Source organism: Miscanthus floridulus, chromosome 18, assembly GCF_019320115.1.
Source record: "Miscanthus floridulus cultivar M001 chromosome 18, ASM1932011v1, whole genome shotgun sequence".
NCBI classification, from domain to species: Eukaryota; Viridiplantae; Streptophyta; class Magnoliopsida; order Poales; family Poaceae; genus Miscanthus; species Miscanthus floridulus.
In genome coordinates this window covers 2,467,224-2,539,312 of record NC_089597.1, presented here as the reverse complement: position 1 = coordinate 2,539,312, position 72,089 = coordinate 2,467,224, and the positions used below count along the sequence as shown (strand labels likewise).

General features: G+C 48.5%; 1 protein-coding gene across 1 annotated transcript; it reads left to right on the top strand.

The window, feature by feature from the left end:
• Nucleotides 1–35,650: 35,650 nt before the first annotated feature.
• On the top strand, nt 35,651–71,024 carry LOC136519519 (ABC transporter C family member 13-like). The gene is made up of 9 exons (XM_066512911.1): nt 35,651–36,037; nt 36,176–36,341; nt 38,028–38,194; nt 38,295–38,426; nt 38,583–38,683; nt 38,844–38,913; nt 39,366–39,614; nt 39,971–40,040; nt 70,919–71,024. Exons 3-9 carry the CDS (start codon nt 38,114–38,116, stop codon nt 71,014–71,016), a joined length of 801 nt encoding a protein of 266 aa, XP_066369008.1. The 5' UTR covers nt 35,651–36,037; nt 36,176–36,341; nt 38,028–38,113; the 3' UTR covers nt 71,017–71,024.
• The last annotated feature ends 1,065 nt before the right edge of the window (nt 71,025–72,089 follow it).

The window sequence follows — 72,089 nt, the reverse complement described above, 5'->3', positions numbered from 1 at the left end:
AGGGTAGACCTTACGGTCGGCGACCGGACTACCCTCTGGCCCGCTGTGTTTTAGGTTTTTGGGCCGGCCCATGAACTATATGTTGTTTTCCTGGGCCGAGTCCGGGTGTGGAAGCTGGTCCTCGAGGGACCCCAGGTTTATGAACCCGACAGTTTATGTGACTAAAGTTTAGTTGGTGGTGTCCAAACGGGTCTAGGATTGGAAGATACTAAGGCCTTATTTAGATCGAGATTGTAAAATTTTAGGATGTCACATCAGATGTTACAAGGGTGTCGCATGCGGTGTTCGAATACTAATAAAAAACAAATTATAGAATCAATCGGTAAAACGCGAGACGAATTTATTAAGCCTAATTAATCCTTCATTAGCACATGTGTTACTGTAGCACTTTATTGTCGAATTGTGGACTAATTAGGCTTAAAAGATTCGTCTCATAAATTAGTCGCAAACTGTACAATTAATTATTTTTTAGTCTATATTTAATACTCAATGCATGTGTCCAAACATTTAATGTGACAGGGTGTAAAGTTTTGAGGTGGAAACTAAACAAGAGCTAAAACATATTTTTTTTTTTTTTTGCAAAATTCCAGCCTAGTACAGTGGACGCACACAATGGTCCTTGACCTGGGTCAACGTACCGAGGCGCGCACGGCACGGCAGGTCCAGGCCTAGGCCTCCACAGGCCATGGCTCTGGTCTCCGGTGTCCGGTGTCTCCGGTCCCTACTGCTAGTCTGCTACTGGGCACAGCCTCGGCACGCGGCGGGCACCACTGTCGGCATCCAGTGCAAACACTAGGCTCTAGGATCCGATGCGAGGCATATAGCTGTCGCCCCGCATGTGGCCGTGGCCGGGCAGGGCACCTAGCTAGCCTGGCGCTGTAGCGGGGCGGTAGGCAGTAGCCTCCCATTTTAGCCTCTGTAGCAAGGCTGCGGCCGCTGTTGCAGGCAGGCACAGTGGGTCGCTGTTGATGCAAAGGCCAGGGCAGGGCTCGCAAAAAAGCTGCCAGTTTTGCTGGGGAATTGGGGTTCGAGCTGGACCCTGCAGGTCTGCACTGCACTGGCCGCTGGGTGGTGGAAGTCACAAGTCAGTGGGGCGGCTCGGGTCGGGGCCGGCCGGCCGATGCTGCAATGCTGGCTGCCTGGCTGGCCATAGAGGCCGCCGCAACGGCCACTGTGGGCGGTGGCTGGCTCAGTGAGTGCTCACTGCTCAGTCACAACACTACTCGAGAGAGAGCACGACGGGCGCATCGCTTCGCGCCTTTGAGGGTTGCGGCGTTGCATGCATGCAGAATGCAGGTGCAGCGTATGGCTGGGTCTCGTTCCTTGCCCTCCACATCCAGAGCACGGTATCGGCCATGTTACTGTTTTAGCAAAATCACGATGTTTTTTTTCTCACTATAAATCAACATCAGCATCAATATCAACATAGCATCAGCATCACTATCAAAGTAGCATCAGCATCAATGGTTTTTCCAATCCACGACCATGGTTTTTGTCAGTTCAGACCCCAAAGCTGAGAACGGCATCCACGGACTCCACCAGCCGGCCGGACGGGACTAACGAAAACGAAGTAGAAAGCGGGGTGTCCTCCGCAGTGGGGGGCTCGCCGAATCTCTTTTCGGATCACGCAATTGTCATTGCCACCAATAATCATGGAGGCCACAGGGGTGGGTGTGTGGTGTGCTTGCGCAGCATGCATGCTTGCAGCCTTGCAGGACCGCGTGCGTGCCTCATCCGTATTTCATCCATCCATTCATCTTTGCATATGATAGTAGTCCGTACTCCTGGTTTTGTTGCGTGCAACCGTGCATGATACGTCTTGTCAAATGCCAAAACACCGAGATAAAAAAAAATGCCAAAACACCCGTATCCCGTGCCGTGTTGGAAAAGATCTATCCGTGACCAATATATACTCTTCTTTCAACACGATATTACATGTACAGACCAAAATGTTCGCATATGTTCACGCAAACTTAGAGCATCTCCAAAAATACCCGATATTTTCTTTCAAAAAACATAGAGTTTTATAACTCCTAAAAAAATACTGGAAGGAATAAAGAAGGCCATCTAAGTGTTTCTAATAATCCATTCCTAAAATATATAAGACAATTTTACATCAGGAATCATATACTATTTCTAAATTATCCTAACCATTTTTATATATTCTTTCTCTCTCGTACATTTGCATCAGGAATATTTTCCTACTCTTTATTGTTTTCACGTCCTTCCACTTTTAGATTGGCCGACAAACATGCGCGGGGAAATAAGATACGCGTGACTCGGAAGCGTGTAACTTTACGCGGAATATGGTAACTTTTCTCAAGTTTTAAAAGATTAGAAGGATAGATTAGAAGGTGTTGGAGAGGGTTTTTTTTTCATCTTGCTAAAACCAAGGATTAGGAATGGATATAGAAAACTCTTGGAGATGCTCTTACCAGGAAACCGTGTACTAGCTCTATATAAGCGTCTTTGAGAGACTAGGCAAGCAGATTAACGTACAAAATCATCACAGAGCGTTCCTACCATAAATCTAATTGTTGGAGTATAACTTAATTGACCATCTTTCCTCGTCGGTCGGGTGCATGCAACTCAATGATATCAAGATCGAGTTGTCGAGTTCAAGTCATGGCAGCCACAACTAAATAAAAATAACTGTAGCCGACTTCTAATTTCATGTTTGAGCCGAAAAGAAGCGTACATGTCAGGCAGCTTGAGCTTTGGATCTCCTATGCAAACATCCCAAAATCACTTGCTACCAAGCTAATTTTTGTCTCCTATGATTATGAATTACCAATTTAACATGCCATGCTACCAACTTAGCCTCTTAGGGTTTGTTCAAATAATCCTCTCCATCAGGGGATTGGAGGCGATGAGAAGCATTTTGACTTGTAGAGGATTTAATCTCCTCTCAATCATCTTCAATCCACCTCCTCTCGAGTGAAACTGAACAAGGCCTTAGTGATTAAAACAGGGAAAACTGCAACCCCACCACCCACTTATGCCCCTCCTCATCACAGCTCGGTTTGTTTAGAACTTTAATAAGTTTTCATACTCCAATCTCTGTGGAAAGTTTTAGATCAGGAGGTTAGAACTTGAATCAAACTTTTGAGATCCTAAACAATTTCGGATGAAAAAAGTTTGAACTAATTGGTTTTAGATCTAATCAAGTACTATAATTTTATTGCGGGTGTATCTCTTTGAGATCATTTGAGAGAAAATTAAAAAAAATGAATTTCAAAATGTAAGAAAATCAAATTAAAATTTTCAGATCCTAAATGATTATAAAGGGAAGATATTTAGCTATTGCAGATCTCTTCGAGCTATATAAAAGTTTGTTTCATTTGACTTTATTTGGAAAAGTTATGAATTATTTTTATGCACATATTTTTAGAGGCGGGACATATTTTGAACCGCCTTGAGAAATTAATTCCCAGAGATGTTAGAAACTCGTATTTCTAGAGGTGGTTGGTGTTTCCACCCGTCTCTAAGAATAAAGGGCATTTTTAGGGGTAGCTGAAAACACCAACCATCTTTAAAAAGTCGATTTCTAGAGTTGATTTTTTAGAAACGGTTCTTGATAGAGTTGTCTCTAAACAAATTTAGCGCATCTAAAAATCATGTTTGTAGTGGTGATGGGTATAAACAGACACCAATAATAGTGACAACTGCTTTCTCTGATAAAACATATAAATCTGGAATGGTCCTAAGTTAAAATATTTAAATAATTTATAGCAATATATGTACAAAGTGTAGTATCTTAAATGAAAAAAAATCCCTATGCAATTCTATGGTATATATAAAAGTAATTATGAACATACTCAGACTCTTGTGTTGTAAATCTAATTACAAGTTTGAAATAATGTGATTAAAATTTAAAATTTCAATGTAAAACAAATCTTTTTTTAGATAAAACTAATAAGTGCGGCTTTATCTCTTGCAACCAAAGGTATCAAACCAATTATTGTATATATTTAACATAACAAAAACTATGTCTAACTTAAATCTCAATCTTAACATTAAAATGACATCCAAAGAAAGCAAAGAAGTACAGCCGCCACTTCTAACGCTCGACACACATAGACGATGTGCTCCTTTGTTTTCTTCACATTATTCCAATCGTAAACCCATACATTCCCCTAAATAAAACTTGTAAAAATGTTTTCGATTGACATCTGTCAATGTTAAACAAAATCTAGAGGAGTTTTATATTTCCAATGGAATATGCAGTAGAGCAGTTTCTTGTGCTGCGAAAGATGAAGCTCATGATTAACGACACCGGATAGGATAAAAAGCATTCGATTTGGAAGCGAAACAAATCGCGTCAAAGACGCTGTTCCACGTACGTACGTACAAGCAGCGGTCATCACCTTATAGATTTTGCCGATCTTTCGCTGATATAATGCACGCAGCAGCTAGCTTATAGCTAGCATCTAAATACGGCCAGATGGCCCCATACATACCACCACGCATGTACGACGTACGATTCCTCCTCTCAAACTATTCTAAATTGTCTTGAAAAGATGTTATATATATATATATATATAACATATAAAAATGCATCAATCTAGCTCCACTGGATTCTCCGTGAACAAGCATATGATGTAATTAGTTTCCAGGCGAGCTATGTAATTAGTTTTTTTATTAGTATTCAAAAACCCCTTCCGACATCTCCGAAATATCCGATGTGACATAAAAAAAAATTCATTTCACGAACTAAACACACTTTCGCATCCAGGGCACGCCGTGTCAACGATGGCAGTGCACCTATGTGCCGCTAGCCTTTAACATTTAACAGCAACTAGGAGTACTACTACAAGTGTGGTGGTGGCTGCGGCTAATCACCGGATATAATTGTAAATTATCGGGCTAAACCTAGATTAGTGTTGGGTAATCGCTAGACTAATTAACGGGTTGGAAGAATCCGCTGGACCACAGGTCCAATGAGATCGAGCTACTAGCTCGTGATCATTGCCATCTCAATCTCATCACATTCTTTCCTTGTTTCCGATGATCCATGATTAGCGCCTGACGAATGACTGTCGCCGCTACAGAGCCCAGCCGGAGAGGGAGGGGACCATCATAATCAGTAGCTTAATCACTAGAGGCAGGGTCGGTATGGTTATGTTAATGTATGTGGCGACATGGTCCTCACCTCGGTCATTAAACAGTCAAACATGGGAGATTAGCGTCTGGACCACGGAGCCACGGAGGGGGAGGGAGAGGGGAGGAGGATGGTGGCCAAGTGCAGAGCAAGAGCTTTCCTGTCTCCTGCTCCTTTCGATAAAAGGGGTGCCAAAGTTCCTTGGTGGATGCAGATCAGGACAGGCCTACCTATGTGTACCCTGTCGGTTGGTGTGCAGCCTGTTCGCTTGTTCATGTAGGATCATAAATTATAAGCTAAAATAATATTTTTCTCTCACATCAAACCAGTCAGCCGTAAATAATCCATGATTGTTTACGGTCTGCCAAACAGGCTGGTGGTCTCCAAAACTTTACATGCTTTTTTCCTTGGTTATTGTATACTGAGTACTCTCTCTGTCCCTAAATGTTTGTCGTCGTGATTTATGTGCCGATAACTTTAACTCGATTTATAGAAAATATGTGCAATATTTCTATCTCCAAATAAATTTATTAAAAAATTAGATTCAAATATCTATCAATGATACTAATTATGTATCATAAATATTAATAATTTTAATATATATTTAGTCAAAATTGTTTCTCAATAAACGAAAACGACAGACATTTAGGGACGGAGGGAGTATATATACTACTACCTTCACACTCTTTTATAAGTGCATTCTCAACCATAGAGTCAACTTGCAAACTCATAGTACCTATGAACTAACTAAAGATAAAAATAAAGTAACACAACATGTTAGTATAGAAAAATATATAAACATAGGCACATACATCATAAAAAAGTGAGCTAGGTCTTCTAGCATTGTTGAGGTGGGCCTTAAGGTGCACATGCATATAATAATTTAACTAATAATTTTTAATTATTATAACACAAACATGATATGGTTAGATTTGTAACTAAATGCAACATCCCGTTATTATGATTTTACGAAGTTAAGCAATACAAAATAAAATAAATAAATAGTCAAAGTGTAGTTTTGATGACCTTGTCATGTTAACCCATGTATATGAGATTTTTAGTTGTCTCATATAGAGATAAATTAGGAAACTATATAGTTTGCTTCCTAATAGGAAACTATATAGATGAATTAGGAAACTATATGGTGGAATGTATCTAATAATGCCAATTTGATGTTATAAATAGAACATTATACTCTCTTTTCTATAAACTTGACTTATGCCAAACTTAGATTCATAAATTTAAGGAGGAGGGAGTAATAAATTGAGTTAGAAATGTAAACACCACATGATTTGAAATTTATAGCTTTCCAAAAGTGCATCTTAGTTCTAAGTGGTTTTTGGTGGATTGAATGATAACACGATTAAGGGGCTAACATATTTCATGAGATTATATGCAGGTGTTCAATCCTAGGTTGAATATTGTGATTGGACTCAAATGGAGCAAATGACGCGAATATAAGAATGGAGTCCTAGGTTAACATACGAAAAGAATGACACAGATATGTTGGAAATGGCAAAAGAGGCGTGAACTGATGCATATCATATGGTCTTTTATACGAAGCTTGTTAATATTATTTGTGAATATTCAAATTTGGGTATCATGATTGATCTACAGGCAAGTATAATTAATGAAGGAAGAATGACAAATGAGTGATGGCATATGAGTTTGTCGATGCAGAAAGTGACCAACACGTAAATATTTGTAGTTTTGCCGTACGTTGTCATCGGAGATGGCCTAGCACTCAATGACACATGGTTTATACTGGTTCAGGCAACGTGCCCTAAGTCCAGTTTGAGTCGGTCGGTGACTTTATTCCTGAGCCCGGATGCTCGAAGTTTGCAGTGGGGTTACAAACGGAAGGGAAAAAGATGGGGGTACAAGAGGTCCGGTCGGACTCTGGTCTAAAAGGTCGAGAGTGACGGGAGCCCCGCTATATGCTAAGTGTTCGAGCGTGTGCTCGGTATAACTTTAGAGTGTCTAAAGTTACAGAGGGTGAATCAATGTAGGTGAATTGATCGATCCCCTGTTGGAAGAGAGCTCATCCCCTTTTATAGATGAAGGGGATGGCCTTACAAGTGAGAGGGAGAGAGTACGCATGCTGCTAAGTCTTGCTGCCCACGCCGGCGGGTACAAGATGATGGTAGGCGCCCATAATACTGTTTAATATCAGATGCACGTGGGAGATTGCGTCGTCTTCTTCAGGTATGGCAGACGTCGGTGCCTGCCACACTGTTGATACCTTGAGGTATGCAAGGTACCATGTTCGCCTGGTACGGTAAATGTCGGCGCCCACAACACTGTTGATGCCTCAGAGGCACGTGGGGGGAGCCTTACCGTTTTTGTCTGGCATGGGAGTTGATGGCGCCCACACTGTAGCAGAAAATATCGGTGCCTACAACACTGCTTGAGTTCTTTCATGCTAGGAAGGTCGTAGGGTACTGTTCTGCAAGTGTACAGGGTACGGTCCTCGGTATTGCGGTTGACTTGAGTGCGCTGCCTTACTTTCTCCGTCTGTTTCCTGGTCCTTACCGAGCGGGCGTCCCCGGTCGGTTGGTCCCAGTCGGCTCTGAATGCCCCAATTGAAGAAGAGCAGTGAGCAGGGGTTTGGCACATCCCCAGTTAGAGACGCGAGTCGGAGTCAGAAGTGGTGTTTGGCCAGGCCTTCCAGTCAGAGAGGCTGTCTAGAGGTGGGCTGGAGACCAAAGCAAGCGCTTTGGTCGGAGAGGTGGGCCGGAGTCAGAAACGAGCGTCGTTCCTCCTCAGCCAGGCCTTTCGATCGGAGATTAGATCACCCTTCTGGCAGTCGTCTAGGTGTTTGGGCCGGTCCAGAAGTTGTGCGTCGTTCACAACATTGTCTACTAGGCTGAGCCTTTTGTTGGGAAGTTGGTCTATGAGAGACCCTAGGTTTATGAACCCAACAGGAGCCCCCAAGCCCTCGGGCAATTCAGGTAGAATCGTCTGGGGGATTTTTGTCTTGAAGATGGGTGCACGTGAGCGCACCCATGGGTGTATCCCCTGAGCCCCCGGGCGATTCGGGCAGAATCATCTGGGGGTTTTTTCATGTTTACTAGTGAGGGAGGTTTCGTTTCGTCAGCGGGTGCACGCGAGCGCACCCATGGGTGTAGCCCCCGAGCCTCCGGGCGATTCGGGTAGGATCGCCTGGGGGGGTTTGTCAACAGGCGTGTGTGCATGCATTTTAGTCGAGACAGAGTCCAGTTAGTTTGGGATTGGGCAAGACAGAGCCCGTGGATCCTGGCGTCAGTGCAGCTCGCGTAGCTGAGGCAGTTAGTTTGGGATGGGGCGAGACGGAGCTCATGGATCCTGGCATCGGTGCAACCCACGCAGCCGAGGCAGTTAGTTTGGGATCGGATGAGACAGAGCTCATGGATCCTGGCGTCGGTGCAGCCTGCGCAGCCGAGATAGTTAGTTTAGGGATCGGGCGAGACGGAACTCACGGATCCTGGCGTCGGTGCAGCCCACGCAGCTGAGGTAGTTAGTTTGGGATCAGGCGAGACGAAGCTCGTGGATCCTGGCGTCGGTGCAGCCCGCACAGCCGAGGCAGTTAGTTTGGGATCGGACGAGACGGAGCTCACAGATTCTGGCATTGATGCAGCCTGTGCAGTCAAGGTAGTTTCATGTGTCTTGAGCCCCTAAACCCCGTTGGGCTTGGTAGGGGTTGGTTTGAGTTTTGTGTGTTACCCCGTTCTCGGTTTCTCACAACTGGAGGGGCTGAGCTTTGTTGCTTGCCACGATGGCTCGGGCTCGAGTGACGCGCTCAGTGAGCTCGCTAACGGGTATTATCGAGTGGAATCTGGGTCCGTCGTTCATGACGGGGTCGGCATAGCCCTCTTGTGACATTCCACTGCTCCTTAACCTACAACCCGGCAGATGCCTGGGTCTTTTCGGAGACCAACCCGGGTGGCCCGCTGGCCTCCCCTCGATGGAGATTATATGGGTTTAGCGGAGGTTTAAGATGAACGAGAAGGTTGAGATGACCCTATCCACTTCGGGGCAGACTGGGCGAGGGCCGCATGGGGCTCATCTATGTTTTCTCCTCTAGCTCTGTTTGATGCAAGGCGGCCTCGAGCCCTTTGTGGGCTAGCCTTTAAACCCCGGTCGGTCGTTGCTCATGTTGAATAAGGCAACTGCCGCTTCGTGATGCAACACGGAGCGTTGTGATGGATTTGAATGCATACACAATTCTTTATCCCCGGGCAATTCGGGGTAGAATCGTCTAGGGGGCATGGGTGTATGGAATGAATGCGTGTATGGATGTATGAATAATTTATATAAATAAAGAGCGAGGGTCGGTAACATTACCTTGATGACTCGAGTGACGGGGTTTGAGGAGCTCAAATCGGAAATGTCCGACCAGGATCCGTGCTCGTCGTTCGTGATGGAGTTGGCATGGCCCATATGGGGCGTCCCTCTGCTCCTTACCTATCTCTTGGCGTTTGCCTGAGTCATTCGATTGACTCAGGAAGCCCGTTGGTCTCTCCTAGCGGAGATCCCGTCGCTTGGGCCTTTCCATGTCCTGCTTGGGAAGGCGGAGGGCCGCTTGCGCGTAGTGGCGCCTTGTTTCTCGCACCTGGCATGTGGTAGTGGTGGGTCATACCCAGGCCATGTCCTGTTTGACCAGGCGTCGTTTTGTCAGGCATGGTGCGTCTTATCAGTCAGGGCACGTCCCATCGTATCCCATCCACATTGAAAAAGGGAGACAATTTTTTGCCCTTGTCGTTTTGCCTTTCCCCGATCACCACGCCTTTCTAAACTATTGTGCCCCTTTTTGTAAATAGGAGAAGGGAGAGGGCTTTCACCCTGTTCCTTTGCCCATTCATCATCTATCATCTCCTCTCTTTCTTCCTTCTTGCCAAGAGCGTCTGAGTGTCGCGGTGGTTCCTAGGAGAGAAAAAGGGGAGAGCGAGGGAGAGGGGAAAACTCACAAATCCATTCGCGAATCTGGAGTGAAATGTTGGGCTAGAGGTCAACCGTTGTGAGAGAGTCGGTGCTGGAGGCCTTCATCGAGAAGGGGTTTCTACCGTCGAAGGAGGTGGCGCACTGGAGGGCTCTTGGGAGGGAGGATTTCCCACTACCCTGGGCCGGCGAGGTTGTTTCCTTCCTTGCCTTTCATGAGCCCGGGTTAGGATACCCCACGCACTAGTTCCTGCACGAGCTCCTTAATGAGTGGGGTTTGGAGCTACAACACCTCAATCTGACCGGGGTGCTGCATATCGCCGGCTTCATCACCGTGTGCGAGGCCTTCCTCGGAATGGAACCGCACGTGGATTTTTTCGGCGGATGTTCTCCGGGTGAACTTTGTTGGTGGGGAACCTGCCTGAGGCCATGACGTTGGGGGGCTTTGCGCTGCAGAAGAAAGCAAGTGCGGGGGACTCGTACCCTGTGTATATCCCCTACGATTCCAATTGTGAGTGGCACAGGGAATGGTTCTATATCAGGAACTCGGTGGAGGCGCCGTTCCCCCCTTTCACTGGCAAGAGGCCAGAGAAGCTGGATAGCTGGTCATGGGGCCCCGCCAGCTGGTAGAAGAAGAAGGTGGAGATTATTGAGGCGGAGCTTAAGAAGCTCGTGTGGCACGGCCTTGATGGGTTATGGTTGTTCCACATCCTCTTCCGCCGTTGGGTTGCTCCATTGGCGGAGAGGACGTGGCCGATGTGGAAGTACAGCGACCGGACGGACCCTGACCATGCGTTGCCAAAGGAGCTACCGAATGACCCGGTCTAGAGCCACCTTGACCGGGTGCTATGGCTAAAGCCCAAAGAGAACGTTGACGGAAAGCCCAGACCTCATAACTCCTCGGTGGTATCCAAGCTGGTATGCTCCCCTCTCTTTACTCCATGTTGTTTTCCCCTTTGTTTTCTTGTTTTTTTGATTGAGTCATCTATTTTGTAGGGACTTGAAGTTTACAAGTCCTGGCCGCACCTTCCAAAGGGGACGGAGGGCGCGGCTCAGCAGGCCGCCCAGAAGGAGGCGGCGAATGCCAAGAAGAAGAAGAAAGCCGAGGAGGCTCGGTGAAAGCATGAGAAGGAGAAGGAGATCACCCAATGTGTGTGGGCCATGGAGAATAGGAGTGACATCGAGTCAGAGCTCAAGTCAGAGGACCCCACAGAGGTGGGGGATGACATGATCTTCTCCGAGGAGGAGAAAAGCCAGGAGGTCGTTGCGACCTCAGTAGAGCATCGTGATCCTACGACCATGTCTGCTGGCGATGAGCAGAAGGCAGAGAGGTGCGGCGATGTTCTCATGCTGAGGAAGCATGCTGTGAGCACGAACGTCGTCGGTGAATGAGAGGTGAAGCGGACGCGGTCACCGCGCCCTTCGTCGGCATCATTGGCCTCGTCCCTACCTACTGTGGATGTGACGGGACAAGCCCAGTGGTCGAAGGAGCAGGCTCGCACCCACACGTCATTGGGGCCGGCGCTAGTGTGTGACCCACAACCGGAGGATGCCCCACCAGCTGCTCCAGTCGGCGTGCCCTGAGCCAAAGGTCATGGTGACTTGTAGGCTGAGCAAGAGCTGGTTGGGTCGACTCCCTTGGTTGAAGCGAGAGGGCACGGGTCATGGCCCGAGAGCGGTCCTCGCCCTATGGGCCCATCGTCATCGGGTCGAGGTTTCAGAGTCATACCGCTTTCATCCCGGTATGCCTTTTTGTTCCTTTTCGATCTTGCTGTTTGTTTTTTGGAGTATGACTGACTTGTACTTTTTCGACAACGGCCGAATGCTGATGAGGCTGAGCATCACCCTAACTCCCATGCGAGAGGATTGGAGGCCCACCTTGCAGAGCATCGTGGTGAGTGGTGGGGAGAGCAGGGTCACGGCGGTGAGTCCTTCCCTTCCGGGGGTGGTTCCTCCCGAGCCGGTCGCTGGTACGGCGGCAGCGATGGCGACGGTGTTGGTGGCGATCTCGGTGGTGATGGCGGAGGCCGTGTCGGAGGTGTCCCTTGCGGCCCCTCCTCCACTGGCTACGATGGAAGAGGAGAGGAAGACCGGGCTCCCTGCCTCGCTAAGCAGAGGGCTCCACAGCTAACCTTCCCGGTCAGCGCTGGAGATGTCAGGGGGAGATGCGGCCGAGACGGAGCCAGAACGCCTATTGGTGGCCTATGAAACCAAGGTGGTAGAGATCCCCTCCGATGACAAAGCATATGATGAGGTGGAGCTGTAACAGAACCGACCAATTATACGAAATTAAGTAAGAAAATCACCCGCCAGAGCAGACGATTTAGCAAACTTAAGCCCATATAATCCGGTAGTCCATGAAATCACAAAGGATTTCAAACCAACTCACATACCAGCCAAGATCGTAATAAGTTTAGCGGTCACCATCACATATTACATAAAAAGTTCGCATCACAGGTACATCAGAGTTTAAACATAGTTATTACAAAACGAGTTCAAATAGACGTAGTGGAAGCCATTTGTTCAAACCACACACACTCACACGGAGTTCAAAAACAGTGCCAGCTAATGATCATCTCTAACAAAAGCATTAGACGAGACGTAAGGAATGACCATGCCCATGGTCCTAAGCATCACCCATCGCAGGATAAAGGCAGTTGATACAGTAGCCGTAATACATCTGCCCATCTACAACAAGTGGGAATAAAACCCTGAGTACGAGAATGTACTCAGCTAGACTTACCCGACATAATCGAAAATAAAGTGACACCAAGGATTATGAAGGGCTTTATATTAGGGTAGCTGACTCATTTGCAAAAAGAGGCATTTTTAGCATTTTAAGAACCTTTCCAAAAGCATTATTGTCAAGTTAATTATTATTAACCTGTCGACTACATTTGCACCTATACTAGAGCAAGCATGTGATTAAGCAAATAATGATAACCAATGACCATTAACAACTTTCATAATGTCATATTCATTATAACTGTCCAAGTGTTCCATCAACATTACTACGATGAAGTCACTCAAGTCAAGCGCTCACTATCCAGGAGCGATGGCGATTCGAATCAATTCCTAACCAGCTGGTGATTTATTCCTTACACAAACCTCACTCACCCGCTAAAGTGAGGTATCGATCACCGAGTCAACTATTCAGGAAAAATCTCGAGTTTGCCAGGAACCACATGTACCCGAGGGCCGACCGACTGCCTTTCGGTCTTATCATCGCGCCCCCGTGTCCTACCACACCTGCTCCGGTACAGTGCGCTGCGGGCAATCTACTCAGCCCGAATAATCTCCCATCTTCATGGTCGAAAGGTACTTTATTCGGCCAGCTAAATGTAAGGCATGTGTTCAACATGACTCGAGGCCCAACAACGGTCGGTCCTTAATCGACACAGACGGAAAGCACTATAGTCCAAAACCTTGTAAGTCTCCGTCTGGTCTCAACTTCAAATTAACACTTAGTTATACCATGACTACATAGTTATCCAAGCAGATTCAGGTAACCACCTATAGCTTGCAGGTGACAGGAAATCACCCGACTTCTACCGGTCTAAGCCAGCTAAGCATTGACTCGACTGCGGATACCAAGGTAACAAGGATATGGTATAACAAAGGTAGACAAGGTATAATGCAGCAACAGTTGCAAACAACTCCTGAATGTAATGCATCAATTAAAGTAAAGCATTAATTAATAATCGCAAACCGGGGAGAAAAATGCTCCGGGGCTTGCCTCTTTCGAAAGAGCTTGGGCGGTGATCGGGGCACTCTGGAAGTTCCTCAACGTCCTCCTCGTCTGCTTCGGTCACTTCTTGCGGCTGCACCTTGAGCTACTCCTCTGGCTCCTTGGGTATGATGACCGGGCTCTCGGTTTGCGATCCTGTATGATGCAGGTGCGTAAGTGCTTATGCAAAAGGTGCATCGGATGAAATGAACACAATGAATATGCTTGCATGCAAGGTAGTCAACATCATCCAAGAACATATACTACAAGCACATGTTATCTATTGCATTCTCTTCTACTACTAATATGCTAAGTCAACACATCTCATTAAATGCTTCAAAGATACACCAAAGCTTCACTAATTTCTTAATCATGCATAAAGCAACATTTGATTAAACCCTAATTAATAATAGGTTTGAATAGCAACATCTATTTTTATAGCATAGAAAAATCTTAGAAAATTACCATAGCACAGTACTACCCTAAGTAGTCTACCATTAAATTTTTATAGCATTTGGATAAGTGGATTAGCCTCCACAAAAAAGGACAAGCTATGGCATAATTATGATCATGAAAATACTTTGTATCATGAAAAGTGTCAAACAACAAATGTAATATTTTTCCTATGTTCTACATAGTAAGTAATCACTGTACAAAAATTATCACATGCATGTTTTATACAAATTTTGCTCTCTAGCAAAAATAACAAAAATCAGCCATTAAAGGCACTTGAACTACACCTCATAATTTTTCTACAGGACATGCATGGCATACATTTTTCCTAGGAAGTACATTACACAAGAAGATTAACAAACTTGGAATTCATATTTTTCTGATCTTTCTATGATTTATTATGCCTTTCTCAAGAAAACAACAATTTCAATGATTAAATGAAACTCCACAGAAAAGTGTCACCAAACTGACATGCAATATTTTTAAACCCTAGATCTTGTCATGAGGATCACAACAAAATTTATTTCACCATTTTTGGAGCAAAAATGAGTCCACAAACATTTTTCAAAGTATTTCTCTTCCCAAATAATAAAAGAAAAATCGAAAACATTTTTCCTATTACTACTGGGCCGGCCCATGAGAACGACTGGCCCACGGCCGCTTTTGGCCTGAGTAACCGAGCGGAGGGAAGGGGCTCTGACCCGGCTCGGGGCTTCAGCCCAAGGCCGACCTAGCCCAGCAAGGGCCGAGGCGAGACGTCCACGCCACGCCGGCGTTCCAGGCGCCATGGCGGTACGACCGCTGCCAGCGGGCCGACGGCCGTTGCCGGCCATGACCGGGCAAGAAGGAGCACGCGCTGGGTCCGCAAGGAGATGGCGAACACGAGCAGGTGACTCAAGGGGGTAGAGAAGGAACGGGGAAGCCCTTTCCACGGCGAGGTCACGTGCGGCGGCGCCATGACCGACGGTGGCGAAACCGCTCAAGGTAGCCTTACCTTGCTCAAATGGTGACCCTACAGCGAGCACCGGGTGTCGGAGAGCAAGGCGGAGTGACGTGCGCACGATTGCGGGCGACGGTGGACCACCGGCGGCCAATTTCACCGGCGAAGCTGCGGTGGCGAGGGAGAGATGCAGCGCGGGAGTTGCTGCTGCTGCTGCTGCGCTGCGGCTGGTGGAGTGAAGAGGGAAGTGGAGGAGTGAGGAGGAGCACAGCGCGGTCGGCAGGTGAAGGCGAGCGCGTGGAGGGCGGGGCAGGCTGGCTGTGACGCGCGGCGAGCTTCGCCGGTGCATGGCGGCCACGCGGCGTGCGTGCCCTTGCGCGGCGACGGGCGCGGCACGCGGGAACGGGCGCGGCTCGGCGCTAAGGCAGGCCGGGCGAGCGAGCTGGGCCGAGGCGAAGGCGCGGGCGTGGTGAGGAGCGCTGGGCTAGCTTCGGTTGATGGGCCAGAAGTGAGGTGGCGTCCCGTTAAATGAGATAAACATTTTCCAAATTCAAATTTCTAATGAATTTTCAAATATCAGTTTTCAAGTACTATTTTGAGCACGAAAATGACTTCTTTTGAAAATGGCCCAAAAATAAAAGTTGTTCCATTTTTCAAGATCTACAACTTTGCTTTTATGATCAAAGTCCAATTCCAAATAGATTTTGAATTACAAAATAAAATCAATATTAACTCAAAACCCTAATTTTGAAGAATTATTTTTAAAGGCAAAATTTGGTAAAAATTTAAATATGAACTTCGCTCCAAATTGTATCCTAAATATTTATAAGCTATCTTAGTGATCAAAATAATAAATCATGGCATCCAAACATAAGCATGACATTTCACATTGTTTTAAACATAATGAATTTCAATCAACTTAAGCACCACATGAAATGATACTTCATTTCTTTTGAAATGATATGCATGAATGATGCTTATGCATGAGGTGATGATGATTATGCTCATGGGATGAAATGGTAATGCATGCTTAACACCCAAGTGTTACAGGAGCCACCGGTGCTATCGTGGGAACTAGCGATGGTGAAAGGTCCTTGTTGGTTTTGGTAATTGAGTGATAACTTAGGTGGACTAATTGTGTTTATGTGAGATACACAGGTGATTAGTCCACAGGTACATGTGTGTGAGCAACATATGCCATGAAGGTGAAAATGGCTTAGAGATGTTGCAAAGCTCACACATGTGATGATGAAGGAGCTTAAATGCACATGAGACATGACATTGAGTCATGTGATCAAGGTGGAGAAGATCAAGACAAGACTTGGCTTGATGGACCGGTTGCAAGCGTGAAGGGCAAGTCGAAGGCTTTGGAGTGATGGACCGCGTGGCGGTGAAGCTTGAGCAAGACTTGGCGCCGATGGACGATGGCAACGGTGAAGAGCAAGTAGAGTCAAGATCGATGAACCAATATGATCATGTGATGATATGAAGTAGATCATATCATTGTTGATCGTGTTGGTGCATGTGTTGCATCGACATTGAAGGAGATGGAATGGAATGCGCAAGGCAAAGGTATAACCTAGGGCATTTCATTTCACCGGTCATTGGTGTGTAGAGAAGTTTATGACCGGGTTTAGGATAGATGGCCGTACTATCAAGAGGGGCAAACTTGTTTGCATATCGGTCATCTAGTGCCACTCGAGTGATCTAACTTTGCATTGTCGCTAGGATCGAGTGGCGTGGCAAGTTGAGTGGCTAACATCCTTTGGAAAATGATTGTGAAAATGCTAACACACATACACATGGTGGTGTACACTTGATGGTGTTGGCACATTTACAAAGGCGATGGTGTTTGTAGGGGTGAGATGGGTTTGGGTCCCTCTCTCCCTCCCGCCTCACAAGCTCGGCGGGATTCGGCGCTTTCGGGAAAATGGAATGCCTATTTTCTATTGCGCCGGATGCAAATTCTTGGTGGTTAGCACATTGGTGCAAGGGTGAAGAAGTTAGAAGAAAAAACGAGTTGGTCACGAAGATGCTAGCGTCGGTCAACTGACCGAACGCTGGATCTGAATGCACCGGACACTGGCAGGCTGCGTCCGGTCGCGCTGACATGGAGTGTAGCGGGAGCTAGAGAGTGACCGGACGCTGGCTGCGTCCGATCGTGTTCGACTGGATGCGTCCGGTCATGCTCGGGAGCTTACTGGAAACGACCGGACGCTGGGGGTTCAGCGTCCGGTCAGTTGAGTGCTGCTGCGTCCGGTCAGGTCAAGTGACCGTTGGAACCGGGACACGTGGTCGTCTGTGGGCGACCGGACGCTGAGGTCCAGCGTCCGGTCAACACGACCGGAGCGTCCGGTCGGCCCGACCGTTGCCCAGTGAAGGGGTAACGGCTAGTTTAGCCCTTGGGGCTATAAATAGAAGTGGCCCTCGGCCATGGCTAGCGCTGAGCACCTCAAGGGACTTAGTGTCCATGCTTGTGAGTGCTTGGGAGCCCTCCATCACACACATACTTGATAGTGATCATTCGATTGTGTGAGTGAGCGATTCTAGTGCGATTGCATCGTGAGGTTGCATCGAGTGGCACTAGGTGATCGAGTTGCAAGCCAGTGGTGCTTGTTACTCTTGGAGGTTGCCACCTCCTAGACGGCTTGGTGGTGGTCTCCGTCAAAGCGCGCAAGAAGCTTGTGCGGCGCTCCGGAGAAGTGCTTGTGAGGGGCATCGTGCTCGCCCCGCGGGAGTCACGAAGAGCAACTCTAGTAAAGCGTGTCATTGAGCTACCCTCACTCAAGGGGTAGGTTCTTGCGGCGCTCGACGTGCGGGCTTAGCGGGTGATGCTAATTAGCCGCCGAACCATCAAGTGAGAGGTCGACACAACGGGGACTAGCGTGTTGGCAAACACGTGAACCTCGGGAGAAAAATCATCGTGTCAACCTTGTTCTTCCCGTTGGTTTGCATCCCCATTACACAAGCTTGCAATTACTTTTATACATATTAAGCTTGTGTAGTTGCTCTTGTAATTAGATAGCTTGTGTAGCTTGCTAATTACCTTCTTGCTTGTGTAGCATAGAAATAGCTCCCTTGCGTGGCTAATTTGGTTTTAGTAATCTTGTTAGTCACATTGCTTAGTTTGTGTAGCTAAGTATTTGCGCTCTCTAATTAGGCATTGGTTGCCTTGTTATTGAGCATTGCTAGTGAGCTTAGTTAGCTTTGTGCTTTTGCTTACTAGCATGTGTAGGAGCTCCCTTGTTGCTTAAAGTACTAGCGGCATAGGTTTGTGTGACCTTGCTTCTAGAATTGGTTAGGAGAGCTCTATCTAGCCCGGCACCTTTGTTGCACAATTGTTATCCTTGCAAGGTGCTAGTGAACATATATAGTGGGGTATAGTCTTGGCTAGACCGATAGTTTTAATTCCGCATTTGTATCGGTTAGCCGACACGATTAAGTTTTAGAAAAGACTATTCACCCCCCTCTAGTCGCCATCTCGACCCTTCAGATGGTCCGGTCGGAGGCTAGGCCCTCTAGCGGACTGGAGGAGATCGACCTGGTATGGCCCTGCCCCGAGGACCCGACAAAGGTTTGGTTCATCCTTCAGGATTCATTGGAGTGTTAGCTTTGGGACATCCTTGGGGGGAGAGGACTCGCCATGGAGTCCGATCTTGCCAAGCTATCGGTGAAGCTTGAGGATGCCTAGGAGCGGGTTATGTCCATCCAGCAGTTGGTCAAGGTCGACCTACGCCACGCCACGGAGGTGAGTTTCCCGCGCTTGTCCTTGACCCCTTGGTCTCTCGTTGGTTGCCTTAGTATGCTTGCTTCTCATTTTTGTAGGGTCTGTAGGAGATGTCGTGCCGCAAGTCCTGTTTCCTCTAGATGGAGCACACCCAGATGGCCTAGTTTGAGCGCCAGCTGGAGTCCACCTACCGCAAGTCCTAGGACCGGGCGGTAGAGGCAACCGAGGTGTGGGCGACGGAGTAGCTCACGGTGGAGCGGGCGACCACCATCGAGAGGGGGCTTGAGGCGGTGAAGGCTCACCAGGCAGAGACCAAGGCGATGCTATGGAAGTCCCTAGCGGACACCGAGGCGGCACTCTGAGGTACCTTAGAGACCTTGGAGATGGAGCGGAGTGCCCTGGCATCAGAGCAGAAGGCTCGGTCGGAGGCTGACTAGGAAGTGCTCATGCTTTGGGGCCGGGTGATGGGGACAGAGGAGGCGCGCAAGCAGGTGACCCGACAGGTGGAGGGACTCTCCATCCTTGAGAACTCCCACCTCGATACGTACCTTTTTTGTTTTTCATCATGATGGTTTCTTCCTTTAGCTTGCTTCTGAGCTTGTCGCCCTTCTTCTAGAGCTGGGCAGAAAGGTGGAGTCATTGGAGCGGGACCTAGAGATGGCCAAGGCGATGTTTGGCCAGAATGTGGAGGCGCTGGCCAAGTCCCTTGAAGAGCGACGTGCTCTCGAGGGGGAACTTGAACAGATTCGCAATGTTGCCTAGCTTATCGTCTCGGAGGTCTTTGGGTCGGCGCCAAGTACTAGTGTGCCCGCTATCCGGCTGGCGGAGGTTTCGGATGAGGTCTGGGCCCTCATCACCCACAGGCTGTTCTACAGAGCATCGAGGGTGTTGACTTCGGTGGTGACGTACCACCTGGACCTGGACTTCACCACCATCTGCAGTGGGTATGCCGACGGCTATAGCATGGAGGACATCCAGTCGCTCGGGAGAGCTTGCTGCCACACGCAAAGTTGTTGGCTGAGCAAGTCTCCGCATAGTTGGCGATGGATGCTCGCCGTGCGGACATGGCCGGAAGCATGTGTTAGGAGGACATCACCTAGCCTATGGATGGCATGGAGCCTGGGTCAGAGATGAACATCGCCCTACCTCTAATAGAGCCAAATGTCATCCAGCCAGGGAGCGAACAGCTCGTGCCTTCACCGGTCGCACCGACAACAGATGCTGTCGGGTAGGCTCAATAGCTTGTAAAGTATAAGTTGTTTAGCAGATGTAAAAAGTAAGTTCATGGGGGGATCCCCCATGTAAACGTTCTTGTGTACTCAATGAATACAATTAGTTTCATTTTTTGTGATGGAATCACTCCGTTCGGGAAAGCTTATCCCATTCGTTCCTTAGTTTTACCTTAGCATAATTTTGTTTTTTATTCTTTCTTTTTCATACTTGCCCATTCGTCCCGTAGGCTACAACCTTAGGAGCCCGAGCGTGACATGCGAGGCTCAGCTGCTCGTAACCATAGGTAGAGACGGGGTGCGATCGGTCGGAATATTTAAAGCAAAGCTATGTAAGGTAGTTTAAAGGAACGAACTACCCTTTTGTTCGGGTAGGAAGGAGTTTTACCATGTGATAGTAAACAAAAAGAGAGGTGGTAGTGCACCCCCATGGAGCCCCCGAGCAACCCGGGCCAAAAGTGTTCAGGTCGGGGCGCTTTTATAGGAGCAAACGTTAAGTAAACAATGGTAAGACTGAATTTTAGGGGAAGAAACGACATAGCTATTCCAAGCGTTGGTGAGAACGTTGTCGTTGTTGTGCTTCAGTCAGTAGGTGTCCAGTCGGATCACCTCGACCTTCAGTCGTCTGGATCCTTACCCGCTACGCCCCATTTCTTGGTCGCTGCTTCTTCGCCTTTTTCTTCCTTCGGCCCGCCAGCCTATCGCAGAAGGCGCTTGAGGAGCTCGTAGTCCTTTGTAGAGGTGTTTGACGGGGTAGGCGTGGTTGGTGCATGGGCTCTCCATGAGCTCGTTGAAGTGGTCTAGAAGGCCCTGCTGGGGTTACTTGTCCGTGTGATCAGCCATGGCGACCAACGCGGAGTTGGTCGGTCGACGATGATCTTTTTGTTCTTTTTGCCCCTCTGCATGAAGGGGCACTCGTCCTGATCCTCATGCTTGGCCTTGACTTTGCCTCGGCCTCTGTTGAAGCATTGCGGGAGCGGCGCTCTCTAGATGCATCGGGCAAAGGCCCGTGGTCCCAGGCCATCCGGGTTGGGACTCCGGTTGTCTGGCCAATGACCATGCCTAGGGTGTGTTTCACCACTCTTTGCGATGGTCTGGTCGGGGTCGTTGTCGCCTACCATCACTATCGCTCAATGGACATCATCATCATGCCAGGACCGACGTCGGTTGCTGATGACGTTGCAAGCATCTTGGTTCGGCTTGAGCCGCTCGCGTACAGGTGGTCGGTGCAGAGTGGGCACTAGGTCAAGCCGGGGCACAGATGCAGCCTCCTGTGCCACGCTCATCGGCTGTAGCGGTGAGTGGGTGGAGCGATTCGTCTGGTGCGTCCCCACTCCCTTGGTGGGGAGAGAGGCCGTGAGTCGGTGTCGTGATGCGGAGCTCTCTGCCTATTGAACGGCGGTGGTTTCTACCAGTGCCCGGAGGTTCCGATGGATCGCCTGTTCCAGGGGGTCGTTCGGTTCGGGAAGGCCACGCAGAAGCATTGCCGCAGCGGCGATGTTCTGATCAGCCTGAGTGAACTATGGGGGATCGTTCCCCCCGTCCATGATGTTGTGCTAGACCCAGCGGGCGTGACCCTGGGCGTCGCTCACCAGTTTATGCACACAGGGCGCAATGTGGTGCGCCGAGCGTGCCGGTGCAGGTGGCGGCTGGTTCTGCCACCGTTGTTGTAGCTCCTCGCCGTGTTCTCATGTGAGCGTGAGGGTCCCCGCACGAGGGTCTAGAGGGGTATTAGTCTGCAAGGACTCCGCTACCACCAGTGGCTGTCCCAGAGCATCCGTCATAGCGCACTATCGGGACGAACGGTGGCTAGGTGCCACGTCGCCGATGCTGGAGCCATCACTCTCAACATTGTCATCCATGAGGTCGAGGAAACAAGTGGGAGCATAGCTCGCCATCCCCACGAATTCGAACGTGAGAGGGGGCGGTGCCGGCATCCTTCAGAGCCCCCGGGCATACGCATCTATAGGGGACGTGAGGTCATAGGGGAACCGGTCGCATGTTGGTCACAGCAGGGACAACGGGGTCCCTCCGGATAATCAGCGAAAGATAGTGAATAACGATTAAATAACAGCATGTACATTACCCACAGCGGGGTTTGAGCAGAGAGTTTACTTGGAATGCAGTGCAGGCGCCTCATCGTTGAAGTCATTGGGTGTCCCGGTGCTAGGGGGCGCCCCTCTAACGGGCACCAGGATGGTTGCCTCCTCGCGGAGGCGCAGTATGCCAAGTCGGTCGGCGACAAAGTCCAGGCTTCCAACTTGGAAGGCCTAGGATAGCTCGAAGATGGGTGGAATCCGTATCCCAATAGGTGGGAGTACGAGAAACTCTAGTGATCCAAGGTGAGTCGTATCGCTTGAGCCCGCTATGGCGAAGGTGGCAGAAAAGTGGGCCATCCGATGACCAAAAAGTGTTGAATGCACGTCTCCCCCATGGACGGCGCCAACTGTCGGTGTAGAAAGTGACCAACACGTAAATATTTGTAGTTTTGCCGTACGTTGTGAACAAAGGTGGCCTAGCACTCATTGACACAGGGTTTATACTAGTTCAGACAATATGCTCTACGTCCAGTTTGAGTCGGTCGGTGACTTTATTCCTGAGCCCAGGTGCTCGAAGTTTGTAGTGGGGTTACAAACGGAAGGGAAAAAGATGGAGGGTGCAAGAGGTCCGGTCGGACTCTGGTCTGAAGGGCCAAGAGTGACGGGAGCCTCGCTATGTGCAAAGTGTTCGAGCGTGTGCTTGGTATAACTTTAGAGTGTCTAAAGTTACAGAGGGTGAATCAATGTAGGTGAACTGATTGATCCCCCTGTTGGAAGAGAGCTCATCCCCTTTTATAGATAAAGGGGATGGCCTTACAAGTGAGAGGGAGAGAGTACGCATGCTGCTAAGTCTTGCTACCAACATCGACGGGTACAAGATGATGGTAGGGGCCCATAATACTATTTAATGTCAGATGCACGTGGGAGGTTGCGTCGTCTTCTTCAGGTATGGCAGACGTCGGTGCCTGCCACGCTGTTGATACCTAGAGTTATACAAGGAGATTTACCATGTTCGCCTGGTACGGTAAATGCCGGCGCCCACAACACTATTGATGCCTCAGAGGCACGTGGGGGAGCCTTACCGTTTTTATCTGGTATGGGAGTTGATGGCGCCCACAACACTGTAGGAGAAAATGTCGGCGCCTACAACACTGCTTGAGTTCTGTCATGCCAGGAAGGTCGCAGGGTACTGCCCTACAGGTGTACAGGGTACAGTCCTCGGTATTGCGGTTGACTTGAGTGTGCTGCCTTACTTTCTTCGTCCGTTTCCTGGTCCTTATCGAGCGGGCGTCCCCAGTCGGTTGGTCCCAGTCGGCTCTGAATGCGCCGGTTGGAGAAGAGCAGTGAGCAGGGGTTCGACGCATCCCCAGCCGGAGACGTGGGTTGGAGTCGAAAGTTGTGTTTGGTCAGGCCTTCCGGGCGGAGAGGCCGTCCGGAGGCGAGCTGGAGACCAAAGCGAGCGCTCCGGTCAGAGAGGTGGACCGGAGTCGGAAGCGGACGCCGTTCCTCCTCGGCCAGGCCTTTCGGTCGGAGATTGGATCGTCTTTCTGGCCTGTCATCTAGGTATTTAGGCCGGCCTAGGAGTTGTGCGTCGTTCGCAACGTTGTCTACTGAGCTAAGCCTTTTGTTGGAAAGCTAGTCTATGAGGGACCCCCAATTTATGAACCCGACAGAGTTGGTCTCACATGAAGGGCTTGCCAAAAGGAAATCAAGAATATTGATGGTGGATTTCATAGTGATCAAGAGCAATGGTGAAAATAAGACATTCGAGTAAGGCCCGTGATATTGAAGAAATGGATTTCATTGGATGCTTAATATTGTTTGAAGACATGGTGTGACACAAAGCCCTAAGCAAAAGTGAAAGAATCAATGGCTTGGCGCCCGAGGTACCATGACCAAGGTGAAGATTGAGCAAGCTGAACTATAATCAAGCTACAAGTCATGTCATGTGGGGAATCAAATCTCTATTGAATCATATGATCAAGTGACTTATGGATGAATACTGTAGTCTTGATTATATGATCGAAAACATCCAATTCCACAAGCTCAAGGAGGACATGCTCACAGAAATCGTAGTGTTGCAGGCCCTCAAACGATAAAGATCCAAGTGGATAATTTCTTGGAAAATAGAATAGTTCTAAAGGCTATTATTGTTGGTGATGATTAGGAACCTATCAAATTAAAGGATATACCTTTTTGATTATCGTGTGGATTTTTAGGGTTTGGCCTTGTTTAGATCACCTCCAAATTTCAAGTTTTTTCACTCTCTCTCCATCACATCAATTTTTAGCCGCTTGCATGGAGCACTAAATGTATGTAAAAAAATAACTAATTGCACAGTTTAGTTGAAAATTACGAGATGAATCTTTTGAGCTTAGTTGATCCACGATTGGACAATATTTACCAAATAAGACGAAAACGCTACTATTCATCAGGTTGCAATTTTTTGCAATCTAAACATGGCCTTTATCTTTCTTGCTAGCGCGTCTCATGACGATCTCTAATTAGTAATCAAGATTATTAGATAAATAAATTAGAAGTTACTTAATAGTAGGCATATATAAATATAGATATTAAGATTAAGATGTTTTTACCTTTACCCATGGACATGCGACTGCACCAAACTATATGCTTTTGTCCAGTTGATCTCAACAGTACCAAGAAATTCAGCCTGCTGCCGGTCGGCAACGATAAAGGCCCTGTTCACATGTCTTTAAACCTCCTTTTTTTATTTAAAACAATGTTTTTCTCTCATGAATTACTTTAGATGTTCCTCCGGAATTCCTTCAAACGAACCGGAAAAAAAAAACTTTTTGTGTCCGATAAATATTCCCCACGACGGAATCACATGCGCGAGCCCGGCCGCCCGCCAGGGACCCAGGGTCCTGGCCGCTGCCGCCTTCCCCGCACCTCTTTTGAGGCCGCAGGCGGCAGCGACGCGGCCAGGTCTCACAGATGAGATGCTCGCTCGCCGCGCACGCCGCTTTGGCTGTCCGGCTGGCCTGCCTGCCGGGACTGCCGGTGCCGTAGCCCGTAGTGGCGTGGCGTGGCCTCGCAACTCACAAAGCCTGCCACGGCGCCCGTGGCCGTGCATGCATGCACTGCACGCAGACGCAGCAGTGGATGCCTCGCTCGCTGCCTTTGTGCGCTAGTACCTGCTGCGCTGGTGGCGCAGCCCAACTATTCGGCGCCTCCTTTTCCTTTCCCCTCCGCGGCTCCACCAGCCACTGGCACGCGCGCGTAGCAGAGCAGGCAGGACGGCAGTCGGCCACCATGGCCTGCTGCCCTGCTCCTGCTGCGTGCCGCTCGATCGAGCGAGTGCTGACGCTGACGCTGACGCTGCTGGCTGGCGGGGCGCCTGATCTTTGACGTCGCCATCGCCATCGGCGCGGTCCAGGTCCGGCCGCCGCGGTGGACAGCTTTTGCTGTGGCCGTTCGTCACTCGCTGGGGCGCTGTCGATCTTTGCGTGGTGCGCTCTGCCGGCTCACTGCTGCCTCGGACGCATGCAGATGCGGACGGTGGGTGGAACGAATGAGAAGACGCGTGCGTGCGACCACACCCCATGTACGTATCGGCTTCGCTTCGGATACCGTAAATATACGGTACAGTGTACTTTACTATTAGTAATACCGTGCGGGGCGTGCTCTGTCAGAAATAAAAAGCAGAAAGGGCGTGGGCGCGCTGTGTGTATTTTGTACTGGACAGAATCTCTGCCGTTTGTCTTGTGTTGTGTTGTGCCAGCACCATTGCCTAGTATTCAGTGTCCTTTGCAATCCATCAGGCTCCTTTTAGTTTTTTCATTAGCTGTGCCATTACCACTTTAACTATGTCCATGACCATCTCAAGATTTTTCTTCGTTTCATATTAAGTACGTGTATACTATTGCTCTACTCTGCTATGCAGTACTTACAGCATAAGAATGACCATGAACTTTCGAAAACCTTGCATTGCGGGGTGTTTAATTTGTGCTTCGACCAAATTTTGGCAAAGCCCCTTGCACCGTTATTTACTTGGACAAACTAGCATCGCCAAAACATATTAGGGCCTGTTTGGTTCGCAGGGAACTGAGGCCTGTAACGATTCCTAGCTGAATTGCTTGTTAAATTTATATTACCTCTGATGAGCTCAAATTAGGCGGGAACCTTCAAAGTACAGCCATTTGATTTGAACATGATCGTGTACTCTGTGTACTCACACGGAGTTCTCTCTCTCTCTCTTTTGAATCCTCACACGGAGTTCATTAGCGAGGGGAAACAGAACATGCATGCATGGAGAATATGTGATGAATGACGTCGTCGGAGAGTAATCAGCTAGGTGAAAACTTGGACGGCAAAAGTTTGGGTGGTCACAAACCAAACAAAATCTTGTTATGCATTTGATTGCTCTAACATTTACACCGGGCGATTCTTGTCCTGACCAGCCTTGATTGCGGTGGACTTTTCTCAATACTACTGCGTTTGATTTAGGCCCCCGTTCAGTTGCTAAAAATTTTTGCATAGTAACTATCACATCGAATCTTGCGGCACATACATGGAGTACTAAATGTAGACGAAAAAAAAACTAATTACACAGTTGGTCGAGAAATCGCGAGACGAAACTTTTGAACATAATTAGTCCATAATTAAACACTAATTACCAAATACAAACGAAATGCTACAGTGAGCCAAAATCCAAAAAATTTTTTTGATCTAAACGCACCCTTAGTAGAAAACAGTAAACCGAAAATGCACAACTGGTACGTACTACTGCTACGTACTAGGCCTGCCTTTGTTTCACCTCTTTTGGGGAGCATAATGCAGGGGGCTGCCACTCCTGCAAGAGACAAAAAGAGGACCCTACCTTGGCAACCTAGCGGGCAGGGCAGGCTCCTCACTTCAGCTCTTCTCCAAAGCATCACCACCGGTCTCAAACTTTTGTCACTCGCAAGGAATTCACCAAAAAACTGCCAAACAGCTTTCGCTGAAAGCTTTGTTCTTGAGTTTCTCGCTTTCTAGTTCTTGCTAGTAGACTCAATTCTGCCAGTACTAGACTTCCTTTTGAATTCTTTTGGGTCACAATATTTCCTTTCGAAAAGAGAACGTGCTCTACTATTTTTGTGAAATATGCCTAGTAGTACTCCGTATTCGTGTGTGCTAACTTTTTTTTTTTTGCGAGTATCGCGTGTGCTAACTTTGCGTTTACACGTCAACGCCATCGAACCCTTTCTTTTTCTTATATATAAGAACTGTCCATTTTTAACACCTTTTCCCCCCCCCTTCAGACTTGTTCTTTCTTTTGCAAATAATTTGACCTTGTTTTGCCGTTTGATCTGCCCAAACTTGCAAAAGATGGCACTTTGCTCTGAGCCAAGGTGAGTCTTTATTTGCTGCCAAAGGTTTGTCCTCTGAGCAAAAGGTGTTGAACGATCTGTGTTTGTTTCGCATTCATCTTTTTCTAAAGAAAAAGGTGGTGTGGAGTGTATGGTTCTTTTTGCTCGAATTTCTATGATCTGGCCTGTGAGTGTGGCTATTTAATTGTTGCACGAGTTACACTGTTCGAAATCATGCTTTGGAAAAAGCAATAAACAGTGTGTTTTATATTACATATCATTGTGGAATCAGTTCAAGTTTTTGAGTCGTGATCATGGTGCAAATCGTTTTGGAAAGGTGGTGAATGCGATCAAAATTCTGAGAACGACTGCAAGGAAGAAAAATGGCGCACTAGTGAAGATGGGGGTGCTTACTCCCAAAAAAGAAAAAGAAACAAACACGTGTTGCTTGAATAATTAAGGAATTGTTTGGTTTCATGCCACCGCTTGTCATATCCTAGACTACGGCACAAAATCAAGGCTCACCTTTGGTTGATAAAAAGTTGAGGCACCCACGGTAAAAGAACAGTAAGAAGTTGCACATACTATTTTGCCCTTGTTTAGTTTCACACCAACTTCTAAAAAGTTGCTACAGTACCTGTCACATCGAATGTTTGCGGCCCGTGCATAGAGCATTAAATGTAGACGAAAAGAAAAACTAATTGCACAGTTTGGTGGGAAATTGCGAGACGAACGTTTTGAGCCTAATTAGTCCATGTTTGAACACTATTTGCCAAATAAAAACGAACGTGCTACAGTAGCCCCAAAATCCAAATTCCTCCAACTAAACAAGGGCTTAAAGTTATGTTCATTTACCCTCAAATAGTCAAATTCCCTCCGCGACACGTGGGATGTTCTTCTAGTTTATTTATTATTTAATTGTTTGAACTAAGATGAAGTTTATTGTTTTTGCATTCTCTTTTAAGTTATTAGCACTGTTTTGTTTGTTGTTACATAGCGTGGTAATGCTTTAGAGTGTTGTTGTCCACTTGAACTTATCAGCCTGGCTTATCAGCCATGGTATAATGTTTCTTTCTCATAATAAATCAGCTCTAGCGCACTTATCAGTCGTAGAAACCATCAGCCGAACGTTGTTTCAAATGGAGTCACATGTAGTCTATGTACACACGGTGCACGAAACATTATTTCCGGAGTTTGAGATTGGATCGATCCAGCTACCAGTACCTGGGGCATTCAACTTGTGAGAGATGGTTTGGATGGTGAATTCAGCATATCTTATTTTGGAAGATGAGGAATCTGGTGCTCCACACATCTTAGGGCCTGTTTGGTTTACATGATTTTCAAAGGAATTCTAAAGAAATCAAAATCCTATAGTTTAAAACACTATAGCAGCGTTTGGAATGGAGGATTCGTGAGTTCCTTTCCAGACGAAAGGCTCCCGCACACGCTCGTTTCAAAGGAAAAAAAGAATCCACTTAGATCTCTGGTTTTGATTTCCTTCGAGCTGCGCAGTGTTACTTCCTGCGTTTTTCCTGTGTTATGGATTCCTGCGTTCCAAACACCCCTTCTAGTTATTTCCTACGTTTTTCCTTTCCTCTGTTTTACCACTACACACTCACCCTATTCCTGCGTTTTTTTTATTCCCGTGTTTTTATTCCTGCGTTCCAAACAGGCCCTTAATATACAACCGAATGTTTTCAGTTAAAAAATAAAATTGTAAATTAGACTTATTAGGATTCCCCCCTATCACAATCATGGAAGAACACTCAACCCCACTCAACCCCATTGCAGTGGCTACTTTTTTTTCGTAAAAGGGCAGCTATGGCCTACGGAATTTGATTATGGGTGCAAAGCTAGGCAATGCTGGTACTATGCACAAAGCATGTCACTCCCTCTGTAGCATATTAAATGATATTTTAGAATCTCTTATGGAAAACAATGTTGAAGGCAAAAGATCAAAATGCACCTCAAAAAGTAGAGGTAGAGACGTATTGAGAAAAAAAGAGAGTTGCAATAGGAAGTTTGAAGGTCAAATATTTTTGAACAAAATTTGAATATAGTAAGAACATCTATTTTGAGACGGATGGAGTATGCCACTAGCCACAAAAATAAAAACTTCACTCGCTGGTCTAGGAAAAAAATGCATAGTTCTAGTTACGTTATTAGGCTGTCTCCAACAGGAGACCCATCAGGAGACCAAAACCCAAAATAGGTCTCCAATAGAATACTTATAGCGTCTAACAGAGTACCTATATGGAAGATCCATTTTAGGTGTAAAGAGAGATATAACTAAAATCTGAGTATCATCTCTCCTAGAAACACATTTACATAAAGGGTTCTCTTTTTGAGTCTTGTTGTTGGAGAAGACTAAAAATGGGTACTGAACCCTTTGCCTGTAGCGCTACCCAAACGTGGAATGGTTCTTATATTTTGGGTAACGGTTGTTGGAGATAGTCTAAGTCAAGCCATTTTAATTTGATGTTTTAAAAAAATATTAATACTTATGATATCAAATAGATATTATTAGATTAATTATGAAAGATATTTTCATACTACTAAGGTATTAAGTCAAGCCATATTTAATTCCATAATGTTTTTTAAAAATATTAGAATTTATGGTATCAAATAGATATCATTAGGCTAGTAGTAAAATTTATTGATTTCAGATGAGATATTAAATTGTATTTTTTCATGAAGAAAGTTCCATGGAGAAATGGAGACGAGAGGGTAGGTAGGTCAACCGAAGGCGCGTGATGAGTTGTAGAAAAAACCTAAGGAGCGTGCGTAGGGCGGTAGAGGTGGCTTGCCGTGTCGCCCGCCGAGGAAGGCTACGACAACGAGCTCGGGTATTACCTAGGGGCTAGGGGTGGGGGCGGATCACAGTTTGCCTACAAGCTGATCACTCAACACTCCATCAGGGTTATAGGTGGTGTTTGAATGCAGTGACTAAAATTTAGGAGGTGTGTCGGAAGAATATTGCATGAGGTGTTTGAATATTAATAAAAAAATAAATTACATAATCTGTTAGTACTCCACGAGACGAATTTTTAAGTCTAATTAATCCGTCATTAGCACATGTTTACTGTAGCATCATATTGTCAAATCATGGGCTAATTAGGCTTAAAAGATTCGTCTCGCAAATTAGTCGCAAACTATATAATTAGCTTCGTAATTAGTCTATATTTAATACTCCATGCATGTATCCAAACATTCGATGGGACAACGACTAAAATTTAGAAGGGCATCAAACACCACTTTAGATTGTGTTGCCAAGGCCGCGTTTAGGGCGCGTTTAGATCCAAAAAATTTTGGGTTTTGGCCACTGTAGCACTTTCGTTTGTATTTGGCAATTAATGTCTAATTATGGACTAATTAGGTTCAAAAGTTTCGTCTCACGATTTCTCACCTAACTGTGCAATTAGTTTTTTTTTCGTCTACATTTAGTACTCCATGCATGTGCCGCAAGATTCGATGTGATGAATACTGCGCATAAATTTTTGGCTTTTGGGTGGAACTAAACAGGGCCTTAGTTTCAAACCCAAATTCCCAAAAAGTGCTACAGTAGCCATTACATCGAATCTTGCGATACGTGCATAGAGCATTAAATGTAGACGAAAAAAACTAATTGCACAGTTTGGTTGGAAATCGCGAGACGAACGTTTTGAGCCTAATTAGTCCATGATTGAACACTAATTACCAAATAAAAACAAAAGTACTGCAGTAGCCAAAATTCTAAAATTCGGTCAACTAAACACGGGCCAACTGTGGTGATCTAAGGGCCACGTCATCCTCCACTGCTGACTGCCCTGCCATCGATTGCCTCGTTTTGTAGTTCTTGGTAGGGTATCCTCTCACGAGTCACGAGCGAGCATCCTCCTAGGCAGCCGCAATCAAGGAAATGAACCATCGATAGGCTTGGGTCTTGTTTAGCATATTAAATATAGACTAAAAAATAATTAATTACACCGATTATGATTAATTTGTGAGATAAAATTTTTAAGCCTAATTAGTTCATGATTTAACAATGTGATACAGTAAAGCTATCATACATGTGCTAATGTTGGATTAATTAGACTTAATAAATTCGTCTCGCGGAGTACCAACGACTTCTATAATTTGTTTTATTATTACTATCTAAACACTCCCATATGACACCCCGATATAACACATGTAAATTTAGCCGCTGGATTTATTGAAGGCGTTGTTTGATTGGGAGCAGAGAAATAGTGCTACAGCCTACGTACCGGAACGAGAAAAATTCTTTACAGTAATGTCCTACAGTCCTAGTAAAGAACCCGGAATGTGTTGCTTGTAATGTTTTAGGATTTTTACAGCAGTGGTTCAAACTGTTTAAGGCGGATGACGAACTGAGAAAGCGATGGAGATCCTGCAGAAGTTAAAGGACGGCCTCTCTCGAAGTTGTAGTAGAAGTCTAGAAGCTGGTTTGCAGATTTTGTGGCGCTCCTCAAGTGATGGTGTCGTTTTTCTTTTTTTCTTGTTTTCCTAAGATGCAATGATTTTTTGAGGTGTACTTTTGCTAGGTCTGCTGGTTTTGATGGGTAGAGGTAAGCTAAGTCGTGTCCGGTGTGGTTATGATTAGTTTGTGTGGGCTTACTTTGTAAACTGGTAATCTAGTGGATATTGTCTATGCTTTCTACAAAAGCGGAATCAATGGAGTTCAAACTCCAACCGAATGTACCGTTTTTCATGGAAATCATTGTCATCTTAAGCTGGAGCATCTGGGAAATAGTCTGATCCTCAATGGAGTTGCGGCATCTACAGAGAATTGCAGGACACTTTTCAAAAGCACCATTGGCTTGGTTATCCATCGTCCTAAGAAGAAATAATGCCTCTCTGTTTTTTGTACTTTATTTTCTTTCTTGTATTGTTTTTTTATTAATAATAATTTCAGTAGGGGTCGAGGCCCCTCCTATTTCCTAAAAAAAAACGGGATCAAGATCTTTAATTTAAAAAAAGAATCGTTATTTGACAACAAAAAAAAGTTACAATTTTTCATGACGCTTGAAATCTAAATCTTATTTGACACTAAACTTAACTTCATGCCTTTTTTTTGACACTTCTGTTAGTTTGCACCTCAAAAACGTTCAGTGGATAGTAAAAAGATCAGTTTGCCTTGTTAAATATTTTTATCAGTTTTTTCCTTTGTCCAGTTCATTGGTTATGTTATTTTTGCTAGTTTTCTTTTTCAGTTTCTTTTCATGTATTTAACTAACCTTTTCCCTCGTTCTTTCTCCTTGGCTGGTTTTCTGTACGGTACAACATAGACGTCTACAATATACACGCACACTTACGTCTATGAACATACGTACGCAATTGTACTCCTTTGAACACCTCCAAAGGACTTTGAGCCGGTAGATCTCGAGATTCACGAAGTCACCATAGGCGCCTCGCTATTGATGGGACGTCGTCTACCATTGAAAGTATAGCGCCGTTAGATTCTGGAATAAATCTAGAAAAATGCGAGCACCCATGCCAAGTCGAGGACTTAAACCCGAGTGGACATGTTTCACCACAAGTAACCCAACCATGGCTTTGTGTTTGAAGCGATCTTTCCCCATAGAAGCTTAGAGATATTTTTTTTGAAACTTTTAGAAGCAAAGAAATAATTTTATGTTTTAAAATGCTTATCATGTTTTTACCAATTTTTTTAGAGGGTGTTTAGTTGGGTGAATTTTGGATTCTGGGCTACTGTAGCACTTTCGTTTTTATTTGGCAATTAGTGTTCAATCATGGTCTAATTAGGCTCAAAACGTTCGTCTCGCGATTTCCAACCAAACTGTGTAATTATTTTTTATTTTCGCCTACATTTAATGCTCCATGCACGTATCGCAAGATTCGATGTGATGGGTACTGTAGCATTTTTTTTTTTTGGAATTTGGCCTGGCAACTAAACACGGGCTTAATTAAAAAGGATGTAAGATAGGGAGGTAATTTAAATGGTTTTAAGAGTTAAGAAAAATAGTTAAGAGTCCAGAAATAGTTGAAGTAAAAAAAAACTTTGTCAGGCTAGCACCCGAATGTTCGGACGAGGGGTTAGCGTCTGGACACCCGCGTCTGCTGCGCCTGCCCGCGTCCCATGCTGTTGCACCTGCTTCACGTGGGGGCCCACACCGCTCCTTTTTCTCACACCTGTGCACGCCCACGTGGGGGCTGCGTCTCGATCTATGCCTGCTCTATTTACAGCGCTCGCCGCTCACACCCCCTCCGCTCCCACGTGCGTGCACACTGGCCCAGCAGCTGCAGTAGTGCGTCGCATTGCAATATGTGCAACATCAGATTTAGTTTTGCAACATCTAAATGTAATACTTTGCAACATTCGTCCGAAACAGTTGAAACACTTGCAACATACATCTGAAACATGAGTAAACACGTTTGTAGCCATTGCAAAATATATGCAACGTCTAGATAAACACAGTTACAACATGCGTATGAAACACTCGAAACATACGCTTGGAACATGCATGTATATGCAACGTCCAGATCTATTTATGCAATGTCCAGATCTACTTTTGCAACATCCAGATGAAACACTACATACGTCTGAAACAGATAAAACATTTGTGACATACACTTGAAAACCCCATTGCAACTTGTGCAACATCCCGATCTACTTTTACAACATCGATATAAACGCTTACAACATACCTCTGAAACAATTGAAAACAGACGCTTGCAACATGCAGTTTCAGCGCAACATCTCCTTGCTGCTTGGGAGAATGATCCTCGTCGGCGTGTGGAGTTCTATCTCGGGCGTCGTGGGCTGCACGTGGGCGAGTTCTGCCCCGACCACGGCAAACTAGGTACGCGGGCGCGAGATGTGCGTGGACGGGCTCCGCCCGAGCTGCCGTAAGCTCCACACGGGCGAGCTCCACACCCGGCCGCAACAAGCTTGGTATGTGGAGGCAGAGGTCTTCTTGGCCACCGACCAGGCATTCAACCCCCATGGTGGAGGTGGCAGTGGTGGAGCTCACCACGGGCGGGCGGCGCAGCACGGCTGATGGAGCTCGTGCGTACGCGGCTAGCGGCGGCGCTCGACACTCGTGCGTATGCGGACGGCGACGACGCTCGTGCGGACGCGGGCGCTAGCAGAGCTCGTGCATACACGACCGAAGGACGGGCGGTGTGGTGGAGCCGATACGAATAGGGAAGATAAGATGTCGCACTCTTTTTATTTTTGGAGAAACCGTGTATGCTGATAAGGAGAGCAAGCCCGTGGGTCGGTCCGCAGCCCAGCTAGGCGTGTCGGGATTGACCAACGTGAGAAGGACACACGTGATGGAGCATTAGCATAATTTTTTGGTGCAAAGTACTTTTCCCGTCTAATAGGCGGGTGAGCTCGCCCTTGCTAGCCCACAAGGCTCGCGAAGCAGTCTTGGCGAAGGCGGGCCAAATTTAATTAGGAATTGTTGGATGCGTTGGGCTAAACTCTAAGCAGGTCGACAGGAGGCGAGGTTGGGTTGGGCTAAGTCTAAGCGGGTTGACATGAGGTGAGGTTGGGCCATCCCTGACGCTGCGCGCTCGTGAAAACAAGTTTGAGCCCGGGCCAGCTTGAACACCTTTCTTTTCTTCCTTGATTTATGCCTTCCCTTTTCTCCTTCGGATTTCTAAATATCACTCAGTCCTTGGAGTAGGTTTGTTATAGGATTGGTATTGGACGAGACGAATTGGTGAAGTCTGTTTGTTCTTTTTAGCAAATGGTGAAGTCTGTTTGTTGTGGGAATGTGTCGTTTTCTTGCAGTCGGCCCAATATATTGTGGTGTTCAGTTATTCGGCCTGTTATGGTCTGGTGACGTCTTGGGCGCTCGGCGCTGGAACAGCGCGGACTCCGCGGAGGGATCGCCACTCGCGAGAGATGCATATCGTTCGTTTTCCGATCTCCCCGTTTCTTCGATGTGCGCGCCACGTGACTGAACAGAAACGACAAAGGATCCCAAAGGCCAAAGCCCACTCCCGCAAAGTGGAGATCCGCATGCGCGACGCGACCCTCTTCGCCTTCAGAGTTCAGATGAAGCAGGCGATCGGCGATCCTCAAGTTAAGACCTACACTGACGGTGGGTCCGTCGTTGCACTTGGACCCGCATGCCGTGTCACCGTCGCCGCGCTCCACGCCGTCGCCGGCACTCCGGTGCCTCCCCACTCGCCGGCCGCGCGCTACGGCGCTAGTGCGATCTTCGGTTATGCCAAAAGGGGCGCTGCTCTTTATATTACTGCATGTACTAATCACCTTTAGGATGTGGATAACGGAAAAGCGAAGCCACACTTTGGTGACCTTTCTCTCATCTCCCACATCCACCGTACGAGAACAAACAGACGGTGGATCACGCGCGTGGCACCACCCCACGACGGGGTTAAATTAATTTTTTTAGAGTGACGAGACGGGGACGGCGCGACGCGACGCGCACACCACACCACTCCTCCTCCGGTCTCCGCTCCGCTCGCCACCCGCCCGCCTGCCTCCGAGTCGAGGCCGGCCCGTGCTCGTGAATCCTCCGTCGGGCGCGCGCGGCGGCGTCGGCGTTCGTCCGCCGTGTGCCGCCTCCCTCCATGGATTTCGTCTGCCCCGGCGATCCCGCGGTGCGGTTCCTAAAACCCCGCTAAACCCCTGCCTTTTTTTTTCTATCCCGGGCGTGGGACGGTGAGGTTTTTGAATATTATCGATCGCGATGTGGTGCTAACCCGCGAGGGTTTTTGGGGGGCGATCTCTCGTTGCAGGTATGGGACGACGACGGGAGGCATTTCTGAGTTGGTTGTTCTCGAGTGTGGTTTGCTGTTGGTGTTGTTCTGAGGTCTCCTTAATACTTTTGTCGCGGTTGTACGGTGCTGGGGTTCGCTGGGAATGCGATCGCCACGGTTGCTGAGGAACACAACCAGAGCTCAGGTACTTGATTTTTGCTCTGCATCATCTAGTGCTTCTTTGTTTCATAAGTAACCGATCAATTCTGCGATCATTTCGAAGAGCATTTCGCTGTCTACGTTCACGCTATGTTGAAGTCCAACTTGTGCAATCACTATCAAATGTATGAGTATGATACAGAGTAGGTGCGGCAAGTATGTCTAGTGCCGTTTGCATTTGTTTCACCTGTTACAGAGTCACATGACTAGCAGTTTACTCTGGTGTGGCTGTGACTAACCGCCATTGAATATTTGGAATCTGCAGGGAAGTTAGGCCCTGTTTAGTTCCCCAAAATCTAAAATTTTTTGCGCAGTACCCGTCACATCAAATTTTGCGGCACATGCATAGAGTACTAAATGTAGACGGAAAAAAAACTAATTACACAGTTGGGTGAGAAATCGCGAGACGAAACTTTCGAACCTAATTAGTCCATAATTAGACACTAATTGCCAAATACAAACGAAAGTGCTACCGTATACAAAACCCAAAAATTTTCGGATCTAAACGCGCCCTTAGTTGCTAACCATCATTTCCTCCTGATTCTGCTTTTGCATTTCGTTCAAATAGTGTAAGCGATTAGACAGCCGAGATAGCCTGTTCGCTTGCTCGTAAACGATCGTAAATTTCCAGCCAGGAACAGTGTTTTTCTCTCACACCAAACCAGCCAACAGTAAATAATCCACGATATGATACGGCCTCCCGAACATGCTTGTTTCTATCTGCATACTTTGACCTGATGTGACTCGCATTAATAACGGAGATAGTTCCCTTTTTCTGTATCAGTACTAATTGTCTAGGTCAGTGGCTTGAGACGTACTCCTCCGTCTACAAAAGAACGTGACACTCAAATTGATTTAAGTTTGACCAAGTTTATAATAAATAGTATTAATATTTATATCTCCAATAAACTTTATTATAAAAATATATTTCATAAATAATCTAATAATACTTATTTCGTATCATGAATGCTAATACTTTTTAATATAACTTTAGTTCAAGTTCAAATTCTTTGACTCGAAAATCGAGAATTTCATTCTTTTGGATGGAAGGAGTATGTGATTGCTCATAGAGGGGGTAAAAATAAGGGCGGCATCTACTATACTGCTGCTAATTTTGAATTATGATCATTTCTTTTTGTGCTTACATTCTATGCGTGCAAAGCAATATGTTGTTGTTAATGTATTAGGCCTTATTCAAATGCCTGTGATGCTCCCAATATCGCATTATATGTTTCACATGTTTATTTTTGTGGTAGACCATTTGGAGCATTCAAGTAAAGCTTGCACTAATGATTTTGTCCTAAGTAATTGTAGGGTTAGCACCTTCAGTTACTTATGGATAAGTGGATAATTGAAACTGGATCAAGATTTCAGAAATTTGGTGCTCATACTAATACTAGGAGAATTCAAGCAGCTGGAAGCACAATATACCACCCAGTACTACATAATGATATTATATGTTCTTGCATTAAAGTACTAAATAAAACAAGATAACTTGACAAAAGGCAAACCGTAAAAACAACAAATAACATTTTAACACCATATAGAAGCAATGCCCGAGGAGAGTGGCTCTGTTTACATTTAATGGCTGTTACCTGACAATTGTCTTATTTAATTCATGTTCTTCATTATTTGCACCTTGTTATGTGTAATAATAGTTCTACTATTTTAGAACGTCAGGAGAGGTTTATCGGAGAAGTTGTTTGCATTCGGTGTTCCTGGTTTTGCAGCCTGCCTTTGGGTCTGGTTGGATTAACTATGCTAGCTAAGAAGAAATTTGAAGGGAAGGATGTTGCGAATTATGAACTATTGTTCACATGCTCCCAGTTTATTGCATGGGTAAGAACTCTGTTATCATAATGATCTTGGTTCTCTTCCGAGTCATATAAATGTTTGAACAAATGTCCTTACGGTTGGTGCTAAACATTCCTTTTCATAGATGTCTGTAACTCTTGTCCGTGTCAGTGGGGCTTGGTTTGAAGTTCTCTATAACCCAATAATGTGCTTCTGCTGGATCTTGAAGACTATTCTAGAGACACCTCATTTGCAATACAGGCTTACCTTACTAAAGGTATCCCATTATTTTACAAAACGATTTCCTTTATCTTCGACATGTTAATAAAGCTGTGGAAGGCTTCTACAAAATTCTGCTGTTTTATTATGACTGAAATAAAATATTATTATTTTCGTCTTTAAACATCTATTCTAAGCTTTCTTTGATCAATAGGCAATGTCATCTTTTATGGAGATTATCTCATTTTGTACTGCAACCACATTTGGACTCTTTGTTATTGTGGCTGCTGTAGTAGGCCAATCAGGCAACAAAAGGTACCTGATTCCCCAATTTGCCTACGTTTCTGAATATTTTTTATATTTTCATTGCCTAAGATCTTGTGAACTAATACATTTTCCCTTTTTTTATTTAGCAACTAGTACATACTGTTTCATTATTGTCCTAAAAGTAATGTGCGACTGTTCACACTTTCAGAGAAGTGAACTCTATTGAAGCCCCACTCATTCTAAATGATGAAAAAGCTGAGGGTGAAATTACAAACATGGTATGTGATTTCAGTAATAAGCCTTTGGTTTTCTGTTGTACATTCAGGATGGTGCAATTTCAGTCTATGACCTGTGTAAGAAGTTTTACTTTGGTTATGGTATTGCTGTGATAATCTCATCTTATGCATGTTTTTTTTTCCCGAACTCGCATGAGAGGTGGGTATCATTATATTAAGTAGAGGTCATCTTATGCATGCCATAAAGTTGCTATTAGCTTGCAATTTGAATACATGGTCTTGTAATACATTGTAAATTTCTGTGTATGAACAACTATATTACCCACAAATTTTACAGGATCTGTGCTAACTGCTTCATGCTGATGTGCATTGACTTCCTTATCGTTCACTATTTGGAGTTGATCATCAATATTCGGATCCTGTCCAATCTTTCTTATTTGTTTTCCATCACCAAAAGGTAATTGTGACATCTTCCCTTAATGTTATTTTTTCAGATAAAGGACTACAATTTGTGGGAACTGTTGACTTTCAAATTCGTTAATCCAGTGATGGACATTGGTATCACAAGACAACTTGACTCAGATTCGCTTGAGTTACCAACTGAGCTTAGAGCTACCTCCTGTTATGACAAACTTCTGTCTTCCTGGACTGCTGAATATCAAAACCACCATGACAACTCATCTCTACTTAGAGCCATGTCTTATTCTTATGGACGGACATACTTACGTTTGGGCCTTCTTAAGGTATCCTTTTCTTTTCATTGAGGTTGTTGAATTGAGTAAAAGGATGTTGCTAGATGTCAACTCTGGGATTCATGGCATATAAAAGTTGGCGTCCTTTTGTTCTCACCTCTTTTATGGCAATTAGAAATATATCCTTTTTTTGGCAAGGAACAATTAATATATCCTACAATGAGCAGATTACACAAGTGACCTGAAACATATTATCATAGTATTACCTGAAATTCCATGAACGGCAACATGGGATTAATTATCTTAGAACAACTTTTTCATGTTATTACCCTTATTTCAAAGTCAAGCATTCTTAAATTGAAGTTCACACTGATTGCCTTTTAGTTTCTAACATTCTATTCATGCAGGTATTAAATGACAGCATCAGTTTTGTTAGCCCTCTGTTGCTGAACAAGTTTATAAGGCTTCTTCAGCAAGGTATTAATTCCTCAAGAATAGAAGAATCATTATTAAAAGTTCTCCCAGGCAAATAGATACTCTGTTCATTCTTGGCACTTGAAGCAATTTTCTATTTGGGAGCAAAGATACTCTGTTCATTCTTGGCACTTGAAGTGATATTCTATTTGGGAGCAAAAGACTAACAACAGACGTTCTTACTGTTGCCCAAACATAGAAATGGATCTCAGATTTGGGGTAAAAGCCCAGAGGGCAGCTTGGCCATAGGCCACTTGGATTGTATTGAATTGCAAATGACTTGAGATACAAGAAGATGCTTAGCCACTGCTTATATAGGCAAGTGGTGTACCTACTGCTTAGCATATTCTAACTGCATAAAGCAGATGCTATGATTCCTACTTGGAAGCCAAGGAACCTGAAAACTATTTGTAAATGCATAAAAGTAAGATACAAGCAGCTAGGCTTAACTATCAATCTCCCCCCTAAGCCTAGTGCTGAATGATTTGCCTTGGACCAATTCTCCTCCTCATCTCCTGGAACTTGGCCTTGCCCAATGACTTTGTGAGTATGTCTGCCAGTTGATCATTAGTGGCGATGTGGTTGGCCTTGATGCTCCCTTCCTCCAAGCAGTCCCTGATGAAATGGTATTTGATCCGAATGTGCTTGCTCCTGTCATGGAAGACTGGGTTCTTGGCCAGAGCTAGAGAGGACTTGTTGTCCACCTTCAACTCCACCGCATCAACCTTCCTACCAAGAAGCTCCCTGAGCAACCTGGACAGCCATAGAGCTTGTGTTGCTGCAGTGGTGGTGGCAATGCACTCAGCCTCGCAGCTTGACGATGCCACAACCCTCTGCTTGATGGATTGCCAACTGACCAAGCAATCACCCAGGAAGAACATTGTTCCACTGGTGCTCTTGCTTGTGTTGATGTCGCCGGCGAGGTCACGGTCGCAGTAGCCGACGAAGCGCGCCGTGCCGGGAGCCCTCTTGTTGTGTAGACCGTAGTCCAGGGTCCCGGCCACGTAGCGAAGAACACGCTTCACGGCCTGCAGGTGCTCCACCGTGGGCTGCTCCATGAACCGGCTCACGTACCCGACCACGAACGCTAGGTCCGGTCGGGTGTGCACCAGATACCGGAGGCTGTCGATGAGCTACCGATAGTGCATGGAGTTCACCTCCTCCGCCGTGCTGTGATGACTAAGCCTAAGCTTCTCCTCCATTGGCGTGTGTGCCGGATTGCAACCGACCATCTTGTCGAGCTCGAGGATCTGCTTGGCATAGTGAGCTTTGCGGAGGGTGATGCCACTGGCATCCTGGCGCACTTCGACACCGAGGTAGAAGCAGAGGAGGCTGAGGTCGCTCATGTCGAACTTCTCCTTGATTTGTGCCTTGAACTTCACCACTTCTCCTTCCTCAACGGCTATGATGATCAAGTCATCGACGTAGACGCCAACGAGCAGGACAATGCGCTTGCTACCCAGCCGTACATCGCCGCCTCGTGAGCGCTCTGGTGGAAGCCCATCACCTTGAGCGTGGTATCCAACTTCGCGTTCTAGGCGCACGGTGCCTGCCGTAGGCCGTAGAGAGCCTTGCGTAGGCGGCTGATGTACGTACACCTCTTCCTTGAGGTCGTCTTTGAGGAACGTAGACTTCACGTCCATGTGGTGCACCCACCATCCTTCTTGGGATGCCAGCACGAGAAAGACGTGGACCGACTCTATGCGTGCCACTGGAGCGAACGCGTCATCGTAGTCGATGCCCTCTTGCTGGACAAAGCCACGTGCCACTAGCCACGCCTTATGCTTGGTCACCGCTCCCTTCTCATCCTTCTTTAGCTTAAAGACCCACTTAAGAGTGATTGGGTGGTGATCAGCAGGCAGATCGATGAGCTCCCACGTCTTGTTCTTCTCCATAGACTTGAGGTCCTGCTTCATGGCGGTTTGCTAGGCTAGATCGCCTTGCGCTTCAATGTAGTTGGTTGGCTCACTGGCATGAGTCAGGTGTAGCTGGGTGAAGAGGTGTGGCGCTAGCCCTAGTGGAGACTCATCGCCGATGATGTTCGTCACCGTCCGATAATGGAGAGGTTCGTCGTCGTAGAACGCATCTAGACGGTCCTCGTCGTCCTCTAGCGGCGTGGCGAGCTTGACTAGGAGATGATCGGTGGGCGGTGGCGTGGCAGTAGGGGAAGCAGAGGAAGCAGATGAAGCCAGATGGAGCAGAGGTGGAGTGGCAGCCGCCGCCATCGGGCTCCCGGGCTCCCTCGGAGCTGGTGACGGTGAGCATGGCGAAGCTAGGGATGCGGATGGAGATGCACCTTTTGCTCCCCCAACTCCCGCACACCATAGGTACTCGATGGTGAACTCTTCTACCACCGATGCAGAGCTCTCTCCTACCTTGGTCCAGTCCTAGCCGTGGCTCTCGTCGAAGACGACGTTGCGCGTCACACGCACGCGCTACGGTCATCTAGTTTCTTCACCTGGTTTAGCTCCTTGGTGAAGGCGAGTGACGAGATCCTAACATATGGGTATGTTAAGCCTTAGGTCCAGTGGTTCCTGAACGATGAAGACCCCCTGTCCGACCCCTCTAGGATTGCCCGGAGGCTCAAGGGCTATACCTATCGGGTATGCTCGCGCACACCCTTTGAGAAGAAACCCGGTTGAGCCTGACTCCACCGCGACCTCCGCTTAGGGCTCGGGGGATTGCTCAAGCCCTAAGGCTCCTGATCTATGATGACACTCTGGTCTGGCCCTTGGCTCCTGCCCTGCCAACGACGCCAGCTAAGGCCCGGGCACAAGAACACAAGCCCCGAGCTACTGAGGCTCAGGGGCTCCCCTAGCACTACCCCTTGGGCACGGCATTGCCGACCACTTTCCTGACAAGGTCACGCATGGGGTGTGACACAAGAAGACAAAGCTTCTTCATGGCCTCTAGGGGCTCGGAGGCTTCTAGGCCCGTGCGTCAGTCCCTAGAGCCGACCTTCTTCGCCACCAAGAAGACTCTAGAAGGTCCACCCAAGGGAGGCCAGTCCAAGCCGACATAGTTTGACACGTAGAGTGTCAGAACAGAGGAGCCAAACGATGCCCAAGGCTTTTACCGCTCCACAACACTACCACAGTCCATAGCGCATCGCTATAAGGCCCTCCTGGACTCCAACGCATGTAGACAGTATATTTACCTCTCCAAACCACCATGTACCCAACCTATCTCATTATATAAGGGATAAGGTCAAACCTTGGGGGAGGAGGAGAACTCAGATCATTCAACTCCATTCCATCCTTTGGCCTCTGCTCAGCATCGAGAGCAAGGCGACCCACGAAGGGGCATCGAGAGCTCCTCCACCACATCCCATCGTCTTCCTCCTCTCCGACGAGAGGAAGGCACCGCCGGTGGTGAGACAACCTTAGGATTAGCACTGAGCTTCCCCCTATGGGGGGTATGACCCTGGATACCCATGGTAGACCACATGGGCTACACCCCTAGGGGTGGCCTAGCCCATAAGATGAAGCCTTGCGGGGCATGACTCTGCTCGGCGCCTCCCGCAAGACATCGGAAAGATATCCTGAAGATACTATGAGATCTGTTAGGATACGTATGATCCTAAGATTCCTGTAATATGTTATTACTTTCCGGTTATCTCTCAGATCTAACTGACTTGTAACCCTGCCCGTCGGACTATATAAGGCGGGTAGGGACCCCCTCCAAACACACGCAATATCATACGATAGCTAATACAAACCAACAGACCACAGGAGTAGGGTATTACGTCATACTGACGGCCTGAACCTGTCTATCTCATGTGTCTCTATTGCCTTCTTGTTCTTGATCACACGCTTATCTACCGATCAATCTACCTTCGTGGGATACCCCTCAGAGGACTACCAATGATATTCTATCGATAGTTGGCATGCCAGGTAGGGGAGTGCATGTTGTTTCCTTGTCGAACAAGATGGCTTTTTTCCATAGGCTCTTCGTCCCTCCCACAGCCCAGCCAGATCTTCATGGTTGGATCAATCTCGTGGATCATCAACGCTGATGGAGTTAGAGAGCTCCTTGAGCCCGTGCAGATCAATTCTACGCCGACCACCCCCGCACCTGTGACTACAGATCTGATCTCGAAGCCACCTCTAAGGTCACCTTCATCGACAACTCGCCGCCCACTTCCTCGCTACTAGAGGAGACAGATCAACAATGATAATCTGATCGCATCTATTGATCAGGTTGGTCTAAAGCTCGCTGATTGCCTCTCCATCGCCGAATCGGCTCTGGATACTCTAGTTCGGCGTCGATCACCCTCCGATCCGGATCTATCGGTGGCTGCTTGGGAAACTCCAGGGGCTATGGCCCTACCCTTTGGGTTCACCAACGCCACCACAGCTTACCAAGATGCCTTAAGGGACAGATTCACCGACCAGGTTGGAGATGTCCATCCTCCCATGGACTAGATCGCTAACTAGCTCCGCTAGCCATCAACATGCTCCATGTCGACCGACGCTCCAGAGCATCCCTCTAGACCATCTCGGAGGAGAATTCAGACTCCGAGTCCCAGGGCTCTATGGAGACCATCGCCGAAACGACCACCAAGCTACTTCTTCCCCCTCCATTCCATGGCAGCGCAATCTTCAATGTCAGCATCGATAGCCCCCTCAGAATGGTGAAACCAAGGAGGAACACGCCACCCATGAGAACCGAAACGTCAACCATGCGTCACGCCATGCAAATGAGATTGCTCTCGCAACGGCCAAGCAGCAACTTGACTCGCAAGGAAGGACACTCCAACGCAACCTCGATGATGAGTTTGTCCGCGTTGATAGCCACGATGTCTACAAGACCCCAAGCGCCAATCTCGCAGTGGCTGCTAATGAGCTCGCTTGGCTCCCGCAAACACCCGAGGTCACCAAGGTTGCCGCCATGCTTAAAGCGGCACACTGTCAGGTCAATGAGATCTGCCAGGATCAGAGACCTTCATACTCCACAACCTCAATTCACCAATCAGCCGTGACAAGAACCGATCGCCGCTAAAGTCACTTCACCGACTAGCACCGTGACGATAGGCAACTCCTTTAGGGCAGAGCTAGGGGCAACCGCATCGAACATCACCACCAACATGACTAGGAGGTCGACCAGGACGTCCGAGTGCACCTCAACAATCTCCGAGATGCACAATGACTTATCGACGAACACCGCTTCGGTCGCCATGAAGAAGAAGTACGACGCCGCCAGGAGTACAAGCAAGAGTACGGTAACCTGGACTTAGCTCTCAAGCCACTCCCCGCTGGCAATGCCGTAGACGATGGCGCCGACAACCCCAAAGGCCCCCAGCATTCACAAGGGCGCTCCGAACACTTCAGTGACCCCATGATTTCAAAATCACTGGGGTCAAGCCCTACGAAGGAAGGATGAACCTGACATAGTGGCTACAGGCTTACGCCACTGCCGTCCACGCTGTCGGAGGAGACACCAGTGTCATGGCGAACTATCTTCCTGTCATGCTCACGCTAGCCGCCATGAGCTTGTTTACAAGCCTTGCCTCAGACTCCATCGGATCCTGGGAAGAGCTAAAAAAAGTCATCACCGACAACTATATGGCTACATGTATGAGGCCGGGCACCAAGCACGATCTCAACCGCATCAATCAAAATCCATCCGAGCTCCTCCGTAGCTACATCAGACGCTTTTCTGAGATGAGGAATTCTATTCCCAACATCACAGAAGCGGAGGTCATCACCGCCTTCATCAGAGGACTCCATCACCATGAGCTTCGCTCCAAGTTCAACCGTAAGCCGCCCACAGGGATTGGTGAGATGATCACGACCACCAACTAGTATGCCGACACCGAGGAAGCCGAGGTGCGCTTCAATGAAGATGTGGGCACTCATCGCCCAACATGCCGCTGCGATGACCGCCTCGACGATTGATGCCACAACAACCACTGTTACAATGATCGCAGTTACCATCGTGATAGCGGCCATGGTCAGCCAGAAGGACCCAAGTCTGGTCAAAATCATCGCCGTTGGCCAGACCACATCGTCGCCGCCATCAATGAACCTCGCGCCAAGCACAACTACGACGAGCAATACAAGAAGATCCTCGATGGCCCATGTCCTCTCCACAGGAATGCTAGACATAAGATGAAAGACTGCCTCAGCTTGGCTAAGGAGTTCTAGGACAAGAAGCTAGACGACGACACCAACGACGGAGCTGGAGGCCACCGACCACTTGGGGACAATAACAATGCCTTCTAGGACCACGACAAGGTGGTCACCACCATCTTTGAAGGCCTCGCCTCCACCGAGAGCAGAAGAGAATGGAAGCTCGCCGCCTGGCGGGTGCTCGCCATCACTACGGAAGACATCGCCGCCAACCCCAGCTATCGCCCATGGTCCGAGGTCCCAATCACCTTCAGTAGAGCCAACCAGTGGGCGGACATCCCCTACATAGGGCGTTTCCCCCTCGTCCTCAAGGCAACCATCTAGAAAGTGCTTTTTAGAAAAGTGCTCGTCGATGGTGGGAGCGCTCTGAATCTCCTCTTCGCCGGAGCCCTAAAGGAGTTGGGCCTCGGGATAGCAGATCTCACACCTTCAGACTCCTTCTGGGGTGTGGTACCTGGTAGGGCATCCAATCCACTTGGAGAGATCACCCTACCAGTATAGTTTAGCACAGCAAACAACTACCGCGTCAAGCATATCAACTTCTACATCATCGACTTCAACACCGCCTACCATGCCATACTTGGTCAGTCAGCTCTGGCCAAGTTCATGGCTATACCGCACTACGCGTATCTGGTGCCGAAGATGCCTTTGCCTACAGGAGTCCTAGCCCTATGGGCCAATCTCTCCATCGCCTATGCCTATGAGACAGAGAGTCTCGCTCTCGCTGAAGCCACCGACCTCTCCATCCAGATGGCTAGTGTGGTCACCGAAGCCAAGACGGTGCCCGCCGACGACATGGAGATCCTAGAGCTGGAGCCTCCTCACGCCTCCACCAAGTCCAAGGAAACCAAGGAGGTGGGCCTTGGCCTCGATGACCCCTCCAAGACCATGAAGATTGGGGCTCACGTCGACCCCAAATAGGAAAGGACGTTCATCTCCTTCCTATGTGCCACTGTTGATGTGTTTTCCTAGAAACCTACAGACATGCCAGGGGTACCATGGGAGAAGATCGAGCACTCCTTGAATGTCTCGCCGACCACCAAACCGATCAAGCAGAAACTCCACCGATTCACGCCAGACAAGAAGGCGACTATTAGGGTAGAAATAAAATGGCTCCTAGCGGCCAGATTCATAAAAGAAGTGTATCATCCTGAGTGGTTAGTAAACCCTGTTCTTGTTCAAAAAAGAATAAAGAATGGAGAATGTGTGTTGATTACACTGATCTCAACAAACACTACCCTAAAGACCCCTTCGGTCTGCCTCAAATAGATGAGGTTGTAGACTCTACCGCTGGCTGCGAACTGCTCTCCTTCCTCGATTGTTACTCCGGTTATCACCAGATCTCCATCAAGGAAGAAGACCAGATCAAGACATCGTTCATCATGCCCATTGGTGCGTACTGCTACACCATTATTTCCTTCGGACTCAAGAATGCTGGGGCGACTTATCCAAGGGCAACCACATGGCCTCAAGAACCCTAGTCAGCAAAGCTTTCCAAGCTGGTTTTTACTGGCCCACGGCCATCTTCGATGCATAAGACCTCATCCGATGTTGTGAAGGATGACAATTTTTTGCCAAGCAAATATACGTGCCGACACAAGAGCTATAGACCATCCCAGCCTCCTAGCCCTTCGCATGCTGGGGACTAGATATGATTGGGCCTTTCAAGCCAGTGTCAGGTGGTTTCCGATATGTATACGTCACCATTGATAAGTTCTCCAAGTGGATCGAGTATAAACCGCTCATCTCGGCTACTGCAAAGAAAGCAGTCGAGCTCTTTGAAGATGTCATCCACAGATTTGGTCTCCCGAATAGCATCATCACTGACCTTAGAACTACGTTTACTGGTCATCACTTTTGGGACTTCTACGAAGACCGGTGCATCTCTGTCAAATATGTCTTTGTTGCCCATCCTAGAGCCAACGGCCAGGTCGAACGGGCGAACAACATGATCCTTGATGCCCTCAAAAAGAGGCTATATCAGAAAGAAGAAAAACATCTAGGTAGATGGCTCAAAGAGCTACCAGCTGTGGTCTGGGGACTGTGCACTCAAGCTAGTCACAGCACCAGTGTGTCTCCATATTTCTTGGTCTATGGCTCAGAAGCCATACTACCAGTGGATATTGCCTTCCAAGCACCTAGGGTGGAAAATTATGATAAAGAGCAAGCCGCAGCTGTTTAGACAAAGGACGTCGATAGGGCCAAGGAAGAACGCCTAATCACCAGCATCCGCACGGCCAAATATATAGAAGGCTTGCGGAGGTACTACAACCGCAACATCAAAGGTCGTTCATTTGCTGTCGGCGACCTCGTTCTCCGTAGAAAACAAAAAACCAAAGGGATGCACAAGCTCTCCTCCCCATGGGAAGGGCCTTACGTCGTCAAAGAGGTTACCCGACTAGGGTCTTATCACCTATGTGACTTAGACAGAATCAATATCCCCAATTCATGGCACATCGAGCACCTCATATGTTTCTATCCTTGAAACACCCCAGATATGTACTCTCCACTTTGTGACAAATAAAATTTTGGTCTCCATAATTTGTCTCCACTTTTTCTCCATTACGATTTAATCTCCACTTACGGTCGCCGAGCTCTACGCTACTCCATAACGAATTCCAATACAAAATCACCAACGTATATCGTCGAACACGTTTCTCCAAATCGCCAAACATGTTTCTCCAAATCGCCAAAGTATATCGCCGAACATGTTTCTCCAAATCACCGAACACATTTCTCCAAATCGCTGAACACTTTTCTCCAAATCTCCAAGATATTTCGCCGATCAGCGAGCATCATACGTTTTGTTCTATTCTCTATGGAAAAGACCTAGTCTATGATCTCTCCCTACACGTGCTATGGGCTTCACGCTCTGCGTTATGGGTGGCCGGTTGCGGTTCCTTGGTCACGCTTGTTCCTCCTACATGTGCACGGGCTCCGCACTCGACGTTATGGACTATGGGCTAGCCAAGGCCGAGAGCTCAGTAAAGAACTAACTGCTCAGACGCCACTTATACTACGTTTATCTCTAAGTTATTTCGCCAACCGCCGAGCAACACCCATTCCGCTCTGCGCTCTATGGAGAAGACCCAGACTCCGATCTCTCCCTACACGTGCTATAGGCTCCACGCTCTACATTATGGGTGGTCAGCTACATTTCCGTGGTGACGCCTGTTCCTCCTACACGTGCACGGGCTCCACGCTCGATGTTATGGACTATGGGCTAGCTAAGGTCAAAGAGTTCAGTAATGAACTAACTGCTCGGATGCCACTTATACTACGTATAATTGCATTAGGGTTATTACTATAATGATTTTTTGCCGCAAATACAAGCAAGCTGCATAAACATGCACTTTATAACATTTATAAAAATGCATAAAATGTTTTCTGCGCTCTCACGTCCTCTAACTACCCTCTCTAGATGTTACAGATAATACTCTTTGAGCAGATCACCGAGCTCCACCATCATCGTCCGTCTCGCCGAATAGGTCTATGTCGCCAGCCAACTTTTTCATCGCGTCCTCCACCTGCTGGGTCTTCACCTCGCCCATCCCTTCGGCGAATCCGGCCCCTATTGCCTGAAGGTCAACGGATTGATAGTGGGATCGAACCACCGCAAGGGCATGCGTAATGGCGGTAACAACGGTGTCACGGTTGAAGCTCTCCCACGCCGCCTTGCACCTATGGATCATAGTGTCTGAACACGGCGGCCTGTCGTCGGGCTGAGGAGCCGCCTCTAGGTCGACATAGTAAAGCACCGGTTGAACTCTAGCGACTACGACGTCGAACTTCTCCCATTGGGTCCTGGCCTCCTACACTAGCACATCAAACTATGCCTTGACCCTTCGACGGTAGTCTGCAAGCATTACAAGGTCCCATCAAGCAAGGAAACTACTTCAGCAGTAACTTCGACCAGGAAGTACTCACCGTTTAGCTCCTTAGCCAGTTTATCTGCTCACCCTATCTCCTTTGTCTTCTCCTCTCGGAGTTGTTCGATGGCTTGGCATAGCTGGTTGAGCTCTGCATCTTGCTCTACAACCACAACAGTCATCACCAAAGATATAGCTATTCAGCAATACAAAGCATATTCGTCGATATACCGTACCTACTTTCTACTCGGATAAGCTTTTGAGCTACTTGAACTTCTGCTCTAGTTGCATGGAAACACTCACCAGCTGCTCAGACTTGCCATGCAGCTATTCGGACGTAGCTGCCAGCTGCTCGGATAGGACGCCCTTCTGGTACTCTAGGTCCCACGTGTTGGACTCAGCAAGGTCTCGCTCACGCTGGGCCCTCTAGATGTTTTCTCCATAAGGTTCATTGCCTCCTTGAGTTTTTTATTTTCCTCGGTGTGAGGCTCCATCCTTTTGATCGGCTGGTGGTGCTGCTCGATAGTCTGAGTTATCCCCTGCAAGCACACAATGGTAATGACGAACCCCGATCTCCAACATCAAAGATGAGGATCCCAGATGTAGTACTGACCTTGATTTGCTTCATCACTCTAGCAAGAGCGGACTTCAGTCTCCTCATCTCCCTGGTGGTGTCCTCCTCGACAACCACCACCTCGTCACCGCATTTGTAGAGGATTCAGATGGCCTAGGGTCGAGAATCCTCACATTCAATCTCTTCCACCTCATCCTCCTCCGCCGTGACTGGAGGCACCACCGGGGGGTTCCGTGTCCAGATAGCGGGTCTGACCACGCTCTATGATGCCTCGGGGGGCGTCGTCTGCTCCTCGGGCGTGATCTACCTCACCGCCCTAGACTTAGGTGCGGCATCGACATCTCCCACATTTGTTGCTGAAGACCCGGTGGCTTTTGCCGTTGCCCCAGGCACTGTTGCTGACTCGTCTGCCATCGGTGCCAACTGTTCACTGCCACCAAGTTCACCAGTAGCGGCAGTTGACTCCTCCATAGATCGCCAAGCACCCAGGGACTCCAGAATAGGGTCTACCGCCTCCTCTGCTCTGAGACCAGCCTTCATTTGCTCGATAGTCTGGATGGGCGGGGTCGGATCCTCTGCACGCCTTGCACTGCATCAGTTCAGCTCGTCAGTCAACAAAAAAACTAAGGAACGATAGTAAATTAACTCTAAGACAAGGATACTTACAGTTTGGTCTGCTAGTACAATTTCTTGAACCAGCGATGCCTACCCAAGCCCCCAGCCACAGCCTTGGGGTCAATGCCTACATCTTGGGGTGGAGGTCCTGCAGTCTCTGCCGTTGGCCTTTCCTCCACCCACTGCTCCAGGGCTCCCCTCACCTGCTGCTTGGGGACTTCCCCCGCCTGCCGCTCCAGGGCTCCCCTTGCCTGCTGCTCAGGGACTTCCGTTGCTCGTTGTTGGGAAACTTTCTCCCTTTCCATCGACTATTCCTCCACGCACGTGCTATGCGGATGCGCCTTCGTGCTCGTTGGTGGAGCCACTGGAACTTCATCATCATCTGACCACTTGAACACTGTGGTCCTTCACATCCGAGTGATCTGGTCGCCAGTAAGTGAGATGCCACCTGGCTTGAGGGGAGCAGCACTCGCCGTCTTTCTCTTCTTCCAGGCTGGCTCTTCTGCCGCTGCCCTCTTCCCCCGAATTTTCTCCGACATCAAGGATGGACTCTCCGATGAGATGCTAACGGTTTCCTCCTCAGGCTACGACGGTGGCCGGGCATCTAGTCCCTTTGGCCAATTGCTCCTCGGCATGCCCGAAAAGTACACTGTTGTTTCCTATGAATGGATCTTTGCATGAGAAAATCAGTTAACTGCTCAGCAATGACAAAAGATAAAAAAGCATCAGGAACACACAACTGAGATATTTACCTGAGGAGGCAAATTTTTGCAGTGAAAGAGTTTTGTCTGCCCTAGCAAGTTGAATGAGGCAAGTGGAGCGAATAGCTCTGTGTCCCGCTCCTGCACAACATCCCTCGACAGCATCTCTGACCTCTCCCGGGTACCGTCGCCCCCCCTTGAACTCAAAGGCGGGGTGGGCCCTCTCCTTATAGGGCTAGATACGATGCACTATAAAGCTTGCCGCCACTAATCCACCATTGGTCTTCACGCCCTTTATTAAGCCAAGGAGCTCTCTCACTTGCTCCATATCAGCGCAGCTTGGCGTCTCTGACCAGCTTTTCTGGCTCTTCGGTATGTGGTTGGCGTTGCAGTGGACTGCAGGGTGGCTCTACTTCATGTAGAACCACCTGGTGTTCCACCCCTTTAGCAATGTGCTTAACAGAACAGTAAGGTATTCTCCCACCATTCCATCGTGTAGTTAAAGATACACTCCGCCAACAACCTTGGAACCACCGCCACCTCTCTTCTTCAGCCAGAATAGGTGATAGAAGAGATTGAAGTGTGGAAGGATTCCGAGATACACCTCATAGAAATAGATGAAGATAGATATGTGCAATATGGTATTTGGGTGGAGGTTGCACAGACTAACCGCTAGAGCTCCAACAGATCCCTCAAGAATGGATGAATAGGAAATCCCAACCTGCGCTAGAAATAGTCCTGAAATACCACCACTTCATCGATATGAGGCATGGGGAAGGGATCACCAAGGGCCAGCCACCATCCGGTAGTTACGCGGTCAGGCAGAACGTCTGCCTCCACCAATCTGTTGAGCTCCGCCTCTCCCATTCACGACAGCACCCACTCTTCATCACGCCGAATTTCAACGCTCGCCTTCTGGGGGCTCGTCGTCTTAGGTTTCGCAACTCCCATCTTTGGCGCCATCTCTCAGATCTAGCTATGGTTTGGCGGCGGAAGCAGGAGTAGATGTGAATCTGGAAATGCGATGGTGGAGGAAGACAAAATGGCAAAGGGGCAAAGGTATGAGCATGGGGTGCGGCGGTGCAATTATAAAGCACTCCCCCACCTTTTCGCATTCGAGGGTTTTTGGGCAACCATTCTCGCGATTTGCATTTCTCTGAATTCCCCGCAACTAAAGGTGGGCCGTTACCTGGGCCTTCATGCAGCCCTGGCCCGTATCGCTGATTTATCTCCACAATTTGTTATGGCTCGTTGAATATTCGCCAATATTTCCGCCAACCGTTACGGCTCAGTAATTACTACTGTACAACCATTACTTCGTTGTTTTCTCCGTGATTCTGTTTTCTTGAAGTTGACTGCTGTTTCTAACCCTGGCACCATGTGACCATGTCACCTACTGTCAAGCTCGGGGACTAAGTGGACACACTTCACCTTGCGGTGAATGTGCTTTTTGAGGATACTCCAGGGGACTGGTTGCCTGCTTGGCTGGTCTTCTACTTTTCTTCTACTTTGGACCCTGGCACCACATGACTATGTCATCTACTGTTAGGCTCGGGGGCTAAGTGGGCATACTTCACCTCATGGTGAATGTGTTTGCTTTATTCTAGAAGACACCATGCCTGTTGAAGTTGAAGAAGACTATCTCCTTTTCTCATGGTCGGACTCAAAGTGGGCACACTTGGTCCACTACGAAGAAAATTTTGGATTCTGAATGTGAGCTCCTTACACCCTTATGGAAAGCCATACTTGGGTTATACTTCTCAGCTATGGTTCACGCTGCTCAACGATGGTTCATGCTTCTTGGCAACTACTCACAACTGCTTGGCAACTCATCACGGTAGTTGGGCCATGAGTTTGACTGCTCGACTTTGTTTGCACCAGCTCGGAGAAGCTTAAGACAGCATTGCACAACGGATACAAGGTGCTCGGGGACTAGCTGTGGGGGGTACGAGCCTGGATACCCATGGCAGACCACATGTGCTGTGTCCCCAGGGGCGGCCTAGCCCATAAGACGAAGCCTTGAGGGGCAAGACTCTGCTCGGTGCCTCCTACAAGACACCGGGAAGATATCATGAAGATACTACAAGGTCTATTAGGATACATATGATCCTAAGATTCCTATAATCTGTTATTACTTTCTGGTTATCTCTTAGATCTAACCGACTTATAATCCTACCCCCGGACTATATAAGGCGGGCAGGGACCCCCTCTAAATATACGCAATATCATACGATAGCTAATACAAACCAACAGACCATAGGAGTAGGGTATTACGTCATACTGATGGCCTAAACCTGTCTAACTTATGTGTCTCTATTGCCTTCTTGTTCTTGATCACACGCTTATTTGCCGATCAATCTACCTTCGTGGGATACCCCATGGAGGACTGCCGATGATATTCTATCGACAGTTGGCACGCCAGGTAGGGCAGTGCGTGTTGTTTCCTTGTCGAACAAGATAGCTTTTTTCATAGGCTCTTTGTCCCTCCCACAACCTAGCTAGATCTTCATGGTTGGATCAATCTCATGGATCATCAATGCTGACAGAGTCAGAGAGCTCCTCGAGCCGATGTAGATCAATTCTGCGCCGACCACCCCCGCACCTATGACTGTAGATCCGATCTCAGAGCCACCTCCGAGGTCACCTTCATCGACAACTCACCGCCCGTTTCCTCGCTACTAGAGGAGACAGATCAACAATGATGATCTGATCGCATCTATCGATCAGGTTGGTCTGAAGCTCGTCGATTGCCCCTCCATCGCCGAATCGGCTCTAGATACTCTGGTTTGGCGCTGACCACCCTCTGATCTAGATCAATCGAAGGCTGCTTGGGAAACTCTAGGGGCTATGGCCCTACCCTTTGGGTTCACCAATGTCACTGCTGCTTACCAAGATGCCCTAAGGGGCAGATACACCGACCAGGTTGCAGATGTCCATCCTCCTATGGACCAGATCACCGATCAGCCTCTGCTAGCTGTCAACATGCTTCGCATCAGCCGACGCTCTGGAGCGTCCCTCCAGACTATCCCGGAGGAGAATCCGGACTCCAAGTCCTAGAGCCAAAATGACCACCGAGCTACTTCTTCCCCCCTCTATTCTGTCGTGGCGCAATCTTCAACGTCAGCATCGATAGCCCCCTTCAAAATGGCGAAACCAAGGAGGAATGCACCACCCGTGAGAACGAGAACGTCAACCATGTGCAGCGCCGCGCAAATGAGATTGCTCTCGCAATGGCCGAGCAGCAACTTGACTCGTAAGGAAGGCCACTCCAACACAACCTCGATGATGAGTTTGAACGCGTTGACGGCCATGATGTCTACAAGCCCCCAAGCGCCAATCTCGCAGTGGCTGCCAATGAGCTCGCCCGACTCCCGCAAACACCTGAGGTCGCCACCAAGAAGACTCCAGAAGGTCCACCTGAGGGAGGCCGGTCTAAGTCAACACAGTCTAACACGCAGAGTGTCAGAACAGAGTAGCCGAACGACGTCCAAGGCTTCTTCAGCTCCACGACACTGCCACGGTCCACAACGTGTCGCTATAAGGCCCTCCTGGACTCTAGCGCATGTAGACAGTATATTTACCTCTCCAAACCACCATGTACCCGACCTATCTTATTATATAAGGGATAAGGTCAGACCTTGGGGGGAGGAGGAGAACTCAGATCATTTGACTCCATTACTTCCTTTGGCCTCTACTCAGCATCGAGAACAAGGCGACCCACGGAGGGGTATCGAGAGCTCCTCCACCGCATTCCGTTGTCTTCCTCCTCTCCGACGAGGGGAAGGCACCACCGGCGGCGAGGCAACCTTAGGATTAGCACCAAGCTACCCTCCTATGGGGGGTATGACCCCAGATACCCACGGTAGACCACATGGGCTATGCCCCTAGGGGCGGCCTAGCCCGCAAGACGAAGCCTTGTGGGACACGACTCTGCTCGGTGCCTCCCGCAAGACACCAGGAAGATATCCTGAAGATACTACAAGATCTGTTAGAATATGTATGATCCTAAGATTCCTATAATCTGTTATTATTTTCTGATTATCTCTTAGATATAACCAACTTGTAACCCTGCTCCTAGACTATATAAGGTGGGCAGGGACCCCCTCCAAACACACGTAATATCATACGATAGCTAATACAAACCAACAAACCATAGGAGTAGGGTATTATGTCATACTGATGGCCTGAACCTGTCAAACTCGTGTGTCTCTGTTGCCTTCTTGTTCTTGATCACACGCTTCTCTTCATGGGATACTGCTCGGAGGACTGCCGATGATATTCTATCGACACCCCCTACTAAATCTCTCTACAACCCTGTTGTAAGCCCCTAATTTTGGGTGCTTTTGAGTATAAGGATCATTAGCTACTGGACGTAGGGAATTGATTGGCCTGAACCAGGATAAACCATTGTGTCATCTCTATGATTCTTGTGTTTTTGAGTCCACCCGAGCCACTGGAGACCCATACTCTGACACTAACTTGAACAAAAATGTTTGCCATGGTTCCAACCCTGTGATAGCTGGCGTGCTAGGTAGGGGGCAACATCAAGTGTGATTCTGGCTCTACGGTGGCTGGAGCCACCTGCCTCATCATCGGAGCAAGCGGCATCGCCCTAGACGGCGATGTCCACTTTCCCGATGTGTTCTCCATCATGGCCGGTGCGTTCGCTCCTGGCTAGGTCCTCAACTTTAGGAGCCTAGCCTACGTCACCGACTGCTATGGTGAACTTCATCCGTTCAATAGGGCTGCGTCGGTGGGCAACGAGCCCCCGACATCACCCCCTCCGCTAGGACTTCTAGGAGCAGATCTCAAGGTCCTGGCTCAACAGATCTAGCGCTGATCCACTGCAAGATGGGGGCCAAGGGGACCACCCCTTATGTTCAAACTCAGATCCCCCTTCTTTCCTCTGGCCTGCCGAGGCAGGCAATGCTCGGTCAACCTAGCATCCACCGATAGTCGGCCGGGGGGCACTGCGTCTCCATTGGGGTGCCACGGACAGGTGCTCCCCCCACCCATGGCAAGACGGATGATGGAGGGACATGCCCATGATGCTACACAATTCTGCCCCATGGTCTTCGGAGGAGGACCGACTCGGGCGCCCCCATGACCTGCTAGGGGTATGCTGTGGGGGGCCAACATGGTTAGTAGGGCACCCCAACTACGCCTTCGCTGGTCAGAGGTGCCCATCACCTTTGGGTCACCAAGACTTCCCCTAGCACATCCCCTGTCTAGGTCATTTCCCGCTCATGGTCAGCCCCATTGTCAAACGGGCGCGCCTCATGTAGGTGCTGATGGATGGCGGGAGCAACCTCAACGTCCTCTACACCGACACCCTTGAGTACATGGGGTTCCTGAGGGAGGAACTTCATCCTAGTAGGGCCCTCTTCTTTGGGATCATCCTCGGAGTCTAGGCCACTCCTCTTGGGAGCATCCGGCTACCCGTCATGTTCGGAGACCCCACCAACTTCCAAAAAGGAGGTTCTTGACTTTGAGGTGGTTGATTTCGCCAGTCCTTACCACGCTCTATTGGGGTGGCCATGTTACATGAAGTTCATGGCTGTCCTACATTATGGTTGCCTAAAGCTCAAGATGCTCGGCCCATGGGTGGTCATTGTGGCTGCCACCTCCGTGGCCAAGGTGTACCACTGCGAGCAAGAAGGCACAACCCTTGCCGCGACCGACGTTGCTGCCGCTAATTTCTCCTGAATCTAGCGACGACTGGGTGAAGAGCCTCGAAGCAGCGCAAAAGGGACCCCGGCGGTAGCCTTCCGCCTAGCCGACGACACCAAGATGATCCAGATCTATCTCCAAGACCCCAATAAGCAACTCTGCATAGGCGCCGGCATGTCTCTAGACATGGAAGCGACCCTTAAGAAGTTCCTATGCGACAATGCTGACATCTTCACATGGAAGCCCTCTAACAAGCCCGGCATCCCTCATGAGATCGCCGAGCACCGACTCAACATCAAAGCCGATGCCAAGCTAGTTCAGCAATGCCTCCGCCGCTTCGATGAAGAGAAGCGCAAGGCGATCGATAAGGAGCTCATCAGGCTCTAGGCCGCTGGCTTCATTAGGGAAGTCCAGCACCCGGACTGGATGGCCAACCCCATCCTGATCAAGAAGAATGGGAAATGGAGGATGTGCGTCGACTACATAGGCCTCAACAAGGCCTGCCTAAAGGACCCATTTCCCCTTCCTTGGATTGACTAGGTCATTGATTCCGTCACTGGCTACGAGGCCCTCTGCTTTTTGGACACGTACTCCGAGTACCACCAGATTGCAATGGACCCCTCTAATTAGCTAGCCACCTCATTCATCACCCCGTTCAGTGCCTTCTGTTACACCTCCATGTCATTCGGCCTCTGAAACACAGGGGCTACTTTCCAACGATGCATGCAAAAGTGTTTTAGGGAGCAGATTGGCAATAACCTAGAGGTCTACGTTGATGACATCGTCATCAAGTCCCATGTAGCTATGTGATTGATCGACGACCTAAAGGAAACCTTCTCAAACCTCCGCGCCAACCATATCATGCTCAACCTAGAGAAGTGCATGTTTGGAGTCCCCACTGGGAACCTAGGCTTCATCATCTCCGAGCGTGGCATTGAAGTCAGCCCTAAGAAGATCTCCACGATCATGGACATGGAGCTAGTCAAGAACCTAAAGGGAGCCTAGAGGCTCACCGGGTGCTTGATGGTGCTCAGCCGCTTCATATCCCGCCTTGGGGAATGAGGTATGCCACTGTACAAACTCTTAAAGAAATCTAAGCGCTTTGAGTGGATGCAGGAGGCTCAGGAAGCACTCACGAGGCTGATGGACTTTTTGACTACACCGCCTGTCTTGACCTCCCCTCCGTGGGGGAGACTCTGCTCCTCTACACTGCTGCTACACCACGCACTATCAATGTGGCTCTAATGGTGGAATGCGAGGAGGGTGGCCATGTCCTCAAGGTCCAATAGCCGGTGTACTTCATGAATGAGGTCCTCTTTGACTTGAAGTCTTGCTATCCGAGGGTTCAGAAGCTCCTCTACGCCGTACTTATCACCAAGCCCAAGCTTCGGCATTCCTTCAACAGCCACCCCATGGTGGTTGTGACCTCCAGTGGCTTAGGGGACTTCCTCAACAACAGGGTGTCCACCGATCGCATTGCCAAGTGGGGGCTCGTGCTCATGGGCCTCGACATCACCTATGCCTCTGCACCGCAATCAAGTCCCAAGCCCTTGCCGACTTTGTGGCGGAATGGACCGAGGAGTAGGCCTCCACCACCCTCATGAGGGTAGAGTACTAGACCATGTACTTCGACGGCTCTCTCACCCTTGAGGGGGTGGGTGTAGGGGTCCTCCTCATATCCCCTAGTGGCGACAAACTAAGGTACACCCTCCAGCTTCACTTCTGTGCCACTAACAATGTTGCAGAGTACAAGGTGCTCCTCCACGGCATTCGGGCGGCCATCGAGCTTGGTGCTCAATGCCTCTTCATATGGGGAGACACTGAACTAGTTATCAACTAGGTCATGAAGGAGTCAGCCTATCATGATGTGAGGATGGAGGCCTATTATGCAGAGCTTTGGAAATTGGAGGACAAGTTCGACAACTTCAAGCTCCATCATGTCCTTTGATGGGATAATGAGGAAGCCAACTCCCTGGCAAAGCTGGCATCCTCCCGGAAGTCCCCTCCATCAGGGGTCTTCCTCGATGCCCCCTCCATCCACCTCGAGAAGGGCAAGGCATCGACCCTAACCGACGCCACCTTGACCTCAACCTACGTCACCAAAGGGAGGGGGGTCGATGCCACCTCAACCTCGACCTACGTCACTGAAGGGGCTCCACCTCCTAAGGGGTGCATGCTTGTGGTCACCACGCACAGCTAGCGAGGCACTAAGCCACTGGCTGGTGCTCTCCCTGACCCGCTAGCATGTCCCATGAAACATAGAAGATAGGAGTCAGCTACCCCTAGTGGGGGGCCAGCAGCTTGCTTATGAAAACTCCCAAGGTGACCCCAAAGCCAACGGCTGACACTCCAAAACACCAGGACATTCCTCCATTAGACTTGGAGTCAGCCCACCAAGACATCAGGAATGCACTGGGCGAGAGTTCCATCTGGCCTCCCAAGGCGCTAGAAGATTGGAGGGCACCCTTCCTTGACTTCCTCGAGTGAGGGATCCTCCCTATTGATGTCATCGACACTCATAGGATTATCCGATGCGCCAAGTGCTATCGAATCATTCACGGATAGCTCTATCGCCAGAGCACCTTTGAGGTGCTCCTTTGGTGCATCGCCCTAGAGGACGAGGTGACGCCACTCCATGACATCCACAACGGCTTCTGTGGGCACCATGCGATGCCATCAGCCCTCATGGGGAAAGCTTTCTAGCATGGCTTCTACAGGCCGACCGCCCTCGCCGATGCCTAGGACCTCATCAAGACTTGCAAGGGATGCCAATACTATGCCAAGCAAAGTCACCTACCAGCCCAAGCACTCCAAACGATCCCCATCACCTGGCCGTTTGCGGTCTGGTGCCTCGACATGGTTGGGGAATTCAAGAAGGCCCCCGGAGGCTTCGACCACCTTCTAGTCACCATCAACAAGTTCACCAAGTGGATTGAAGTCCAACCCATCATCAACCTCAAGTCGGAGTGGGCGGACAAATTCATCGAGGACATTGTCCACAGGTTCGAAGTCCCCAATCGCATTATTACTGATAATGGCACCTAGTTCATAGGTCGCAAATTCCTGCACTTCTGCAATGCCTGGTGAATCTAGGTGGATTAGGCTTCGGTCTATCACCTCAAGTCCAATGACCAAGTTGAGCACGCCAATGGGCTGGTCCTCTAGGGGATCAAAGTCTACATCTACAAGGAGCTCAAGATTCATGCTAGACGGTGGGTGGACGAGCTCCCTTCCCTGCTTTGGAGACTGAGGACAAGCGTGAACCGCTCAATGGGTACACCCCCTTCTTCCTCATCTACGGGGCTAAGGTGGTCATCCCTTCCAACCTCGACTTTGATGCCCTATGCATCCACTTCTATGACGAGCAACGAGCCAAGGAACAATGCTAGGTGGACGTTGACATGCTCAAGGAGGTATAGAACACTGCCATGGTGTGATCTACCGGCTACTAGCAGGGACTTTGCCGCTATCACGCCAAATGGGTACATGAGCATTCCTTTGTTGTGGGTGACCTTGTCCTTCGCAGAGCCGCCCCGTCCAAGGACCACAAGCTATCTTCACCTTGGGAAGGTCCCTTCTGCATCTCATGGGTGATCCGGCCGGGCGCCTACAAGATCAGCACCATGACAGGGAATAAATACGACAATGGGTGGAACATCAAACAACTATGTCATTTTTATCCATAGCTCATTCCTTCCTATTTTTTAATAATCATACCTCTAACCCCCTGGCAGGAGCCTGCCCCTTAGTGGGGTAGAAGCGGCATCCCCCCAGAAGGGGGCATCGCCCGGGGTTCAAGGCCAGCTCCCCCAAGCTTCAAGGTCGACCCAGGACAAAACTGAAGTGCGAGGGACGCACAGGAGGTGAACCCATGTGGCTGTAGTCGAGATGCCTAGAAGCGTCCCAACCTTCTGGACGAGCGATGTCTGAGTATTGGCCTCAAGCTGCTCGTGGTGACCCATCGAGGGAGGCAGCATGCCCCCGAGTACCGATAGACGGGCTCAGGAAAAATATGAGTGGCTCGGCCAAGAAGCCAAGAATCTCCCTCGTGGGGGACATGACCAAGGCTCGAAATGACCATAAACTTGGGGTTCTCACAGACTTACCCGCTTGTAGCATGAGCGTGACAATCTTGGCCAACGAGGCTATTGTTTTGGCAGCCCATCCCACCGAGGGAACAATAGCTCCGAGCTATAGGCTCATCCGAGCCCTTGAAGACTCCAAGGCCCCACAATGGCCTCGGGGGCTGCGCCAGCTCCCCAGATGGAGCAACCTGACCCCCTGATCGATGGGCCCTTGGGTGGAGCATCCCCAAAAACTAACCAACTCCCTAGAGTTGGGGCAGGAGCCACTGAGTGGTGGGCCCAACGAGGGCCTCTGTTCAAGGCTCGGCGTGCTCTAGGCACCTCGTCCCATGGCTGTAGAAGGTCAGCCCTAGAAGGCTGGCTCAAGAGGACTAGGACTTGCTACCGTAGCCCTTAGAAGGGCATGGCGCTCCAGATGATCGGTTGGTCCCAAGCCAGACCCTAGACACTCTCGATCACCCATCATAGGCCCTAATCAAAAAGGGGTGCCCCTAGGCCCAAGGTCAGTAGCTTCCAGATGAGTTCATCGAGCCCTCGCTCGAGTCAAAGACCTACGTGACATAGACTCACGAAGGGATCAACACCATCATCGCCTGGCCCCAATAGCTGGGCAACACCCATCGCATGGGAGAAGAAGGCCCCACGCAGGGCACACTATCCTTGTTAGTAGAAGCTGTCCCCGCCAAGGAGAGTTCAGTCACTAGAAGATCAAATTCAGCCCTTTGTCGCCATTACGCCAAGTGAGGCCACGAAGGGCTTGGGGGCTCCTAACGAGATCCTAACATATGGGAATGTTAAGCCTTGGGTCTAGTGGTTCCCAAACGATGATGACCCCTCGACCGACCCCACCAGGATCGCCCAGGGGCATAGGGGTTACAACCATCGGTTACGCTCATGCGCACCCTCTAAGAAGAAACCCGGCCGAGCCTGATTCTGCGCGACGTCCACTTGGGGCTTGGGGGCTTGCCCAAGCCCTGAGGCTCCTAATCTACGATGACACTCTGGACCAGCCCTTGGCTCATGCTTCGTTAATGATGCCAACCAAGGCACGGGCACAAGAAGACAAGCCCCAAGCTACTAAGGCTCACGGGCTCCCCCGGTGCTGCCCCTTGGGCACGGCATTGCCGGCCACTTTCCCAACAAGGTCACGCATGAGGCATGACACAAGAAGACAAAACTTCTCCGTAGCCTCCAGGGGCTCGAAGGCTTCCGGGCCTACGAGTCAGCCCCTGGAGCTGACCTCCTTCACCACCAAGAAGCCTCTAGAAGGTCCACCCAAGGGAGGCCAGGCCAAGCCAACATAGTCTAACATGCAGAGTGTCAGAACAGAGCAACCAAACGATGCCCAAGGCTTCTTTGGCTCCATGACACCGCCACGGTCCACAATGCATCGTTGCAAGGCCCTCCTAGACTCCGGTGCATGTAGACCGTAGACTCACCTCCCCAAACCACCATGTACCTGACCAATCTCATTATATAAGGGATAAAGTCGGACCTAGGAGGGAGGAGAAGAACTCAGATCATTTGACTCCATTCCATCCTTTGGCCTTGCAAGCTCTCGTCGGCCATCGGTTTAGCTGATGGACTGTAGTCACCACTGCCTCCCCCCAATACTTGGTCAGCATTCCACGCTGCTTGTGCATAGCCCGCGCCATGGCCAACACCATTTGGTTTCTCCCCTCCATGACTCCATTTTGCTGCAGCGAGAAGGGGGTGCTGAGTTGATGCTGGATGCCTTTATCCATGCAGTAGATGGCGAACTCTACGATGGTGAAATCCCAGAGCTTGCGCCCGCTCTTCTTCTCCGCCACTGCCTATAGATGCTTGATGGCATCCGTGGCGGCATCCTTGGTCATTAGAAGAGCCACCCACATGTACTGCATGGTGTCGTCTACCAGCAGTAGGAAGTGGCGCCTACCACCGAGAGTCATCGGCATCACAGGGCCACAAAGATCACCATGGATGAGCTCGAGCAACTCCTACGCATGGTACTCTATTTCAGCCAGGAATGAGGCCCTTCGCTGCTTGGTGATGACGTAGGTGTCGTAGTACCGCCAGACATGCTTGATCGCTAGCACCCCGTGCACCATGTTGTTCTTGGCAAGCTTATGCAGCACGTCGAAGTGGAGGTGGCCATAGAGCTCATGCCAGCGCCATGCTTCGTCATCCTTGTGTGCGGCGAGGCAGAGCGTTCGGGCCATCTCGAGGTGGAGGACGTAGAGGCAATTGGCACAACGCTGGACCTTGACCTGAAGATGGCCACACTGATCCCATATCCTCAACACACCCTTGTCGATCTCCACCTTTGAGCCACCTTCATCCAATTGGCCGAGACTCATGATCGAGTTGTAGAGTGCCAGGATGTAGTAGACGCCGTGAAGCACCCGATGCTCGCTGGTCTTCCCATCAAAGATGATGGAGCTGACACCTTGTATCTCCACCTTTGACGCGTCACCGAACTTCACCGTGCCTCTAGCTCTGTAATTGAGGTTGGTGAACAGCTCGCGATAGCCGGTCATGTGGTGGGTGGCACCACTATCGAGGTACCAGCTATCAAGCTTGTCCTCGCTAGAGCTAGTGTTGAGGAAGACACAGGCTCATGGCTCCTCGATGTCGAGGTCAATGGTGGACTCAGTGCAGAAGGTCAAAGCTTGCGCCTTGCCGCTGCTCCCTTTCGCATCCATCTCCAGAAACCCGTGCGCAAGAAATAGAGCAGCCTCCTCTGCTTCTGTGACATTTGTCGCGCCGCCATGCTCACGCTCAAGTTCAGGATGGGGGCAATCCCTGGCCTAGTGTATGGTGTGGTTGTAGTTGAGGCAGGTGTCATCATGGTTCGCCTTGCGTTCACCGCTGGTGGCACCTACCTTTTCTGCTTGTCTGCCGCCGCCATCATGATCACCCTTGGGTTCTTCTTCTTACCACCATGGGGATGCCACTAATGGTCCTTGGATGATCTAGCACTTTCCTCCTTCTTGTTCTTGAAGGCATGCTGATGCTTAGCGGTGTACAACAGATTGCCTTCGACAGCGCCCGACTTGAGGTCTAGTGCTTGCTTGTGGTCTTGCACCATCTTGAGCCTCTCGGTGACATCCTCAACGGTGAGCTGCTTGAAATCGAGGAGTGTCTCAATCAAATTGATGATCTGCGCTTACCTCTTTGGCATGCAGCAGAGGAATTTCTGCACCTCGTGTTCCTCCATCAAGTCGGTGTCACTGTTGCGCGCCATCTGCTCCATCAGGTTGGTCAGCCACATGACGAAGTCCTCGACTTGCTCATCGGCCAGAAAGGCAAGAGCTTCCCACTCTCCTTGGAGTCGCTATAGTGTCGCCTGGCACACGCGATCACCACCAACATGCGCCGTAGCGATCGCATCCCATGCTAGCTTCGCTGTGGCCTTATTGGCGAGGGAAGCTAAAAGCTCTAGTTTGATTTTGGTGAATTGATGAAACCCTAAGTGCTAACCTAGTTTATCAAGTGATCATGAGATATGTAGCACATTCCAAGTGGTGAAGCAAATGAAGATCATGACATGATGATGGTGTTGCCATGGTGATGATCAAGTGCTTGGACTTGAAAAGAAGAAAGAGAAAAACAAAAGGCTCAAGGCAAAGGTATAAATGGTAGAAGCTATTTTGTTTTAGTGATCGAGACACTTAGAGAGTGTGATCACATTTAGGATCGATAGCCGTACTATTAAGAGAGGTAAAACTCGTATCAAAATGCAGTTATCAAAGTGCCACTAGATGCTCTAACTCATTGCATGTGCATTTAGGATCTAGTGGAGTGCTAACACCCTTGAAAATGTTTGTGAAAATATGCTAACACATGTGCACAAGGTGATACACTTGGTGGTTGCCACATTTGAGCAAGGGTAAAGAAGATAGAGTTGAAAAGGAGTTAGTTGCGCTGGCCATAGAGTGACTGGGCATGTCCGGTATGGTGACCAAACACGTCTAGTATTAATGACGAACTTAGTGACCGGACACGTCTGGTCGCCACACCGGATGGTGTGAATTAGCTAAGTCATTGTTCGGTGAAACAGTTGATCGGACGCATCTGGTCGACCATGGGTGCTTACTAGACTCGACCGGACGCTGAGGCTTAGCGTCCAGTCAGTTTCTAACAGACGTGTTCGGTCGGCCACGGGTACTCTCTAGACTCGGCCGAACACTATGGCTCTGCGTCCGGTCATTTCTATTTCAGCGTCCGGTCTGAGCGACCGGTTGTCAGCAAGTGTGGGCAGTAACAACCACTTTGGTTTGAAATGAACATGTGGTGGTCTAGGAGTGATCAGATGCATCTAGTCGACCTACCGGACGCATCCGGTATTCACAAACGGTGCATCCAGAGCACTCGAGCAGCACGTCCGGTCGATGCGCAGTTAGCCCAATAATTGAGCCGACGGCTCTATTTCCTGGGGGCTTCTATTTAAGCCACATGGCCGGCTTAAGCTCACTCTGTTGGCCATTTGCATTGACATAGCAACCTTGTGAGCTTAGCCAAAGCCCTCCCACTCATCTCCATAATAGATTCCTCATTTTTGTGAGATTGGGAGTGAATCCAAGTGCATTGCTTGAGTGTTTACATCTAGAGATACTTGGTGTTCATGTTTCGCTGTGGGATTTGCTTGTTACTCTTGGTGGTTGTCGCCACCTAGATGGCTTGAAATAGCAAGGATCATCGAGCGGAGGTTGGTGATTGTCTCCGGCTCCGATCATGGTGATTGTGAGGGGTTCTTGACCTTTCCCCGATGGAGAGCCAAAAGGTACTCTAGTGAATTGCTCATGGCTTGTGTGATCCTTATCTTGTGTTGGTTGTGTAGCACCCTATTGAGGGTTTGGCATGTGATGCCAATTAGCGCATGAACCTCCAAGTGAGTGAATCGCCACAACAAGGACTAGCTTGTCGGTAAGCAAGTGAACCTCGGTAAAAAATCATTGTGTCATCATTTGATTCCGAGGTGATTGGTCATCGTTGGTATTCATTCTTGTGATTGATTGGCTCCTTCCTCGACACGGCAGTATAAACATCTTGATCACTCTCTTTATATTACCACAAACTAGTTGTCAAGCTCTTTAGTGTAGCTAGTTGTGAGAGCTTGTTAGTTTGGTTAGCGTGGCTCTTTAGTTAGCCTTTGAAAGCACACTAACTTAGTATAGTAACTTAGCCATTGAGTGGTTAGAAACTATAGAAACTAGAATTGTGGTAGGTGACTTGCATTTTTAGTAGGCTAGCGCAACACTTGCTTCACCTCATATTTGTCTAACCGGTTTGTTCAGTGTTGTACAAATTTTTAATAGGCTATTCACCCCTCTCTAGCCATTAGGACCTTCCAAGTGGTATCAGAGCTGAGGTCACCGTTATTTGAGGCTTAACAATCTTTGGTGTAAAAATAGCTCAAATCAACAACACCAAGAAGCCACCCCAATTTGATGGCACAAATTATCCATATTAGAAATCAAAGATGACCACACATATCAAGTCAATCAATAGAAAAGTGTGAAAGGTGGTAGAAACCAAAATTGAGATTGATGATCCAAAGAATCCCACCACGGCCGAAGAAGTGCTTCTCCAAAACAATAACATTGCTCTAAGTGTCATTCATGATGCAATTGATGAAAGAACATTTGAGCAAATCAAGAATATTGAGATGGCTCATGAGACTTGGAAGAAGTTGGAAGAATCATTTGAGGGCACTCAAGCTGTGAAGGGTGCAAAGGCATACATTCTCAAAGAAAAGTTTGTAAGCTTTAAGATGAAGGAGGATGATTGTGTGCTGGAGATGTTTTATAGGCTTCAAGTGCTTGTCAATGATCTTAAAGCACTTGGAGAAGAGGTGAAGGACAAGGACTTCTCCCACAAGTTCTTGAGATGCTTGCCTTCAAGATTTGGCACATTGGTCACTATTCTAGTGAGAAGTGGTTTGGACACCATGACACCAAACCAAGTGTTGGGAGATATAATGACCGATGATACATATAGAGATGATGATGAGAAGGAAGAAGAGAAGGAGAAGAAAGATGAGAAGAAGGATGAGAAGAAGAAGAGTGTGGCATTCAAGGCTACATCATCCAAGGGCAAGGCAAAGCAAGATACATCAAGTGAAGATGATGGCTCATGGGATGATGATGATGATGAGAAGATGGCTCTCTTGGTTAATTGATTTGGGAAGTTTATGATGAAGAAAGGATATCATGCTAGAAGGAAGAAATCATCATCCAATAACAAGGAAGAGTCAAGAAGGTGCTTTAATTGTGGAAGCAAAGATCATCTAGTTGCTCAATGTCTATACAATAGTGACAAAGATGATGACAAGAAGAACAAGAAAAAGGACAAGAAGGAAAATAAAGAGAAGAAGGACAAGATGACCTTTAAGAAGAAGAAGGGTGGTTCATATGTGGTCACTTGGGATAGTGATGATGATGAGAGTGATGATGACAAGACCACCAAGAAGAAAGCACTTGCAAGCATTGCTATCAATGAGAAGCCTTCTCTATTCGATACTCCATCATGCTTCATGGCTAGGGTGTAACACCCTTGGTGTTATGTTGTACTATTCTTTCTAAACATCGCATAAGCATCATAATTATGTGCATATGTGTACGACGTGAGTTATAAATCAATGTTAGGCAATTGTAACATTTATGCGAAACATGAACAGGCATACGCATCATGTCACTTGATTGCATCTTGTCAAACAAAAATGTATATAATGTTTTGTGAAAGGCGATGTAACATGTGCGGTCGAGTACTGGATGACTCGCTAGTGCATCCCGTGGGTCGGATTTGGGTTTCGACGTGAAATCGTTCAAACCGATGTCGTTCCACGTAGTTTTGAAAGAAGGTCAACGGAGCCACCTTTGGTGATATTTGTAGAACGATCGGCTTAGGAAGTGGTATGATATCTTGACTCCGATCGATAGCCCAATGTACCCTCTGGTGCATTGAATAGTTGGTTCGGCTTTTGGAGCATCGTGTACAAGTTTTTGGCTACTTTAAAAAGCGTGCACGGCACATGACTTAGCCCTAGGCGCGGTCACCACTTGGCCTGGCACGCTGCTGGCTTGCCAGCGCTCTGCCGCACTGGCCGTGCACACAGCCACGCAAGCTGCGCCCACCACCACGCCTATGCACGCACGCGGCTCTTGCGCTGCGTGCCTAGGCCGTCTGCCTTCGCTACCGGCCGCGTCCACTGCTGCTGCTCACCTACCACCGTGGCTGGCTCGCCCAGCATGCCGAGGCACAGGCCACGTTATCATGCCACCGTGATGCGATGCGAGCAGGCCCTATGCTGCTGCCTTGGCTACTTGCTACCCTCACAGGCGCGTGGGTCACCTCGCCGGCTGACGTGCTGCGCCCAGGATGCCGGTCGTGCTCTACCGCGCCATGTGTGCCCAGTTTTGGCCAAAGTCGCACCGAGCCATGCGCTTCACGCCGCCAACAACCAAGCCCGGTACTGCTCCGTGGACTCCCCTTGGCTGCTTGTATAGAGGACGTCAGTCTGCTCCGCCATCCCTTCCACATCGCATCGCATTGTCCCCTTTTGTCTGGCACTGCCCATTGCGTCACCATGCCAGGTCTCGTTGGCTTGCCGCCACGGCCGTGCAGACGGTAGCCTAGGACACGTCCCACTGCCCCCCATCATGGTACAAGTTGGCTTGTTGCGTTGACAGCCGCAACCGGACCGAGCTAAGCCACGCCTGGACTCCCCTGCTCCACTGTCTCCATGGCCACCAGGGTGGCTTCTTCAAATTCGCCGTGGCAGCTATGCCTTATTTCTCATTGAGCATGTTTTCAACTCTGCTAGGTAGCCTGCAGTCATACCGACCCCACATCGCTGCCTATAGCTCTGTCCTATGCTCCAATTTCTCAATGCCATGCCATCGAGTCCTTAAGACCGGATGGACGCCCCCCGACGGCAAAAAAGCCACTCTGAGCACCTTGTAGCAATTCAGTGCACCCTTAGCTTAGCTGTACCCTCCTGAGCACCCCGCGCACCTCAGTCGTAGCTTTTCAGCAGGCCAACCACCACCACCGCGGCCGTGCCATCACCGGGCACTGTCACCTCGTTGGTGCGCATGTGGCCAACTCAACTCAGGCCTTCTCCGGCCAGACCGTCATCTCTAGGGCCTCCGTGGGTAGTACTCGAGCTTGCTGGCTATTGGGTTTGCTTCGTTTTCACTGTGGCTCATGGGAACGTATCCGCCATTGTAGGTCCAAGCTCACCGCCGGGGAGGGAATTCAGGACTATGCCTCCACTCGCCGTATCACCCCCAGTCTCTGCACGTTGTCTTCAAGGTAACCATTGGCCCCTTAGCTAGGCCTAGGAGACTCGGGTGGCGCCGACATTGTCGCTCAGTGCCCGCGCCATCGCGCCAGCGCACGCACGGCTGCCGAGGACTTCGCCATGGTGAAGAATGTGAAAGGGGAGGGTGTAGCTATAAAACCATAGACTGGTGAAATAGTGTCCTAGAGCTCGCTGCGAATACATAGTAGTTTGGGGGTGTTCGTGCATTTCTGCCATCATGCGCGGGCCTTCCCCCGTCGTGGGCCGTTGGCCGGCTGGGCCACGCCCTTGCGTGGGCCGCGCTATGGTCTACTGGCACGTGCGGGCGGGAAGGCGGAGTGGGCCGAGCCAGCGCGAGTTGGGCCCAGGAGTAGAATTCGGTTTTCTTAATTCCAGTAAATAAGAAATGTTTATTTATTTTAGTTATGAATTGAACTTCAATAAATCATAGTAAATTGCGTAGTTGTCCAAAAATAGTGAGACTAGTTTTGTTAGGTTCGCAAAAATACCATCTACTTGTTAGTATAGTTAGAATGCAATTAGCTATGGCGAGTATTGGATCATAAATTCAAAACTAGGGTACTAATATTAGGTAGATTAATACTTGTAGGAATATTGTGGGTAATTGGTGATAGCTATGGACATGAAAATTTTACAGTAGACTTGTTAGGTTATTAGGTAATTGCTGTAAATTTTGTAGCCATAGAATGGGATGTTAAATAAAATAGCTATCACTCTTGTTTTATCGTATCTCGATTAAATCAGTATTAGGAGTAGCAATACCTGAAGTTGCTATAAGAATGTAGGTTATGTTTCATACTTGTTAGTAGTGACGGTACATAGCTTAGCCTTTAGTAGGTAGACCCCACTTAGTAGTTTAATAGATGTACTTTTGGGTTAAGAATTGCTGTTGTCATATTGTTAAACATTGCATCATCATTTCATGTAGATCACGAACTGGTAGACTTCGTGCTCATCGGTGAGCCAGAGTACGACGAGGCAATCAAGGAGTACGAGGAGGAGATCTTCGCACAGGAGGAAGCCTAGGAGCCTGTTGGTGCTGACCCTGCTGACCTGGCGCCTACCCAAGGCAAGCCCCGGTGCATAACCCATATTTTTATGATCCCTAAATATATATACATGTGATGTGCATTTAAGTTACAGGCATTTTATGGAAACTACATGCATAAATATATCTACCTATGAGTCTTACTAGTACAGGTCGAGTAGCTGCTATGCTCAGGGTATCGGTAGCGTGAGTAACCTGCCATTACTCACAAATAGGTGATAAAATATGATCACTTATGATAAAATGGTGGAAAGGAAAAATGGTGACCGGGCAGGGATATGGTTGGGTACTGGTGCGTGTAAGTGGTTGTGTCCTACAGCTAACGGGGCATGACTGGTTTGCACTTTTTCCTATCCGTGTCGATTAAGGACCGGTCATTGCAATGGACGCTAGGCAAGTCATAGATCTATTGTCCCGAGTGCATACTTGGGTATGGGCGTAGGGAAGACTTGTTGCTCTCTTGTCACGGATCCTGCTCTTTTCGGACCAACTGATTGGAGGCGGGGATGGTGGAGGTCCTTGCACCGCACTGAGTCCGGGACTCAGGGGCGGGGGCTTGGAGTCCAAGTTTGGACAGGGACCTAGACACCCAGGACAGGAGAGTAATGGGTTGGTCCTGCTTGTGCCTAGGGTACAAGCGGGGCGTGTGTTTTGGGGCACCCAGCTGGGCACATTGGTTCGCGAATCGCTACCAAGTCGGTACGACTTGTCTTAACTCTAGCATCGTAGTAAGAACTGAAAGTTGAAGGGAGAAGACATGGAACTAATTGCTCAACTCTTGCTTGAAAGTAGAACAGGTGCTTATATAGACTGGCTAGATGAAAAATTAATACGGCTAATAATAATAATACACAAATAAGGACTCACTATTTGTATTGTTGTCTGCTAAAGAAAACCAGCAAACCATAAAGCCTATCATATCCCTTGGAGTCAGGAAAGTATTCCCACTAGTCGGGTAAGTCTTGCGAGTACATTGTGTAATCAGGGTTTATTTACCCCTGTTGCAAGTAATGCTTGAAGAGTACCATTGTGTGGAGGATCCTTCTAGTGG

Coding starts and splice junctions, on each gene's coding strand:
- LOC136519519 (XM_066512911.1), top strand. CDS start 38,114: ATGCTAGCTAAGAAGAAATTTGAAGGGAAGGATGTTGCGAATTATGAA. Junction 38,684..38,843: donor GGCCAATCAGGCAACAAAAG/GTACCTGATTCC, acceptor TCACACTTTCAG/AGAAGTGAACTCTATTGAAG. Junction 38,914..39,365: donor AGGGTGAAATTACAAACATG/GTATGTGATTTC, acceptor TTATTTTTTCAG/ATAAAGGACTACAATTTGTG.